At 41.4% G+C, this 66,954-nt stretch overlaps 1 protein-coding gene across 1 annotated transcript; it reads right to left on the minus strand.

Moving 5' to 3' along the window:
• Positions 1-1,134: 1,134 nt before the first annotated feature.
• Positions 1,135-32,168, minus strand: sipa1l1 (signal-induced proliferation-associated 1 like 1; the record flags this gene model as incomplete). Its single annotated transcript, XM_079215007.1, has 22 exons — positions 1,135-1,278; positions 2,764-2,842; positions 4,635-4,746; positions 5,015-5,185; positions 5,555-5,789; positions 6,718-6,886; positions 8,340-8,531; positions 9,610-10,124; positions 10,274-10,371; positions 12,881-13,014; positions 13,616-13,765; positions 14,295-14,582; positions 15,128-15,303; positions 15,549-15,647; positions 17,531-18,110; positions 24,621-24,778; positions 25,114-25,217; positions 26,592-26,766; positions 27,558-27,746; positions 29,910-30,040; positions 30,175-30,397; positions 30,726-32,168. The coding sequence occupies 22 exons, from the start codon at positions 32,166-32,168 to the stop codon at positions 1,135-1,137; spliced, it is 5,565 nt and encodes a 1,854-aa protein (XP_079071133.1).
• Positions 32,169-66,954: the final 34,786 nt, after the last annotated feature.

Genomic DNA, 66,954 nt, shown 5'->3' on the forward strand with positions numbered 1-66,954 from the left:
CAAACTCTCCCTCTTTTTTTGAGAGAGACAGAAGTCCTGACTTCTTTCTATTGCTTTTTAAGACACATACAATTGGAATGGACCAAAGCACTCTGGATATCAGTCATGTTTAATGGCACCACTTGCCAATGGCTTATAAATATACTCCTCTGCCAGGTGTTGGCTTGTGCTGTAGAGACAAACAGGATGCTGTAATCCAGATATGAGTGACGCAGAAGAGAAGAAAAGAAAAACACTGTACAAATCCTGTTTCCCTCCTGTTCAGACACATGTCAACCTGCTTCCATGTTGGTGGCTGGAAACAGCCACAATGGCCCTTCAGTGGTCAGAAGCTTCGAGGACAGGAAACACTCAAATTCTTGACACTCCATTCGCAGGCAAAGGAAATGAAAACATCTCCGGTGTCCAGTGGTCTCGAGGCTTCAGATCCATTGTACTCGTTTGTGTTACGGCGAACTCAGAGTGGCTGTGCTGGCAGATTCGTCGCATAACCTGTCAGACTATGCGCGGCATTTCAGGGACGTCTTCTCTTGAGTCACGTGGCTGTCTGCTACCCTCTGCTGTGGCGGGCTTAGTTTGGCACAAAAGACTCGAGTCACCGTTCTGAGAAGCTGGGCAAAACTGAAAAACTGAGCAATTGAAAAAGAGAACAGGGGGAAAAGACTGGATATGGACTGTAGGTTGTCCCTAAAGAGAAGCACATCCATGGCAGGGGGAGTCTGGTGATATTGTGCAAAGCGGACTTCTTCAGAAAGAGAATGAAGAGGAGGAGCTTCCTCTTTGTTAGACATTTTGCAAAAAAACTATTTTGGCACAGCGAGATGAGCGAAAGATAAATTCAGCAACGGTCTCGTGGGGGATATTGGAGAGTAGAGGTCAGTCATTCATAATCTGATAAACACCTATTTTCCTTGAGTCTCATCCTGAGAAGGTAAACACAGGCGTCTGTTGATAATATTACGCCGACGTTCGAACCCAATGGAAGGTGGTCGGAGGGTTTGGCAGCTTCAGGCTGATTGGGTCCAACAAGTCTCCACTTTTCTTGTGCTCAATTTCTTCCCCCCATGCCTCCCCGTCCAGACTGTGTGTGCTGATGTATGCGTGTGTGCGTGCGTGGAAATGTGCAGGTGGGAGTCAGTTCATGTCGATGGTGTTGAAGACCCACTCTGTGAACTTCTTGAGCTTAGCGGCAGAGGTCTGCGACTCCTCCTGCAGTCTTTGGTTATCCTCCCACAGCCTCTTGATCTGACCCTGAAGTCTCACCTTCTCGTCTCGCTCCTGTGCGAGATGGGGAAAGGTTGGGAAAATCAATCCATCAATCAAACCCGTTGTTAAGCAGTTAACGTCAACAATGCCTCACGAGTACAACTTAGATACAACATTTTAAATAAACACTCAAGATTCAATGTAAACACCTTACTGAATAAATATAATAAACACGATCTGGTGTTTACATAAACATCTCAGCTCTGCAGACTGTGAGTCACACTCGAGAGAACTTTAAGGGCTTTGTGGGTAGGTTTTATCAGTTGACACTTTGAATCTGCCAAAAGCACAACGAAAGTAAATCCCTAGTTGAGTGTATGACCATATAAATATCGAGCCAGTTAAAGAAAACACAGTGTGGGGAGTTTAGCTTCATGCTGTCAGCTGCAAGCTGATTGCTACTGGCATGAGGGTGGTTGAAGGAGGTGAGAGTGAAGCTTATTAGTTTTTCTGGTGTCATACTCATCAACTGCAATATACAGACAGCATAACGCTTTCCAGTATTTCACAGACCGCAGAGCATTTACGAGGAATTGCGTAAGACATGAATCACACAGACCACAGCGATTTTGAGGAGGAAAACTCTTCACTGTTTAAAATGGCCGGATTGTTAACGAGGCACAAAGTCTGCAACGAGCAGCTCAAACCTTTAAACGCAACGGTGGGCTGCAGCAGCAGAAGACCTTTCAGCTTCCAATCTGGTCGGCTAAGAATGAAGTGACAGAAAAAAAAGATCCTGATGCTGATTTCAGAAGTAGAATTTGGTGTCAATAATCAATCCTGTCTGGTATCATTATTAGAGACTGGAGCTTGTGGCATAATGGTGAGGTGGCCACACTGGGCGGTGATGTACCAACTGAATATCCCTATCCAGCTAAACCTTGTTTCTGACTTTCTTCACAGCCAAAGTCTTTCATTTTATTTATTTGACTATAAAGGAGACATTTAAGAGTAGGTGTACATGATTTTTGCAGTATATTCGTGTGCTGTCAAAGAAATCTGCAAGGCTTGTTTGACAAAGAACAACACAGTTAGCGTGACTGAAGCTAGTTGTGTGAAATGCATCACAGACACGCACCGAACAGCAAGCAATCGTACAAGTTGTTTTGAGAGCAAAAGAGTTCAATTAAAGCTGTCCTTTCCTTTCAGGTGATTTGAAGTCAAAATAATAGCTGAGTGTTTCTAGGAAAATCTGAGTCAGCAGTTAACAATGAGCGATCGAGTGGAACCAAATCAACAGCAGCAGTGCTCAACAGCTGACTGTGTATTTTATATTTAAGACAAAGTGTTAATTTACACCATCTGCTCCCTGTTCAGTTGTATGCAAATCAACCGTGGCCTTTACTTTTCATTCATTCTGGCACTCGAATAGAAGGAGGGAGGCAGAAAATGACCTTCTAGCGCAACACCGTGTGGAGGTTGTTAACACGCAGACAAAAGTTCAACTAAAACCGTATCTGTGTATGTATGTGCACATGTTTGTGTTTTCTCTCCCACCTTCTTCAAGTCCTCCTGGAGCATCTTCACCATAGTCTCCAGCTTGGTGACCTTCCTCTCCAGCCCTATGTGACCCTCACTGCGGAGAAGAAAGCAACACGTAGCAGGACTTCCACATACAGAGCAGATAATCATATTCAATTATGATGTCTGCAGTGGTAGTCACTAGTTTCTGCTCAACTTGTACATATCAGTTACGTTCTGCTTCTCTACCCCACTGATGCACTGTATCCTGTATTTTCTGTACATTTGACACACACTCCACATCTATTCATCCATTGTATTGTATTTATTGGTATATTTGGTAGGGACAGTGCACATTAATAAAACATCAGTGTAAATGCGCCAAAGTTAGCCAAGAGGCTATTTCTTCATCTGTAGACCTCTAATGTACAGTATATCTAATCCTACTTGCAACTGTTTCGCATCTAACTAGGAAGTGTAAAATGAATCTTGTAATACTGAAAATCTGATTAGTCTAATATATCCCCAAAAACCCTGACCTGTCATGGCCAAGGTAGGCAGCAGCACATTAAAACAAAGTTACAGTGACGGACAATAACATTTCAGATCACAGCACGAGTACACCAAAATGAGACTCATCTTCATCATCATCATATCCTGGGTCACATAACAATTAGTTCAGCCAAAAATGTACCTTCCTCTACAGCAGGGGTGTCAAACTCATTTTCACCCCGGGCCACATCAGCATCATGGTCGTCCTCAAAGGGCCGGTTGTAACTGTACCACTGTATAAATTTAACTCCTGCCGAACATAATGTTAAATAACTGTCTTTGTATTAGATTATTGTTTATTAAAGTGTAAAAATATTGTACACGCAGTCGTATAAATGTAAAAATATATGTAAGCAAATTTCTCTGTTACTATGACAGAAATCCATTTAATTTAGGGTTAAGAAACCCACATTACTAAATTATAAAAAATATACAATTATAAAAGATCAAACTTAAAACAGAAGAAAATATCAAAGACAAAGATCAAACGCATGTTATTATATTAACTTTCGTCAAAGCTTTTTTGTCACAGTTGAGAAGGACAGAGTTTTAAGGCTCAGTGGTTTCATGCACAAACATGAAATAAAAAAGGTTGGTTATAAAGCGAACTATCACAAATAGTCCAACGTGTAAACTCACGTGAGTGTGAATAGATGGCATACCGCTGCATAAAAAAAAAACGCCTTCAAAATAAAAGCCCATGCAAAGGTCCGCGATTCACTGAAAACGGGTCCGCGAAGCCGTCGCAGGCCACATAAAATTACCTGGCGGGCCGGATTCGGTCGAGTTTGACACCAGTGCTCTACAGGGTTCATACACATTTTGACCAATGGATTTCCATAACTTTTCCATGACTTTAAACCAAATTTCCATGGCCAAACATTTTGTGAAACCTTGGTGTATACATGAAAAAGTGAGAAATGTAGTACTTAAACCAACAATGAGAATTCCAAAGCATACAGTTTACCTTAAATGACACAAATGAATGAGAGACAATAGTTTGATTAATAGAATACACATTTATATAATGTGGAAATAACCATTTTTAAATTCCATGACTTTTCCAAGAACCCTGCTCCAACTCCTTCAATTTCCTTTTGAAAACATTTAGAGAGACCAGCTCTCCTACACTCAAACTGATATGCAACAAATCCCAAGTGGAGGAGCGGGATACCTTGAGTAAAAACACCTTTTCCCATTTCAAGACGGGGATTAAGTAGCGTCTATCCTATTAAGTAGCGTGGAGATCGTAGTGTCTATCTTTCAGATGGATACATTTAACAGAAGGAAACAGTGTGTGATGGAAGTAAATAAAGTTGAGAATCAAAGTAAAGAGCGTATGAGTATGGTGTTACCTAGATGAGGGCCGTGATAGCGGAGCAGGCTGCAGATCTATGTGTGGCTGTTGGGGACTGGAGGCTCCGCTGCTTCTGTGGTTTGAATCTCCGAACACATAACTTCTCTGGACTGGAAGCAGAGAGAAATGGACAAAGACAAAGTCATGTTACGTTACAAATACACACAGCAACAGATGCAGAATTAATCAAAAATGCCTTGAACTGAAAATATACATGTCGGTAAGTCTATTCATAATGTAAAATACATACACGAGTGGCGAGTATTATAATTACTTGTATTTAAGTCAAGTGCTTATTTTAGTGCATCTTTTACCTGTGTAAGCATATAAATCACATAAAAGAAAAGACATGTGTGCATTTATTAGTAATGGTAATACCATAGTGTGTGTTTCTTTCAGTATCAAATGTATTGGCCACATCCACCAGGTGTGTCCAATCTAGGGGGCTGTCTCTGTCTTGAGACGGGAGGGGCATCAGCTCCTTGGGGAGAGGTCCGCGATGGCGCTCCACCAAATCCACCAATGACGTGTCAGATGCCGAAAGGTCACCTGCAAAAGGGAAATAAGTTGTGCAAACAACTGAATGTAAAATGACTTTTTTTTTTTTTTTTTAGCCATTGTATAATTTCAATCAAAAGAGGGCAGCAGATACACACCTGAAGCTAACTCAGATATATCAGACAGTTTAAATTTCTGACATTTATTTTAATGTTAAACAAACCACATGACTTAGTGGGGATATGTTAAGCTCATTTTTCTGCACTGCTTTCACTCCATGTAAAAAATGACCACATAACATGAAAAGCTACGGTTACAAAATATAGCCTTTTACAAATCAATAGAAGCGCCTAAAAACACATTTTCAATGTGAGATACCGCGATGGGCAAGACCCCTACACGCAGCCACCTCCTTCTTACCATGGATTTTGACTCCCAGCTTATAGGAAGGCCGTCTGAGAGGAACACCCCGGGTGGTGGGTGAGCGTGGGAGGGTGGAGCAGCTGAAGAGAACATCTGCGCCGAGTGTCGTCTCCGTTGCTGAGTCGCTCAGGGGAGGAAGGCGTTGGCCACGATAAATACTCTCATCCGATAGGGTACGATGGAGTGAGCGGCGGCGGCCGAGAGGCTGGCTTGGTGGTGATTTCTGGCCGTGCTTCACAGGATGGGAAGAAGTGTCGGGAAAGTGTTATTGTTTTATATTACTGAGAAACAGGATCTGCACCCTTTGTGCATGTGGGTGAACATCTGTATAAAGACCAACGGCATCAATGCGGCTGCATGTGTGAGTCTTATTCAAAGTAATAATTCACCCACATAGTGACTATTTCAATATAAATTACTTAGCCTTACATTTAATATTTGAGAAAAAACTTTGAGAAAAAAACAGCAAAACTATATCAATATCAAAACACCCGTTTTCAAACTCTCACACAGGAGCGTGCAGTATAATCCCAAACTAATTTCTCTCAGTACTTTCCAATCACATGAATCTAAAACACTTTGGACAATTTGGTTTTAGAGAAGATTCAAACAACTTGGAAGTAGTGAACATAAAACTGGATAAATTTGACTGAAAAGAGAGTTTAAACAGATGCTTTGTTATAGTTTTTGCTGTTTCTAAACGCAGCCCCCCATTCACTTGATCAAGACTTTTCTGCTTTTTGACTATCCATTTACCGAGAAGGCATGCGAGAAAAACCTTTGAGTAATTTATATACAAATTGAATGCCTGATTTTACATATACACGTGCTCTCACAATTTACACCGATAACAAATTGGATGTCAGACGGATTGGACAAGTGTGGGTAACATGTTGAGGTTTCCAAATGTTCCTGTCCACAAAGATTTCAATGAAAGACGCACATTTAATGGGTATTGTTTTAGGAGCATAATTGTAATGCTTGATTTAGCCTCGAATATAGAACAGTTTTCCTTAATCAACTTTACTCACGACAGCAGAAAGATTCACTGAAATACCACAGCTGTAAAAACCTGGCTGGTTGGACTTTAGTAATGTTCCTAGGCGTCTATTTACAGGCTGTTTCTGAAACAAGGGTCACACACAAACCTGCAGACGTGTCTTTTCCTTGTGTCTGCGTGGTGGTGGAGGGCTGTCTGGGGCACTATGTCTCTTCATATCTTCCTCCATCGTAGATTTGGCGTGAGGCTGGGGCGAGTGCATATCCCGAAGAGAGGGCCTGGCTGCTGGGGTTGGAGCAACCTCCACTCCACCTTCTCCAGGAGACTTCCTAATACACACACAGACGCAGTCATTCGATTGAGCAAATATATTCAGGAGACAAATTATGCCTGCTGCAATGTTAATACGTTCTCCTTAGTGATGGCGAGGTGAAGCTTCCTGAAGCATTGAAGCTTTCCATCCAATTGGTTCGCTCATGTGCCGAAGCTTCACGGAGCTTCATTTGCTCTACTGCGCCACCAAGTGGACAATAGATGTAAAACAGGCAGAGTGATCATAACGACACCATGGCTTTGGTGTGTGAAGCTTTAAATTGAATAAATTATGTTTATGATGCCAATACATAAATTTTTAACTTATTAATATTGTGTCTATCTTCATGATATATTGGCGGGGTCAAAATCAAAACTCGAAACCAATTGGGAGAGGGTTGTGATGTGACTGTGGGTCAGTGGTTAGAATATCCGACTTTCAGTCAGAGGATCGGTGTTTCGAGCCTCGGCTCCGTTAGTTCATGTTGATGTGTCCAATTTTTTTTAAGTAAAAATAAGAACTTCTCCACAGTGCTGGGCTTTTTGAGACTATTTCGCCTGCTTTATAAAATACCCTTTCACAGGCACACATGAAGCTGGGTACAGAGAGGAAGGGGGGAAATTCATTGAGTTTCGCTGCCCCTTGTATTTCAAATCGCACGGCAAACCCACGAACCATTTTCTGAATCAGTCACGTGGTACGACCGGCTCGCGAGGCTTCGAACGTCACCGCATACGTCATCGACACAAGCCTCGATACGCGCTTCACCAAAATCTACCTGGATTACTCGACACGCGCATTGAAGCCTCGACACGAAAGGACACATCACCAATTCTCCTTACATAGTAGCATAGCAACAATATATAATAAAAGTGTGCGGTCGTCAGTTTCAACAGCCTTTAATTGTATTCAGTTACTGCATTAAGCCTCAAGTGCAATACGCTCTTTAACCACTAGGGGGTAATCGAGTAGTGTGCATATTATTACTACAAGAAGACATAAATAGTTAGGTGCACTGGGTGGACAAGCAAAGGGATCGAATGCAGACTTAACATTCCTACAATACAAACGGTCATGGAAAATCTGTTAGTGTTCAATTGTTTCACCCCAATAGAGATGAAAAGCAGTCTGAACCAGCAGCATCACCTCTGACAGTCTCAAAATAAATGCATCTTATAAGCTTTACAAATGGTGGTATTGATTGAGCGTTATTGGGACTGTGAATAAATTGCACTACATTGTACAAATCCTCTTCTTCATTTGTCCACTCACTGCATGAATTGGTGGCTTTTCAAAAGCAGAACAATATCCCGGATCACTTGTTCCAAACTGTCTATAACTACAGCAGTAAGAGCAGTAGGTAAACTGCTACAAAATCATGTATACAGTTTAAATCCACTGCTGGACTGGGAACTACAAATAAAGACCCACTAAATTGTTTCTTCATTTCTTTTTGGCTCCATCCTTACTTGCGTGTGTCTCCGAAGTCAACAGAATTGATGGTGGAACCGGGTTTCCTCCAGCCAATCAGGTACTTGGACTGAGCTCCTTGGCGGGGGTAGAAGCTTTTGGGCCCCGGGGATGATGAGGACTGGGATGAAGGAGAAGTGCCTGAAGAGGAGGACTCCTCTCTTGGGGAGCTGTGGCCTGAATGCCTGGCACTGACGGATAAAAAAGAGGAACAGCGGGGGGAGAATGAGAGGGGTTATTATAAAATACATCATAAATAAGAAAAGCGTAGACCATGATGAATGATGGATACAAGCTTAACCATAAACCTGCTTCTTTAGGCAGTTTGTTTTATGGCTTAACCGGATTTCTATATTGTTCAGAGATGAGAATCTGAAAACATTGCCCCATAAGATATCAAATTTGTTCTTGGGTGAAGATGTAATAAACTCAATAGTGTAACATTCTAATACTCTAGTAATTTCCAGGGAGGAATAAGATAGTTGAGTTTTAGGTGGAAAATTGTATAAAAGTATCACCTGTGGTCAAACTCATTTCAGAGCCCCTGTTATTCCCCTTTCGCCACTTTGACAGAATACAAATGGATCTAAAACGCTGGACGGATGATGCCCTGGTCATGAACTGTAACTGGATCTAAACGGGTGAATTAAGACGTGCTCAAACAGGAAGAACAAATCACTGGAGTTCTCTCAGCCCAAGACACCAATTCAGCCATGTAAAGGTGGACATGTGTTGCACATTTCCTGAGGCCTAATGTGGAAAGATAAGAGGGAGTTGAAACTGCTCCCGTGCTTGGTTTCCAGGAAAGACTTAATGAGAGCGAGGTGGTCTAAGTGTGTGTTCCTCTTGGGCGGAGACATATTGGCTCGAGTAATGAGAACTGGAAACATTCTGCAGAGTTCAAGCAAATGCTGCGATGCCACGTGACAGAGTGGAAGATATCAAATTTGAAAATAGATAAATTGTACCCCGCAACTTTTATCGAGAGAAAAAAGAAAAAAAGCAAAGCTTTGAGAAAAAAGGCAAAATAATAAACAAGCAGACATGTTTTTCTTCTTCTGTCTGAACTTGTGAAACACATCACAAACACTCAGATTTCCTTTGTAACTCACTATGTGGTCTCACTCTCCACCCCCATGGGTTGTAACCACTTTACACATTAAGTTGTATTCTACTTTAAATTATGCACAGATACACAAACTCCTCCTCACACAAACACTTCAATATGCACACAAACACTTCAATATGCACACACACACACACACATACCTGGAGTGTGATCCAGCCTCACTCAGACTGTAGGTGCTGCTGTCTCTAACAAGGAGATGAGTAGGTGGGCTTCTGCCCGTCCCCTCCACACTCCTTTCCGCTGGAGGACCCGGGGACTCGGCTGCAGCCGGCGACCTCTCCAGCATCCTGCGGCCTCCCTCTGTGGGGCTGTGCCATGGAGACGCTGCCCTCTCCCGGCTCTCCCGGCTCTCCCTGCTCTCCCTGCTCTCCCGGCCTCCACTAGGAGCCAGCAGAGAGGTGGTGCTGCCATGATGAGAGTGGGGGTGTGCCTGGTGAGAGGCTCCATAAGAGCTGGTGTCGATGCCGCTGTCGGCAGACGCCCCCTGGAGGTAGCCTCCTCCGCCCAGGCCATTGGGCTCTGGCTCACCCTGGTCTCCGCTGGAGGCTCCACCCGCTCCCATTTCGAACCATTTATCGCTGTCGCTGTGGCCCCCGCTGCTAGCTGTGCTGGATAGAGTGTTACTGCTGGAGTGCCCAGAATAAGGGCCGTCCGACTGCTGGAACAAAGAGAAAGTGGAAATGACAGTTGAAAATCAAACAAGTCATCTGAGCCACAGGAGAAGAAAGCAAAGAGGCGTTACAGCTCAGGGTACAGAGCCCTGATGGTTTAAGTAAATAGTGGAAGAAAGGTGTAACGCCTGACCTGGCTGCTCTTCTTCGGGGACGTGTGAATGACTTGCTCTTGTCTTTGGATGCGGGGAGCTCCAGAGTAGCCTTGACCAGACTTGGAGACTGGGGTCTCTGCAATAAATAGGACAAAATACACAGCTGGGGTTGGTGACAAACGCCTGCACAGAGCCTACGGTACAAACAGATGACTTGTAGATGATTAAACAGAGAAGTTGTTGTGTACTCAGCTCACTTATGTGTATTTTGCTACTACAGCACTCGTGCTTCCTGGAGGCTCATAACGATGACACTGTTTTCCCTCTGCTGTGTCCATGGACAAAAACACAGATCACTTGTCTTCAAAAGTAACGCACATCAAAGATAAATTTGTCCCCAGACGGTCCCTGCTGGCTTTGTTTGTTCTGGGCAAGCTGTTCCGCGTGAGGGAACGTGTGTATGTGTCCTGAAGCACAGCTCGGGGTGTAAACGGCACTGTTGTGTAATTGTCTACATCTTATGCAAGAAGACGTAGAGTAGGCAGCTAATGACCAAAGCACCGTGAGAGGCAGAGCTGAGGGAGGTATTATAACATCTGCGAGAATGAATCTAGTAATGTAATGACCCCCCTCACACCCATTTCTCACTTAGAATATTCCTTGCTCTGCATAGTTTTCTCTGCATTGTGGCCCTTAGGGCTCTATGCACAGGCACTCAAACAGTGCTTATATAATATAAGCACTACATGTCACTACATGTTTGGATGGGACACATTGTTCTGTTTCTAAAACGTTGTTATTAATGAGATTGGTCATCCAGATGTGTGGGTATGAAAAGCCTGATATTGTGCGACAAGGTTAAGATAAGGTAGTTCAAAACTGCTGTACATAGGAAGGGAACACTTTTTCTGCATCTCACCGCCCAACATATGAATTAATCATAAACCTGCCACAGAATATCAAAAGAAAATTGAGCAAATGCTGTGTTAAATAGATGCAACAGGAAAACCTGAGGCAATAATTACTCTAACTGGTGCAGCGGCTATTCAGAGCGCGGCTGACTGCTTGGCACCAGGTATTGCTGCTTGCAGCGTTGCAAGTGAAGAGAGTTTGGTGGTAATGTAATCAGCAAAAGTGACTTGCAGTCAATGAGCCAGGGTCCGTAAAGATCCACTGTGGACCACATGCTGGAGATATGCGATGACGCAGAGATTCCTTGCTTTATTGTGAGATACAAAATCCTATCAAGGCTAAATTAAGGGCAAAATTAACTTCAGTTTGTGTGACAGGAAAGCAAAAGTGAGGTCTCTGTCCTCTGCGTGACTCAATTTATTTCTGGACAGAGCACAGCCACATCATCGTTGCTAAGACTTAACGGGTCAAGGGGTTAAAAATGGAAGGAAGAGGAAAGGACAGAACTCAGAACCACAAAGACCGCCAAGCAGACTGTGTAGGGCAGGACAGTTGTCTGGCACAGTGTAAGCTGGCTCAGCCTGCATTGTTCCACCATGACCAACAACGACATAAGTGCTCTAAACAACCACAAAATGAGAGACTAGGGCTTTTCTCTGCGATTGTGGCGGTCAAGAACAGGTTGAGGACACGGTTGAAAGTAGGCTGGTCCACAATCAACCAAAGCAACATCGTCCCGAGATTCAGAGGATTGGTAGAGGAACATGTTGTTTTTGTGGCTTTCAGAGACCGAGCTGGGAAAAAAAGAAGGAAACTCCCAAAAGAATACTCGTAATTAAATGAAAGTCAATGTACAGGAGGATAAAAAGATGAACGAGAGGCGAACATAATCGGCCGTGGAGAATGAGGAACAGACTGGAGGAAGTGAGGGAAGGAAAGCCACACAAAGAGAAGGTCGGCCAACTGTGTTGACAGGAAAGATAGGAATGTCTACCCTTTCTCTTTCTTCTTTAAAACCTTAAAGAATAGAGTGAGAAAAGCATATACTTAGATTGAGATCGGTGTTAATATCATTTCCCCCTTCAATAATTATCCCTTTCCCTTTTCTGTTTGTCTCATTATCTTCCCACCTTTTTGTCTGTTTGCAGAGACATCAAGACCTGCTCTGTGAAGGAATATAATTCACAGCTTGCAGAGGAGGCGGAGGAAGAGGGGGAGGAAGAAGAGAAAGATTGTGGTTGCTGTCAGAGTTGGTATCTCAGCTCCAAAAAACTGTCACTAGCAGATGAGGAGGCACACAAAAATACCACGCACACAGTCTTCTGGATATACCTGTCATTTCAAAGGATTTAGTAATATGAATAATATGAATGATTTATTTTCTGCGTTGTCCCTCCCTCCACAGCTATTTAAGAGTCAAGTGCCAGCCACAGACGAATAAACCGGCATGAGTAGAGAACATTTAGTTAATTGCTGAAAACATTAGGATCGACCTACAATATTAATCCACGGCACTTTCCATTATTATCAAAGGGAACTCGAGTAGTTTTTTTTACCGTATTTCCCACGTTTTTGTGTCTAAGTGTTTTTTGCTCAATACTGGACCAATTAAAATATATTGTCCCCATCAGACACTTAGAAACAAAAACGTGGGAAAACAGGGTTCAGAGTGAAAAAAATACTACAGTAACCCATTACCTTTACTGTATATTCTCCATAATATGTTCATTCACCTGTTGACGCTCGTTCGGCTCCTCCCCCTTCCTCCATTCTCGACCAATTAGGAGTGGACTTCCCGCTGGAACCGCCCTCTCCAGCCCCCTCTCGTCTCTCTGCAGACATCGGAGAGTGGCGGCTGCCAACGAACCTGGTGAATGAGCAAACGGGAAGAAAATCAGGATGATTTTTTTTATATTCGGCTGTTTTCATAAGCTAAATGTGTGTTTCCGCTGATAAAAAAATGCAGTGCGAGAAATAACAGTTTGAAAAACAATACATTTGACCACAGGCTGCAGTGGGTGGAAATATAAAAAAAGATGTTCTGTCGAGCACATTATAATGGAGAAAGACACACAAACGCCTCACTGTCCTACACCAACGTAACACACTGTTACAACTGTGGGAATTAGGAGAATCAGCTGTGCAAAACGTTATTATGCTTTCTAAAAATGAAAACCGAGTAATGCTCTATGTAACTCAGCAATTCATGACCATACAATCATGACAATTAACAAGTTTAAAAAAATGAACAAACATGTTTCTATCATTAGAAATTACATAAAAAAACATGAAAAATGAAATAACCGAATAAAGTACCTAAATGCAGCAAAACAATATTTGTGATACTAAAAGAATTTGATGCTTCTGATATGCTTTTCTGATACAATATATCATAACTTGAATGAAAAATTCCTCTGAAACACACCCAGACACAGACAAACACAACACCTCTCCCCCCTCTTCCTTACTGCTCAGGCATGGACTTCTGTCTCCAGTGAGCAGAGCTTCCGGAGGCGTCACTGGAACAAGAGAGGTTGCTGGGAGAGCTGCGATTGTGAGGGGAGCGACCCAACGCCAGCGAGGAGGCCAGGCTATAGTTCTCACTGCCCGGAGACATCCTGGTTTACCAACAAACACACACACACACACACACACACACACACACACACACACACACACACAGTCAGAATTTACGGGCACTTGGAAATGTTGGAACTAAAGGAAGATAAAATATACGCCGCAAAGCACTTTAGGAGCAAAATGTTCTTTGCCGTGCCTTCAGCAGGAAATTACATTGATTGCTAGTTCCCATACATGCTGGATGAGTAAAATGATGTGAATACTGAACAGCTTCTGCTTGAAAATCAACTATATACCCAGTGGCTGCTTTTGGCTTACAGAATTTGCAATTTTTGTTTTGTTTAATTTTAAGTGTTACAGGTGAAATATGTAATATTTCAAAAGGAAGAAAAAGAAGATAAAAGAAACTCAATAACTTAATTCTAACATCCCAAGCTGCTAAAATGTCAATTCCAAAATGTGTATTTTTCCTGTTTGTTCTCTCTTTTGGAACCCAAGCCCCACTCTCCTCCTGATATAAATATTATATTCTAATAATCCATATCTAAAAAGCCAAGTGGCTCGAACCTCTTGGGATCCAAGGGCCGGCCATCACTGCTGACACTGCGTGGGATGACGCCGCCTCTCTCCAGCCTCTCCGCTGACAGGGTCTTGCCCACTGAGCTTCCCAGGCTGATGGCCCGGTTGGGCTGGTGGGGCTGTGGCGAGGCCGTGAGTGACTGCTGAGGGCTGCTGGACGTCCTCTGCCACTTGTTGTTGTTACTGCGGAAGGGAAACTTGTATTCGAAGGAGCCGCTATCACTGCTGCTGCCCTTGTAGTCTGACACAGGCATCCGATAGAGCTCTGAACAGCCTCTGTAGAAGAAGAGGAAGGACATTTTGTTTGAGAGGCAAGTGTGTCACAAATCTTTTGGATACATGTCGTTTATTTATCATGGCAGAGATTTGTGACTTTTTAAATATCCAATGACCAATAAAATAAAGAAGTATATCTGTTTATATTTGTTGATTGCTGGGTGCGCCATTAGTCTCATTAGTCCCATTGTGTGGGATTTAGGGTGATCTATTGGCAGAATTATATTCATAGTAATATTAAAATAACAATTGTTGGGTTTTCATTAGCCTAGAATGAGCCCTTCATATCTCCATAAAGCAAGGGTTCTCTTCACAGAGCCCGACGTGTTGCACCCCCAGGTCAAACACTGGCTCAAGACAGGGCCTTTCTCGACTTTTTAAAATGACCTGAAGTCCACTGTAATTCTCCCACTCACTTGGAACCGCAGGAGTAAGAGTATTCAGGTGGTTGCAATCTGCAAACTCTCTCTATATATCAATAAACAGGTTCTGCCCATCCTAACTTGAATGAAACAATTCATGGCACCTCTCCCATCCCCACCTACCTGCGTGGAGTGGCGTCATCATGTGGCGGAATGATAACAACGCGCACCGTCACCGAGGTCCGCAGGAGGTCGATCATCTGCTCATGGGTCAGCGTTGCGACAGCAACTTTGCAAATTTCTACCAAGCGGCTTCCCTGCCGCAGTCCTGCCTGCCAGGCGTAACCATATGGCTCCACCTATAAGGGACCATGTTGGATTACATTACAGCTGCAATGGTGAGATGATACTCCCTGGATTCATGACAAGTAAACCCCTACAAGAAGGAAACTAATACAATAAAACAAGCAAATACAAGGGCAAATTATATTCATTGTGTTAATAGGTAGAGTAAGGCTAAAAAAGCATATTAAGATATTCAATGTAAACACGTTCTACCCCAACATTACATTTTCAAAAGAACATTTCAGTAAAGTACAGATACCTCAGCCACGATGCCTTCGTAGTTTACGTGGAAGCCCAGCTGCCCCAGGCCATTTCGACGAAGCGTCATCTCTGATGTGTCGCAGCCCTTAGTCAGGAACTGGACATGGTGAGGGCAGAGAGATGCACAAAGTACTGATGTAACATTAATTGACATAAAAGATCAGAGGAGAGATTATGAGAAAGAACCAAAGAAGAGTTGTGAACAGAAAAGGAGACATAGTTAAAAAGAACAGTGAACTTTTCACATCTTCCAAACCCTCAGTCAAATTTAGCAAACAATGTTTTTAAGTGTAGAATCAGTTTGGAAAAACGTTTAATAGAATACTGGGAGAATTTGTAGGATTTTTTTTAGCCTGTAACTGGGAAGGTAAATATGTTAACATGCTCAGTGCACATGCTTTCCATTTAATGTTGAAGAGGAGATTTTTTTTAAAACAACTTAAGTGATCATTAAGAGATTTATGGCCATAAATAAACACCAATGCTCCAGAATAAGCAGTACACCTCTCACTGCATTCACACACACGAAAGATGACAGAAATGAATATCTCTTGTTGTGACACTTTAGGCTGTGACGCGTCGCTTAGGAGAGAGAGTGTTTTTTCATGAAAGCATGTGCCTCTTCAGGCTGGGTGGGAATGCTGTCACACATCCTTTTCACAGGAAGTGTGGAGGAAAAGTTGATAGTTTAATTTCTCAGGAGAAAGTCCTGATCACTCGTCGAACCGCAAAAGGCAAACAATCTGGTCTAACATCACTCTCGTCCTCCCTCTAGTGTCGCTCCTGTTAGCTTCAGGGCACCTTGCATTTCTTGTCTGAACCGGGCGGCTCCATAGATGTCGAACTCAGAAGCATGCGTGAATAAATAATGCTGCAGACTGGCACCTGATAGGAATTGTTATGATGCCCTCTGATGTTTCTGAATGTGGGTGAGGAAGAGAGTACAAGAAAAAGGGGAACCTTAGAGAGCGCGCCCGGGGCCACTTCCCTTCCTCTGGCACAGAGGTAGTCCAAATGATTGAAGATTAACGGATGCATAAAATGCAACATGAAAGTGGTATATTTCTTGAGTCCTGAGCCAAATAACGATGTATGCGTGTTCAAATATGTTTGTATGCATGTGTGCAAATCAAAGATGGTGAACTCAATCCAAGTTACATAAATGCATGATAAAAACCATCACACACACACACACACACACACACACACACACACACACACACACACACACACACACACACACACACACACACACACACACACACACACAGTGTGAATGTCGGGAGAGGCCGAATGTAGACTGAACGTATTCTAAAGCACTGATGATTGCATAAGAAAACACCTTTTTTTTTCTATCCAGTTTCCATGGAAACAGCTAAGGAAGAGCTGGCGCCACTTCACTGTATGTGTAGGTGTATAAACCATTAGGAGTATGTTGTCCAGAGGTGTTTCTGAAACTCCCTCAATAAGCTGAGACCAGTAATGACACAGCAGCTTTGGCATGTCGACAGAAAATGTTATAATCTGGCAGACTGACAGCTGGCAGTAAATAGTAGGAGAGACTGCGAGTGGGCCAGGTACATGATCAGTGGCAGCCAACAGAAATTTAGTCAATTGATTCTGTTTCTCAGTAATGGTCTGAGTAAGACAAGAGAAGGGAATAGGTGACACACATTCATTCATGTCAGCAGAGTCTCCCAACAACCACATGGGCTCTGGTTAAATTTGGCAGCGTGAGTAGTGCCACCTATCTGGTAACAGGGACCAACAAACAACATTATTTTAATTATCTTGGCATCAACTGACCCAATTTGATTTTGGATATGTAGTTGCCATGCCTCCAGCTATGACAGCAGAGGGCCGGAAGTCCAACAAATGTCAATGATTGATATAATTGTGAAAATACAGCAACTAACAGATCACATATGTAATGTGTGTGTGTGTGTGTGTGTGTGTGTGTGTGTGTGTGTGTCTTCTAACCTCAAGACGCTTGACCACCTCTTTGAAATCCTCAGTGTTATTACTGATACTCCTCAGAGACGCACTTTCTCCCCGCTCATAGAAAATCCGCAAAGAGGCGGGGCTGCTCAGCGTCCAGCCAATCACGTCCTTAACGGCACAGTTTAACACCACAGCCTTGGCTTCCTGGTCCAACAGGATGAGGAAGTCATTGGAGATGGCCAGTAGGGCCTCCAGTTCCCCTCCAGTCCCGTGATCCTCGACGTGGACCATCCAGGTCACCGCCCCGGGGCTGCGCAGCTCCGCCCCTCCGTACGGCCGGCTCTTCTCTTTTTTCTTGTGGGCCAGTGAGATGAAAGGGAACTTTCCAGAGGGGTCGATGGGTGTGCTGGTGGTGTGGCGCTCAGCCAGGTCGCGCAGGTACTCCTGCCGTGTTCGGGTGGCCATGGCACGGAACTTTTGCGACTTGTGCGCAGCATTTTCTGCATTGATGACCTTGGCCAGCAGGAAGTCCCGGAACACAGAGGACTTGGGAAAGGTCACGCCTTCTGGGATAGGAGGTCCGAAAGAGGGCACGTCTTTGGAACGTGTGACAGCCACACTACAGGGAAGGGAGCAGACGAGGGAGAGAAAAGGAAGCAGGAGGAGAAAGAAGGACAAATTGAAGAAGGGATCAGAATAATTGTTTCACAAATCAGTGGTTCCAGTATTGGCCAACTGTGAGTCGCAATTGCAGTTGGTATTTTGTTCCGATATCATAAATCCTGCGGCTTTTAGATTCATAACACAGTTAATCTACTTAGAATATCACATCGCATCCAAGCAAGTATTTATGTCATTAAGAACAAAAAGCAAAAAGAACATTTTGCCAGATTCTGCTATAGAGTGTATGTTTGATATAAAGCCTTATGCTCACTCAAGTATGGGAACATAAAGGCACAATTCTCGATTGCTTTATCATCCTTCAGGAAAAAAAAAATCATTGAGGCTGAATTTAAAAGTGGAAAAGGAAACAGACCTAGTTCTTGTCTCTTGTCCTTTTCTTCTTGTAAAAATGATCTTAATGTTTCTGAATTATCTGGTTTAAAATGAGTCATCTACTGCTATCTTCATCTGCCTAAATGCTGTAAATGATATGTCTTTTAAAAAATTAGCTATTGTGTGGAGGTTATGTAATTCTTATACTGCAGCATGTACTTAATTTCCATGTCCTAAACTGCCCTGCTTTCCCTGCTCTCCACCTTGCTTCTCCAAACCCCCTTTTCCTTTGAATAAGTCCCTGGAATGTTCATTGGAGGCTGTTTGTCCTGTTTGGTATTTCAGGAACTCAGCTGAGCAGCCATGGAAAGGAAGGAGAGTCAAGGAGGAGGAAGAGGGGAGAGTACTATTCCAAATCTGCTGCCGAAAACCCCTGAAAACCCAGAGTGAGGGAAAAGGAAAAGGTGGCTGTGAAAGTAGGACTGTGTAGGAAACTCTGAAAGGATAGGGAAGTAATTGCTTACGGGAAGAAACATACTGTTTCTGTTATGTGAGACTTACAACAGACTTACAATCATATCTGTGCCAAAATGGCCTTGTATATGCCCAAGAGGCACGATGCCCGTACACGAGCGACCTTTCCTGTTCTCAACTTCTTTGTGGCCACATGAGCTCAATCACAGATCCTCTCTCAGGTGATAATTACTGACGAGAGTAGCACCGGAAGTCGGCGCCCTCATCCCACACAATTCCCTGCTGACATGAATCAGCACACATGTTGACACCAGGATTAATCGCTTTGTCTAATAAGCAACTAAAGTGAAAATGTCACCCACATATTTCTAAACATACCTCTAAGACACCCTGTCCTCACCGGAGACGTGTGGTGTTCAATTATACTCACCGTCAAATACTTGACACCTCATTTCCCACCTTTCCTTGTTGATGACAGACAGAGGAAAGGCTAAAATGGTATGGAAATGTGACTTTTTTTAGTACACTGTTGATAAATGAATGATGGGAATATCCTCAGTAAATTCTAATGTCTCTCATGGACAGTTGCAAAGATGGTAGTGTGTGTATACATGTGTAGGTGGAGGGTCATACAATCATACCAACATAAACCTCCCTGCAGCTGCTGTCAGTTACCATTTATGGTCAGTTTATAGTTCATATTGAGGCTTAAGCACTACTGTACTTCTCTACCAAGCCTTTGTATTTTGCATAAAGTGCACTACATGCTCTGGGTACAAATAATAAAGTATGAAAAGTACTTGAATGTTCTACTTTCTAGTTTATGTGTTCTACGTTCTAGTTTAAGTGGCTGTGATCAAGTCCTTCCTCCCTGCTGAGTCAGGCTACAGAATCACACAGCTCACAGTAGACCACAAAAACACTTTAATCACTTCAACTGGTGCAATATAAATACATTGTATTCTGTCTGTATATATAATATTGTTATTGTGGATACTTTACTGTTTTTATAACTTTACTTTTCTTCTTTTCCCTATGTGTCTCTTGTGTGCACTTTACCCATCTGCTGCTGTAATCCTGCAATTTCCCCACTGCGGGACTAATAAAGGAATATCTCATCTTATATCTTAAAAATGGATCCTGTGACCTATAAAGCTATATGAAGCTCGTAATGATGTGCCCACAAACAATTATAACAGGATTTTGCAGTTTCCCTCAACCCTATTCAATTTAATACACTTAAGCTGTACACATTATGATAAAAAGCGACGCTCTGCACTCATCAACGCGGTTTCCAGCTGAAGTAGGCAGCTATTTTTTTTGGAAAAGCTCAAAACCACACTGCACAATGCCCGCCCAGCACTAGACAAACAGACAAGGTCGGCGACTCTGTGGTGAATAGTGGAGCATTTAGCAGCTAAAGAGCACAATATTTTTCTCAGGGATCCGTGGTTTCTTTAACAAGTAACATGGCTCCAAATGGAAAATAGTGTTGCTCTGTAGCTGCTGAATGTGTAAGATTCAGTTTACATCAATTAGAAAAGTGCTAATATGTCAGAGTTGTGTTTACGGCTTGTTTCTGCTGAGCCAAAGCATTAAAAAAAACCTGTTCATGCGAGTTTAAAAAAGGCAATATACTACACCAAAACTTTATACTTAGTGATAGAATGAAAACCAATTGTAAGTCATTGCAGCAGGATATGATCAGCAAAATGCATGTTTGGTGCTCTGAGGTTCACATTAACTGCAGTAGATTGGCCAGTTAAGTTGCATTGCAAGGCAGCAAACCGTAAGTGCAATGTTTAGAATAAAACATCAAAGTATTGTAGCTGAACTTTTCGATATCAACAAAGCAAGGATCGATGAAAAAAATAACCCAGAATTGTCCTTTTAACTATTTTGCCCCTTTCTGCATAGTAGCATAAAAACAACATTTTTAAACCGACAGCCCCTATGAAGAACAAAGTAAGCAATATTCACCTGCTTTTCTGTAGATGACAAATTAATCATGCCAGGTATTTCAGAGAGGACCAGCTGAAGAGGTTATAAGCAGGCTGAACAAATGGTGAAAATAAAATGTGACCTTTTATTCTTATTCTTCTCCCTCACTACAAGCATCACTCAATACATTTCACTGGAGCTCTGAAAGCACTTGTACTGATCTCAAACACCTGTGAGTCAGTCAACCAAAGACCTGTGACTCATGCAGGACAGAGACAAGCGATGGAGAGAGAGGAAGGTAGAGGTGTGAAATCCAAAGACAAGAGAGAGCAAAAAGAACTGAATGACAAAAAAGGGGAGATTGAATGAAAGGAAAAGGAGAATGTAGTGCAATAGGGGTTGCTGGGCTGTGTGGCCGCTGTGTGATCTTTGTGGCAGGAGGTTTGGCAGTAGAAATGAAAGAGCACATTCCTGTGGTTTCAGTGATTTGTGGTCTTAAAAATATCCAGTGTGTGGGCAGCTCTGCTCTTCCAGTATCTACGACCTGCTGCCCACTGAGGCAAGGGAAGAAAAAGAACATGTCAATACCTATTGGAGTGGGCGGCTAAGCGGTGTACTGTATGCGTGTGTGGATGTGGGGACTGGGGGTGAGGTACATATATAACATGTTTTGGTCTACTTCTGAAAATTGGTCCTCAAAGAATATGTATTTACTATTTACAGAATTTAGGTGTGCGTAGTGGCGGTTTTGGCACTGATGTGTTCTAGGTGTCCGAAATGAGTTAGTAGAGACCATTCTCTTTTCCTATCTACAATAGAATGTATATAAGTGGATGTAGTCATGCAATCTTGTTTTTACGCAACCAGAAGTGACACGAGTGGGTGGAGCTAAGTACAACCGAACACTGAAGATATTTTTTACGCAGCCAAAATGTATTTTACTTACCAACTTGCATGAACTAATATCACAGTCAAAAGGGTTCAAGTTGTCAGATTGAAACAGTCAACTACTAAGCCAGACAACTTTACAGCGATCTGTAAATCACAAGGTAGCCACACCCTAAAGCATACCTACATTATTGTCTATTTTACTGTAAATGGGATCATAAGCTACAAAGTGGACCTCATGCTGTATTGAAGAAGACTTGAAACTAGCGATTCTGACGATAGACTGGTGTTCACATTGTCTATAAGGTAATAATTCCAGTGAGAAGTAGGGCCAGGCTTCCAGACAATCTGACCTATTTTTGCAGTCTTTGAGTCGCACATTGCTGTCCATTAGAAATAATGGAAGTTTATGGCCCTTAGGCATTGCATTCACTTTTCAGAACCAGAGGTTGTGCCTACAGACCCTACAATTGATTCCTATGGGATGTGATAGTGTTTTCTATTTTCTGTCATTGACACACTTGAGAGTTGAAGTGTACCTCAAAAACGTCTCATAAAATGTTCCTGGTAAAAATAAGTTAAGTAACTAAAATTAACATAAGGAAGTGAGTAATTTCTCACACCACACAAAACGTGTTCACTGGGAGTCACGTTCAGTGTCACCATTGCCTCTTTCTATGTGATGCTTGTTAGTCTAGTCCAGTAATAGTCTCACAACTGTGATGATGCATCTATGTGGGAAAAAAATAACTGCATTGGCATCTTTTTACTCAGACAAAATATTCCTATCAGGAAAAAACACCATAATCTTTGGTAAACATACAGTAGCAGTGAGATAAGTTTACCAGACCTCAAATGAAAAACCATTTGGATTGTAGCAATCCAGACCTAATTATATAAGAGTGGCTTTATATAATGAGAATAGGTGGCCTGGGGTGCCATGACAAAACATTTATTTTAAAGAGGCGCCGTGGTTCCAGATGTGTGATATTTTTTCTGCCCTGTGTGTGGATAAATGTCGCCAAAAATACACACCAATATACACACACCAAAGCTTCAAAGCATTTAGGTCAACCTTACTTAATACATCATGACTCAGTCAATTCCCTGTGGTCACGATGAATCGGAAATTTACATCTGAAACCTGATGTTTCTCCTTTATAGTTTACGAGTGCGTGCGAAATTAGTATCGACTTTAGAAAAATTATTCACATTTCTGGATTATGGAAGGCACGTGTAAACAGTGTTTGCTCTATATTCACTATTCCTGAGATCTTTGTTCATGTGTTTATGTGTGTTTTTGCTCAGTAATGAAGTAGCCCCATGGGGGACAATTAAGACCTCACACATTGTGCTCAGACAGCAATTAAAACAGCTATTAGCGGGAGGGGGATGGGGGGAGAGTCAAAGAGAGGAAGATAAGAGAGAATGACAGAAAACTAGATAACAAGACAGAGGCGGGAAATAAACAGAGAATGAAATGTCCTTCAGAGCTGAACAGGCAGAAAGTTCATTATTTCTTAAAAATGACTCTGCAGTAGAGTATTAGAGAGGCTCTCCACATTCACAGCCTCCTCTAAAATAGAGTGGTGGAACTGCAAAGGCAACCATTTGAAGCAACAGATAAGAGCGTTCATATTTCAGCAGTGATGGAAAGGGATTCAAGAATAAAAGTCATGTGCATACCTTTAGAAATACAAAGTCAAAATTATCTTATCTAGACTTTTTTATGCATCTACTGTGATTGCACATATGGCTCATATGAGATGACACATTATAAAATAACCACCTATTACTAGTGCAAGACCTGTTTTGGGCTAGCAAACATTCACACTTTAAAAGGTGTCACCTCAACTGAACAAAAACACATAAAGTAAACTTCTTTTTTTACTAAGTAGGTTATTAAAATGCCATGAAACTGACAGTCTACAACCTAATTGTCTTACTAATTAAATGTTGCCACCTCAAGAAAATCCGCACGTACCTAAATTCAGCTGTTAAGTGATTGAAAAAGCCATCAAGTGAATAATTGGTCTGGTAATAGGCATTCCTTCATTATGCTTTTCAGTCTCTCTCTCTCTCTCTCTCTCTCTCTGGTGTATTAGGGACATTGTAGGTTAACAACAACAACAACAACAACAACAACAATAATAATAATACTGAGCTGGGGTTAATATTCAGAGAAAGAAAACGTAACGAGAAACTTTACCAATTGATTAATTAGCAAGAAGAAGAAGAAAAATCACTTCACTTTGCAAATTTTGGTCAACTACAGTACATCACACCACATACGTCGCCATTAAACACTGCTGTAACGTGAGTGACAGAGTGCAAAATATATTAACTATATTAGTATTCATTCATATTCTCAGTTTTCATTCCTCTTATTTTCTTTCTTCTTACCGGTCACTCCCCTGTGCACTTCATATTTAAACACTCATGCCACTTAACATACACTTTAACTTAAACACACGTGTCACTTTAACATACACCTACATTAACGTTATCTGTTGTCTGAGCACCTTATCTTATACTTGATTTAATATCATTGCACTGTTGTTGATTGTTGATTGTCTCGTCTAACGTCTCATGTCTAATGTATGCACCTTCCGCCTAGAAAAATTCCTCGTTTGTGTAAACATTCGTGGCAAATAAACGGTTTCTGATTCTGATTCTGATGTTCATAAAAACACAAATGTATCGAGCAGGAAATTGCTTAGACAACGCCTATTAGAGAGGACATCGGAAACGGCAATCTTTCGACTGCAATGTTTGTGCGATAGGAAACACCTTAAATACTCAAATATACACGTAGGAGAGTATACCTCACCTGTAGGAGCTGTTGTCTGAACATGGGTTGTGAGCACGCACAACCAGAAAGACGTGCTGGAAGTGTGAGCGAATGTTTTTGGGGGTGAAGGGGAGAGCCCCGGGTTCCTGGAACACGATTGTGACGATATCATTCCCAATATGACGCTTCCGCAGTAACTGGAAAAGCACAAAGACAGCAGGAGAAACTACAGTTAGATATTGATTAATATTAAATAATATGAGGTATCGAGAAACTGCAGAAAAACAGAGTTAACTTAAAATGTACACCGACTGAACGTAGAAAGTAGCAGTGCGTTATATTTTGCATTATTATAGACAATTGCTACTGAAGCCGTGTGCAAAATGAGATAAATGATCGTAGGCTCATGTAGACTCTGTAACATTCTGATCGAGATGACGTATTTACGATGTGAATAAATAGCAGCAACATCTTCGTGGACATAGAGACTTCAGTGTGTTGGAACTGAGAGCCCTGCCATTTACAACCCTACCTGTTGCTTATTGTTGGGCGTGTATGGCAGCATGGTCGACACATGGAACATGAGCTCGTAGTCCTTGTAGGTGGTGTACATGGAGTGGGTGCCCGTCGAGTCAGCTGTGGAGATAGAATTACATGTGTAAAATTGTATTTTGTTACCACAAGCAATTATTGCTATCAGATATGGAGAAATGTTTATTACATGTCCAAGGACATTGATAGAAAACATCCAACTGAAAAACTATTCAAAATATACAATATGTGTTCTCTCTGAAACATTTTCATTATAAACTCCCATACTATGAACATGTATGACCAAACATTATGTTTATGTCACTCATCTTTCTCTGCTGCAAATGCTGTTCAGATGGCAATGTGTTCCCTGAGCTCTCGCCCCAAAGAGAGCCACTGCATGTTAATAACCACCTACACAGTTTATTGATACGCTCTATACAGAGAACAAACCCGTTACAAGGTGTTTAAAAGGCCATACTTAAACTTGCTAGATTACTTCAATTAATTACACTCCTTCTATAAGGAGTGCTTTGCAGAAACTGACTGGGGGTTTGTGTTTCACAGAGCATTATGGGGGATGACTTAATTGACATAAGAATAGCATAGAGTTAAATATCAAAGCAGACATGATGTAGACATCAATCTTGTCTATAGCAAATGCAGAGGTGGGCGGCCAAAGGAAAGAACAAGAGAACACATAACCTAACCTACATAGGCTATCAGTTTCTCCAATAGAATAATCTGACACCAGAGGCCATCTGTCACTGAAATTAAAAGGAACTCTTGATTTCAGTGCAGTGCAAAAAGAGAAAACAGAAGAATCCCTGAAAGGCAGCCTGAGGATTAAAGCAGATTGAGACTGTGGGGCAGCAGGGCATGTACTAAATAAGTAGTGCTGTAGACTATGAAGTGTATGTTTGATGTGTGCACAAGGTTGGACGCCACACTGAGCTGGTTTACCCACAGTGGTTTCAACTATTGTCAGATCTGTGTCTGTAACACCGATTATGAGGGAGCCTTCAGAGGCCAGGTGCTCTCCAAGAAGAAGAGAGTGTTCCTGTGTACTGCGACCCCCCCGAGGGCGACACCCACGTTGGTGCACAGAAACACACATCTTTATGTACTCCTTTCTTAATAAAGGAAGTAGTTTTGGACCGCTAAACTGATAATATTTGCTGCTGCGATATGTTGCCACACCAAAAATCGTCATGGTCATATTTACAGAGCACCTTTACTTAATACACAAATAAATCTTTCTCATATCAGTCACCAAACAATCAGCGCTTCAACTTAATATGAATTATCCAGGCTTTTTTTTTTTTTTTCTTTCAATGAGAACTTCTACATAGTGTGTGTCAATCATTGTTCACCCTGCTGCTGTGGGTTAGACAAGACTTTCAGTGTCACTGTGACGCTGTCTGAACAGTTTACCACTGTGTTTGTAGGACAACATGAGAATTCTCCACATGTACTTACTCTTGGCGTCCAGCTGGGCCCGGTACTTGGTGAAGCCTTTGAGTCTAACCCTCTCCCCCAGCAGATGAAGGAACTCCTCTAGTGCAGGACCAGCTGATTCATTGTTGTACATCTCCTCCTCGCTACTCTGGGCGGCCATGCAGTACATCACCCCCACCTTCCGCTGGAAAGTCAACTATTGAGAGAACATAGATTGTTGAAATGAAAAGGTGGGGGGGCACACGCACATTACGGTGTCGAAATCATGTCATGTCATGTAACCATGTTGACATTTCAGGGCGGACTCATGTTGGCATTTTAAGAATAAGCACCTTGGGTTGTTCTGCAGTGATCGCAGTGCCATTTTCCAGAGAAATCATGTTGACATTTTCAGAGGTTCAGCTTTTGATGATTGCATCAGGGTGCATGAGTATCAAAGAGCTTGTTTTGTATTATTGTCATTTTTAAGGTCGAGGTGTGTCTGTGTGTTTGTGTGATCACATTGTGAAGATTGTCCGTCCTTTTGGGGCCAAAAAGAGTGTGTGGGGGTGTGTGTGTGTGTCGATATGTGAGGCAGTTTCTCCTAAATCCCACATAATGGTCTGTGGGAGTGAATGGATAAATTCAGTATAAACAATATATATTAATAATACATAATTGTGCTTCACAATAAGACATCTCCCTGTGGGAAAAATAACACCTACACATCCAATGATTCATAAAACGCAAAGGGAAAATCATTGTCTGTACATAGTACAGAATAATGTCACGGAAACGTATCTTTAGTTAAAAGACATGTATCAAATATGCTGAATGGATTGTATTTTTTTTTTTACGATGATGAAAGTTGGAAGTCTGAGTGATACTGTCTTTTTATTAAATGCAAAGCAGTAAAAAAAAAAATAGAGAAATCTTCCAATAGGCGCAATCAAAAGATTAAATCAAAGTTACCTAGCGCAAATCAGTTGTCTAACTGTGTCCACTTACCCCCTGCTCATCCAGCTTCATTAGCTGCTCAGTGACCTTTGGTGTGTTGAGTGCGAGGCGCAGGCAGTGGACGTTGAGCTCAGGCACCAGGTACTCCAGCACCTCTTTGAGGGGCAAGCCTCGAGCTAGACCGTGCTTGGATGTGGACGGCACTGCATCTTCCAGGATGGAGCCCCTCAAGGTATTCAGCTGGAGACGGCACAACCAGAGGGAGAGGAAAAAGATTATTGGGAAGTACAAGGATCATGACAAGAATGGATTACTTCCGTGGTTTTACACCGTACACTGTTGAGTCTTTATACTGCAGTTTTACATGTACACTCTTTACTGTTGCCAAATTAGTTTTCCTTGAGCTTGAGTAAATCATATTGTTGGTGCCCTGCATTGTCTTGTTCTCGACAGCATCTGTGTCGTTAACCATCTAAATATGTATTCTTACAGGGCTATATTGCATGTACTGCCTCTTTATCTATGTTCTCTACTGATGTCTAAAACTGTCAGCAGCTGCAACTTTTGGTCCTTCCTTGAACCTGCATCATGGTGTGAGCTACAAATACACTTTAAACTAGTGTGGAGTATTGTATAAGCATTTTATAAGTATAGAGTATTTTATAAGCATGCACATTTCTTTAAAAAGGATTAAGGACTACTTAAAGATCTATATTTTTTTCTACACAATCCGGGATAAAAATGGGTTTTTGCCAGACTACGTTCACTGCTAATGCAGGCAAACTGTCTGGCTTGGACTGCATGTACGTATGTAAGACTTTTAAGCTCGAGGCAAACTCGAGGAGGACATCCATGAATAAGTTAAGAGAACTGTGAAAGGACCAGAACCTAAATATCCATCAAGAACAAAAAAGCACAGCTGGATATCCATAGTGGTCCCAAGGCTCTTTAGCATCGCTTAAAGTGTGTGGTGTGTCTTCACATAGCATTCAATAGGCCCAAAAGGTTGGTGCCCACACCCTCAAATTTAAACAAACTGAAGAGAAGTACTCTCACTTAAGAGAAGACAATAGCTGTCCTTAGTAGACACTGGACATCTCTCTTCAACATCCGCACATCCCACTCACTCCCACAAAGGCATATATATATATATATATATACACACACACACACCTGCCCAGCTCCCATTTCTGAAAATAGCAATAAGAGATAACGGGAGTCAGGAGAAAGGAAAGAATTGAGGAAAACGCAGCACAGTAGGTTGTGCGTCATCCCAAGTGATTGGAAGTCCTATTGCTCATGGAGCTCTTCAATGCAAGAGCAATGCTTTTCCTTCTCCGCTAGAATGTCGTTGGTGCTATTTTAGTCTCATTTAGCTGTGAAATGGCACAGCTCAGTCCTTTACAGATGAAGGCTGACAAAGATGGTAGGTGGGCGTTCAGCTCAGAGAATGAGGACATGGATCACTGGCTTGAGTGTCTATAGGAGGGGATGATGGCAAAGCCTAGAGGTATTCACAGAAGACATCCGATCTCTGCGAACTGTAGATTGAGAATTGTAAATAAACTAAAAATGTAAATCAAACACATACAACAATTTGAGGTGGTGTTAAGGATTGGAGGCGGATGCATCTAAGGTCTCAAGCCATATCTGACAACCTTGAGTTAAAGCTTTTTATAATGTCTCCCTCCCTTTTTCAAATCAGAAAGGCTGTGATGTATTACACCGACACAATTTCAACTCATAAGAGCTTCTCAGTAACCTCACTCAGTACAGAGTGTACTAACTACTGACACATTTGTGAACATGAACATTCATGGCTGCGGAGAGAACAGCTACAAATACAGTATAAGCTGGTGAATGGATCACTTGTAAAAGGTTATTTACAAATACGTACTATTGTATGAAGGATTTGCTGCCGAAATTTAGAATTTTTAATACTGTATATGGAGAACAAAACGCTGTTCAATGGTTCAACCAGACTGACAATTGAAAGGGCAAAGAGCGACAAATATTCTACTGCGCAACAAAATATATACCCAAACTAATTAAGAGCCCATATGTATCGTTGTGGTTTAATAATGATGGCAATGGTAATGGTTTTAATAATGATGCCTTGCGCTTTTCTGGACAGGAAAAAAATTAAGAAGGGCATTTGGGGGGGGAAATGGCTCCAACAGAATCCTCCCCTGGCATGTAACATTGTGGGAACATCAACTAAAGCAAGTTTTGATAATGTAATTATTCTTCTTTCTTTTGAGGCCCAAACTATTTCAAATGTAAATACATTGATGTCTGAATTACACTCTCTCTGTCTCTGTTAAAATAACCACTATTGAAGGAAAGAAGAAAAACATCAGTATCACAGGTGACTCCAAAGTGTATGTGTCCATTTCAATGTACCTCACTCGTTCTGAAGATGACCCTGTAGTTATACTGCTGGCCATGCTCCTTGTGTTCATCCAACTTCTCCCTCCTGAGACTCACTGCTACTGGGCCCAGGTTCTCATCTACCCCCAGATAGTTCCAGTGTTCTAGGGGTGAGGAGGAATGAGATGTGAGGCAGGGATGGACAGATAAGGAATAATGTACATGGAGAAACCGTTATCAATAATCAAGATCTATGAATCTAGAAAAGCCCAAATTAAAACTATCCTATTTCGCTCACCTCTGAGGTAGAAGTACTTTCGGTAGTAATATGTGCCGAGGTCAACATGTTCCACAATGTAACGCTTGGACCGGTCAGCATGTTGGCTTGGCCCGTCCTTGGTGGCCTCCAGCACGGCCACACCAGCGTTGGTAAAATGAGTCGTGAGGGTGGCATCCAAAGGTTCTTCCTCTGTACTGCCTGAAGAATTGCTTGAGCTCCCACCACTACCTATGCTGCCCGGCTGGAAGATGAAGGAAAAGCAAACAGAGTAAGCTGACAACCATATTATACATGTAATCTTCACTGCAGCTTCAAAATGCAGTAATCAACGTTTACGTCTTCTTCCATCTTGGAGTTGAAACCAGCCAAAAGGTTTAGTCTTGAGATCAAAACTGAAGAGCATGGAAATCTTAACCATAAATATATATATATATATATATATATATATATATATATATATATATATATATATATATATATATATATATATATATATATATATATATATATATATATATATATATATATGTTTCTGTTATCTAATCATCACATTATTGTACAAAACATACCTGTTTAGCAGAAGAGATGTTCCTCTCTCCCTCGCCACCAATCTCATTCCTGAAACACGGGCAGCTGAGCACCAGGTCATTGCTCTTGTCATCCCCGGGATCCAGGGCAGGGTTGGTTCCGTGTCCTCCTCCTATCCCCTCCTTGCTCAGCTCCTCTTGTGAGCCACAAGGTGACCCATACCCTCCACTTTGATTGGACGAGAGGGAGGAAGTGGCCGAAGCAGAGGCGGCAGCAGCAGCCGAGGCACCGGTAGTGGTGTTCTTGCGTTTAGACCCAGATTGCCGACTATGGATTACCTCATTGAGGTCAAAGAGTAGAGACTGGACATCAAAGTGGGCAAATCCTTTTTGACAAGCCCAGGGTTTGGGAGGTGGACCACAGTCATCCCCTTTTCCCCCATCTTCAGCATCTGAGCCAGCTCTCGATGTGTCACCCTCCACCTTCACACTGCGCAGTTTACGGAATATTGATTCTCCACCTGTCTCTGACTTTGACCTCCTCTTCAAGTGCTTCTCTCGTTCCTTTAGCCGACTGGCAGGACTTCCTCTGGCTGGACCTAAAGGGCCATCTGGCAGGTCCAGTGCAGCCTGTTTTGTTGGGGCCACGGTAAGTAGCTCTGTTAGCTTCTCTGGAGCTGGGCTTCGCTGATCAGGGGCCTCAAAGGACTGGTACCCTTTTAGCATGTCAAAGAAGCTCTCTCCTGAAACACCATGTTTATCTATGGATGAAGTGCTGCCATACTCACGGTGCATGGGTGTCCATCCGGAGAAAGACCAGCCCTCATTGCCGTCCACATCCAGCTCACTGATTGTTATATCACTGTTACTGCGCTGGCGGATGCGCCTCATGCCTTTGCGAGGTGAGCCCAGATAGCCATCTGGTGACAGAAAGCGGTTGTCCTTTCCCTTGCTTTGCATCTTGCTCTTTAGTGTGTTGTGGATGTTACGCAGCATGGATGAGTCCTGTGGGCTTATCAGGTGGCCCAGCTTGGCTGACAGATTGCTGTGGGCTGTGACAGCAGACATTCCTCCTCCTCCTCCTCCTCCTCCTCCTCCTCCTCCACTGCCACCACTACCACTACCGCCACTTCCTCCTCCACCCGGTCCCCCTCCACAAAGTCTTTCTCTATCACCACTTCCTGATCCTGAAGAGCTGGTGGTGTTGGTAGAGCTGGGCGAGTCGGTTTCCACAGTAATATGCCAAACACCACCTCCTCCTCCATCCTTCCTTGGGGGCCAATCAGCCACACGAGCTCGAACCCCCATCTTGGGGACGCCAGGGTTGGTGCCGGGGGTGGTTGAAGAGGAGATGTGGGCGCTCTCACTGCGTGGTGGTGGTGCCCCTCCATTGGGCAGTCGCAGGCGGCGGGTATAGAACTCATCAGAAGCCGGCACTGAGCCCCCGACCGAGCGCTCTGTCTGAGAACGTTTCAGACTGGTCATGATGGAGATGGGAAAGGGTGTGGGAAGGGGAGATGGGAGGGAAAGGTAGGGATGAGTTGCTGATGAATTTAGATTAGGGTCAACATAATGCCCACTGAGTGAAGTAACGAGAGAGTCTCACGGATACATTTGGTGCTGCAGAAAGAGCAAAGAAAAAGAAAACATGAATAGGGCTTATTGTTGGATAACCAATAGTCAATAAAAGATTAAAAAGCAATGGTCTCCAATAAAGTGGGTAGCATTTCACAAACACCCTACAGTTTATGATATGTTGCAAATTTGTCTGGCTTAAAACTTTTACAAATCAAATACTGAGCGCTATGAAGGTTAAATATATCTTAAAAAGAACATTAAACATTGGTCCTCACCATTCAAGTTCAATACCTAAAGTTTGTATTATTTTTAATCAAAAGACAGTAAAAACGTTATACCTTTCCGGAGCTGGAGCTTGATGAAAAGAATTGTGTTGATGGTCAACTTTTCCAGCTGGTCTCTAAAATGTTGGCTGCATCGCAACCATGCGACAAGAGAACTAGATTCAGTCTGAATGGGACCAACTCAGCAACTGAGAAAAACAGTACAAAGAGAGAAAGGAGAGAGAGAAATCAAGTTAGGGAACATCCAACATCACATCTCCTACAGCATCAAATCTTACTTTAATTATTATATTATAATTTCAGATAATCCAAGAGCCAACCTTACAAAGTAAGCAATGGGAAACTACTGTTTCGGTGAAATTTAGAACAATAAGGCCTGAATGCTCATAATTAGTATTGTCATGATACCAAATGCCTAAATATCCCTAGAAATATCTTTCTTTTTAATAAAACAGAGCCACTGCTGGCGCATCAGAAACAGTTCGGGCGGAGAGTGATACTACAGCACGAGAGATGGCGAGAGTCACCCAAAACAAAAACCTACAAAATGATCAGGAATTCAGATGAAACTGGGAAAAGAATAGCGAAAAGCTGCTGAAATCAGACATCACAAAAACTGTAAAAAGCCCCGCGTTATGAAGAACAGGGGTCCGTGTCACGCTTGCCGAGTTGAGTTTCCTTTCTGTCCAATTCACGTTGTAATGAGTATTTTAGAGTGTGTTGTTTTCCCTCCCTGTCTGAAGGTGGTGCTGTTCTGTGCTGTCGAATGGTTTGTTGATCCTAGTGTACCGATCTGGTCTACCAACTGTAAAATGTACTCTAAAAAGATGTAGGTAGTTTTAGGGGTGGGAAGTCCTTTTTGTTCACCTTTTTCCTCTTGCTTGTTCATTAGGGATGGCGGTACGCCGTCTGTATTTTCTCTTGAGGTATTTTAGGAAAGTTAGCTGTATTTTTAATGATTAGTTTGTTTGTTGTTTTGGGCCAAACTCACCCTGGTAATTACTCTACCGACACTTTTGAATAAATCAGTACTGTGGACTGGATGGTAGTAGCACTGGTAATTTTTGGGAGTGGGGGAAATAGGGGATCACTTTTTTTTGTATGCTTCGCCCAGGTTTCCCCAGGCTTAATGAGAAAGCTGTAGAAAGACAAAAATAAAGTCATTGGGCTTGAAGACGACTAATCTTGAACAGAAAACTATTGTTACAGACGGGGAGCCCTTTAGTGTTTATGATTCACTAGGCAGCGAGAGTCTAAGATCGAGTTGCATCAGGGAATTGTAAAAGCCAGCTTTTTCTGCATCTAACCCATATCAGCAAATAAATGTTGAGGTATCATGAGCCTTTGTAACATTGGTTGAGACTTTTATTCAATGCGTCTATTTCATGTTTCACCAATTCTGAAATGTGTGATGCTTTTCGTTTAAGCATTCTTTTCAAGAGGCCACATCATTTATTCCTGGCAGATTTGTATATGATATACTGGAAAATAAAGCAATGCTTCAAGATTTAGTTTGTGTTACCTTCTACATGGGAGTCGTGTATTTCTTGTTCAGACATCAAGGATCCATGACACACATGACCTTGGTGTTAAAGACCTTAAACAGCCCACACAATGTTAAAAATTCAGAAGCATACATGCAAAATCAACATCTCAACCAAAAACGCCATCCACAGCCATTAATGTGAGAGGTGAGGAAAGACTTCAACCTGCTCGTGTTTGTCTACTGGTTTGTCCATTATGGTGCACTACCTCTCTCCTCCACACTTTGTATCACCATGGAGATGAGGACTTGTACAGTACGTACAGTATGTGAGTGTGTGTGTGTGTCAGGAAGAGAGAAACATTAAACAGAACGATTGGTTCCATTCCTTCCCTTCCCACAGACCCATAACACGTCGCTGTTGAGTAATTATTAATGCTGTAAGCAGCACTAACAGAATGTCAAATCACAATAATTTGGATATGCTAAAAGAGGCTTTTCAGTTTTCTATTGAAGGTACGTACTGTACTGTAAATTCTTCAAGATAACAAGCAGCCATGTGAGTTTTTTTAACTGGTGTACTAGTAGAACAGACATACAATCATTTTGGCTGGATTAAAATTAAACTTTCAATTCACTTTCAAAAGAGATTGTGAATTGAGCAACTGAAAGGTCATGAATATAGATGAACCTCCTCCGAAGGGATTTCCTTGATGCCAGACAAATAATTTAAGCTTGTCAAACTTACTTTGCAAATATCAAAAATCTGTAGAAACCAATGGAGACCCGTGGTTCACCACTCTTTTTAAAGCTCATTTAATTATACTCAAATTCCCTTAATATCAAATGACAGATACAGTATTGCAAAGAGTCATGGTCCACGTTTCCTCCAATAAGCTAAATAGGATTAGGCAGTAAAAACCCGGCATAGTGTTAAAAGTATCATAAACACAGAAGAAAATGGTGTGTTGTGATGGGTTTTATTAATCATATATTGTGAATGAAAATGTGTTCCCTGACATCCATTTAATTTGGTCCCCGTCACTACAGACACAATTAGGTAATTCCTGTATCGACTCTATTTGGGGTACATGAAGGCAGCAACAAAAAACCTGCTGTACTAAAGTACTTTAACTACTTAAGCTTAAAAAGTTCAGAGCCAGAATTTCACTGAGAATAGCCCAGGTTGCGCAAGTGGCATGCTCACAACCACCAATCAGATGCCTCATCGCAATACTATGCACATAACATTACAGACAAAGACACCGACTTTGCAGCAGATTTAGAGTGTCTTGATGTACGAAAATTCCATTTTATTCCCCCAAACTATACAGACAATAGAAAGATCAGAACTTTATTAACTGTAACAGTTACAAAGTAGCAACACTACATTGCCCTCCACTAAGTCAATGACGCCTTTGAAATCACACTCAAAAAGTGTATCCCAAATAACTACCGAGAGTGCCTCTCTCTCTCTCTCTCCCTTGAGGACTGGGTAGCACTATTTAATGAGACCTGGGGAGGTACTGTATGTTAGGTAAGGAGACTGGGAATTGAAACGAATGAATGCGGCATTGCGTGCCTTTCTGCAGTCACAGAGGACCAATTACACTGACAGATACTTAGCAGTGTCGAAATGAGGTTGATTCCTGAGGTAAATATGGAGCATCGCTGCTCAACGGAGCAAAGTGCTGTCAAGGTTGTCTTCTGGCCCAGTCAACTGGAAACTGTTAACAGAGGGACTAACTGGCATCTTGCAGATAATGGTGGACCATAAACACAACATTACCAAATCATGACAGCGTTGCTTTAATATCTTATCAGGCATTTGATGTAAGAGATAAACACAGATATTACATTATACACTAAAGATATACAAATCTTGTAATTCATAGGAGAGTGAGTTTAATGGGCAATTCTCCACGGATGGAAACTGAGCTAAAATATGACACATGAGATGACACAAACTGTAGTTTGACCAACTCAAAACTGCTAAAGTATCATAAAAACACAGTTTTGGAAGATTGCAGATGTTGTCTTACATTGGTGTTGCACTATAAAGGGATCACTTTAATGCCAGTATGAACAGGATGTATTATTACAGTGGCCAATAAGTCTTATAATGCATTGTTTCAAGACAGACTTTGAACTTGTCTTGAATGAAAATATTACAATTTAATTTTGTATTAGCACTGGTACTTCTGTGAAGCACTCTATTTGTTGTGTTGAATCAATAAGCAGTCATTTATTTCAGGAGGAATTTCCTTGAAAGAACTGCGCCAGACATAGCTAATTTAATATCATTCATTATCAATGTATAATGTAGAATGGCTTGTTTGCTTTGAGACATTTTTGCCTGTTGACCTGCTTCCAACTAGACTCTAGGCTTTGCTAGCAACTGGAATTAATAATGTCAAGTGTACCATCTGAATTAGAAACAAATCAGTCTTTTCCGGGAACTTTCCTGTGAATTTACTGTTGCATATATTTTATGAAATTCTAAGAAACTACAGGGAAATAAAGTGTGAACAAAAAATGTTAATGGGCTGATAACAATGATAACATTTATGCATTAATTCACTGATGAGTACAATGCCATGAGGGTGCCATTCTTGATACTATGGTGATATAAAGAAATGTAAATTATATTGCACTTATTGGAAAGGTCTTCGGCTGCTCCAGTCTAAGGTTGTTGTTGTCAAGCTTCACAGGCGTGCCAGTATGGACACTGTGTGACTATGAATCTGCTCCATCGCACAGTTAGTCATAAACACCTGAAAATAACGAAGCACACGAGCTGACTGGCGACTGAAAGAGGAAAGTGCTGAAAAAATTAAAGAGACACAATCACAGAAAGACTCTTGAAAATGAAGATACTGTGAGTGGGTGTGTGTGTGTGTGTTTGTGTGTGTGTGTGAGAGTATAGCTCAGGTGTGAATACTGAAACCCTATATCTTCCATTTCTTCTCTCCATTGTCAGAAATACTGTAATTTGCAACCGGTAATATCTTTAGACAATTGCAGAGTGAATTAATGTTCGGTATTCATTAATCAGCCTGTATTGTAGTTAAAGAATGAAGATAGTTTCACCACCTTACAATCACAGAGCCGTTATTAAACGACAGATGTATGGAGGCAGAAGAGTAAAGAAATAAAAGTTGGAGGAAACAAAAATCAAAAAGCTCGTGTCAATTGTGGCATTTCTTTTTTGCATTACTTAATCTTTGAAAATTATACACCTGTTTCCAGGAAGACATCCTTGCCAAACCGACCGGTGAGTCAAGTCATGTCTCGTCACGTTGTGTTTTTTGTAAAACCAGACAACAAAACAGAAAGAGTTTGAGACCGAGCCCAAGCTCTCTAAGGAAACTAACAGGAAGAACCACAAGCTTTTGGACACAGAGAAAATAAAATAATAATATAATGGAAGGAACCTCTCAAGTGTAAATTTGAAAAGAAATCCCTTTTTGTAGATGGCTGATGGTGCCATAGAAGCGAATGTGGGCAAATGGCAGTAACAAATAAACAGAGTGAGACACTGACTCAAACTTTGACAGCAAGTCTTGTCAAACACCTGTTTTCCAAGATGCCGCTGGGCAAATTTGTGAACGCTAGGGCAAGATATACAGTTAGACATGTATTTGTTCACGAGTAGGTGTCGATACTGCAGGTAAGAGCCTGAAGACCAAAAAACATGGACAGATTCCAGATTATGAGTCAGGCTTTTAGCCTGTCTCTTTCTCAGTCCCAAGTCATCTTTCCCCAGATTAGTGGCATCAGTGTCTCAGTTTTCAACTTTATTTGGGAAGCGTTCAACTCTTTCGTCATATTCAAACGCTATTGAATATCAACTATATGCAGAAAGTTGTATAGTAGTAATGAGAGTTAAACATGTTGGGCATTGCAATTTACAAATAGATGAGCAATGACTGCTCTACATTAACGACGAACATTTAAACCAACTGCAGGTATTTTAAACCACTCGTGTGTCAAAATGCATTAGCGGTGTTCTTAAATGATCCACAGCCGTTTGAGAGCCAAACAGCTTTGCATCTCAGCTTGTCTGAGTGTGGATGAGGAAATGGCAGGCCAAGACACACAGGGAAGATAAGAAAGAAAGAAAGAAAAAAAAAGAAAAAGAAAAAATCGAACATTATTCTCTTTGAAAGTTGACAGGCAGTCCAACGTGTTTCAGCTCAGAGCATTTCAAAGGGAAATTGTAATTGTGTGGAAAGATAAACGTGCTTTGCTATTTTTTCTCCCTCTGCAAAGCTCGGCAGTGGGGTGGGGTCTCCTCTCTGGTTCAGTGAGACGTAAAAGGGGCTTTTTTCCGGTGAACTGAAGTCGGCCGATGTTGTCTTTTTCTCTCGAGTGTGACATTGCGAAGGCGTTCTACGACGTTCACTCCCCTATCCCCGGCGATCACAGAACGGCAGAGTGATAAGATAGGAGGCTGTGTGCTTCTAACAATAGTTCAAATATATAGCGGTCACTTAATAGTGGAATATATGAATGTTGCTTTGGTTTCAGGTACTATAAAGGGTTTAAACAAAAATATGAAAATCTTTAAATATCAAAAGACGTAAAGAATGGTCCTTAATACTGAGCAGAATATAATATGTATGTCATACATTTTCATTTAAAATACCTCAAACAACAGTTAGTAACTGCCAGGGAATTGGTCTTATCTACACCAGTGAGTTGCACAGAGCTGCAGTCAAGTGTGGGGCTTTTTCTTTTAGTAGCAGTTTTTGACTCATTACCCAAACAGATGTTTTTGAAGCACAGTCACAAATATTGAATGTCTCATTTCCATATTGGGGACTAATTTCTTCATGACTCGATTGACTCTTATATTAGTTTCATTCAAGATCCTCTTCCTTGCGTTTTGTCAAAGCGAGCACATGCTTTATGAAAGTGTTAAATATTCTTACCTTGCCTTGACAACAACAAAAACAAATGCTCTCCTTTGACTGTGGATGTCTGGATCTCTTGTAAACACAAAGCCCCTGAAAAGAAGAAGAAAAAGTTGAATGTTTCTAAGATCCGCCTCAAATTGCTTAATCTTGGCTGAATTAAGTATATTCCATTTAGAATCATAAGCGATGTGAAGAGGCAGCGATATCCATCAACTGACGGTGAAGATTGTTATATTTCCTTTTCATTGTATTGTTCTTCTTCAAATCACATAGAAGTCTTTTATGCCATATCCTCAAAACACAATTACTTCCCGGATAAATCTCTTTGCTGGACATAACACTCAGTTTAGTAGGTACGCCAAGTTAGAACCAATGCACACTTATACAACGGCCCTGCAATAAAACCTAGCATGTTATAATGCATTTTTGTTTTTATTCATTTCATTGTTGTTTTGGTGTCTGTAGCTTGTGGTGCTGTTGAATTGCATTGCCTTATGCTAAGATGTGTTCTTAATATTTATGTCCACTCCCTTCATTGTGAGGGCACACTTACGGTAAGTCCAGTACAAAGAATATACCCCAAAAAAGCGATTCAAAGTATCAAAGTTTTTCAGTGTCACACGTGTTTCACTTTTTTTGTAAAATGTCTCTGCGGAGACCGTAAAAAATAAAAGAAATTCATATTTTTTTCTTGCTAGCTCGAGAACACGTTTTCAATGCTTTTAGTTGTCACCTGCCAGTGAACTTGCCAACACGCTGTTCGAACACCCCGTAGTCCATCCCTCTGGAATAACAGTTATGACGATGCCCCTTTCTATGGGGGAAAATAAGAGGTAGGAGTGATGATAGGACATGGAGGGGGAGGGGGGGCATTACATGGGTTTAGAGGAGAGAGTGACTAAGGCTAAGTGCCACTTTGTGTTTCAGGTCCAGTGTGCAACAATGACACAAATAGCTATGGCCTTCCTACACCCCTTATGTGCAAGTGTGTCCATATTTGTACCGTTGCCACAGCAAAACAGCTGAAAAACAGTAGTTATCATACCAGTACATTGAGAATATATTTAGCAAGAAGCAGTTTACCACAACATCACGTGTATGACCGCTTACTTTGCTCAAGAATGTAGTTCAATCAAAGCCGCAAATCATTTACACAGCAAGACAACAATACGCGTTTCTCACACACACACGCACACACACACAACTGTGTCTCAGGGGTCCAACACTCACGTTTCCTCTCCTCTGTACTTCCATGATGCAACGTGTTATTTTTCTGTCATCTACATTCCTTTATCAAGTTAAAGCAAATATGATGATGTGCACATGTGAAATACATCAAGCGCAATAAAATCAAATCCAAAATATAAATATAAATATATATAGTGGTTTGAATAACAGGAATACCTGTCCAGCAATCCAATCCATTGGATATGCAGTACACATTATGGAGGTAGCAATGCTTAACGTTTGTTGACAGTTTTGTTGTTTGTATAATACTGACATCTGCTCCTGTTATTTTGCCAAAGGCACTTCAATCACTATTGGACGACATGTTAAAGTGCTGCTGATCCCTATCCAAATACGACCCGTATGAACTACATAACGTCGGTGCTCTTCACTATCCCGGTTGCTTTAAACCAGTCACAAGAGGAATCTGGGTCGCGTGAGCTCTGATGAATCAGGTCCATTCAGCCAATTGTCTTTCTGCTGGATTGATTCATTATTTATGGCAAGCAGAGAGGATTTTGGGAGGGTGGGGGATTGGTTGGTTGGTAGATAGGTAGAGGGATTTTCCCTTCAGGCTGATCTGTTATTTATAAAATGATAAAAGTTACCTCACATTGCAAACTATCACTATCATTCAAAGATCTTTGAGTTGTGCATCTTTGAGATGTCGCTTTTCATTTCACATATTCACATGGAGGACAGAGCGTGTCCTCAGGGAGCCTCCATTGATGTTCCCAATAACGCTGCCAACACAGATAGCTCCACAGTTGTGCTGCTGTGGTTGATTTGAGCATAAAGTATTTCACTGGTCAGATGTAGAAGGAAAAAACAGATCCCACTGGTGACTGTACGGTCCGCTTTGATCTCAATAACACTACGTTGGCCTCTGCAGCCCTGATTTTACAGTACATGAATTGTACACGAGGTGCCGTTTTCAGTTTGTCTTGTTAAGATAGTTGGATATTGTGCCATCCAAATGTTTCTGTTCCGTGTCAAACCCCATTTAATAAAAAACACAATTAGTCCAGGCTTACTACCCGCCTATGAGACAGGCAGCTGGCAAATAACTGGACTGATGAAGCACAACGAAAGTTCAAAAAGTTCTTGTAGCACAAAACCAGTGGACATAAAACTGCTTTGCCAAAAACATTTGCCTCGACTGCAGTAAGAGTTTTCCATCATTGGTCGAATGTATCCCAAACTGCAGGGATGCTGCAAAGTTCTGGCCGAAGCAATACTTGAACTGGCCTGACAGAAGTGGCATTCAGGTTGAATTTTCATTATTCAATACAACTGCAGGTATGACACATCTTGGAATTGGAGGCTGCAGTGTTGTTTATTCGTTGCACTTCCCTGAATTACTCCTCAAACTTGGTTGAAGTGACGAGTATCTGTATGTGGTGCTCTGGTTTTCAGCCTGTAAACTATGCTACCTATCACTGTTGCTTTCATTAACTGGCTTCAAAAGAGATCAGTGAAGTGTGATTATATTTAAATATAAAGATATCACTCATTATTATAGTAGCTGCAATATCTAAACCCAACTTAAGAGGGACACGAAAGTAGTAGCAAAAGGCTAATGGGGTAATCAAAGAACAAGTTATTTTAATCTATGTATTTCCAGGCCTGAAAAGTATACATTTCCTTCCCTGAAACACCTGGCACTTGCTGACATTTACTGCAAGATGCATGCTGTCACACTGTTAACTCTTGGGTGTCTCCACAAGACAATAAATAAGTAAACAGCGGAGAACACACACTCACGCACACACACGCACAGACACACACACATGCACACACATGCACACGGGTCCTATCAGAGAGGTTCCAATTCATTTACCAGAGCTCTTCTGTGGCTAAAAATAAGCAACTGAAACTAACCAAGCTGCAGCATCATGATTAAAGGATACTGTTCAGGCTCGTCAGACAGTACTCATTATTGGTATTGCTAATATATTGAAAACGTAAAAGTTACAATATAATAAAGACGTGTTTATGGCAGTGTATACAGTGTACTTGACAAAACTAGCTAATTAAACTAAGGAACAGAATTGCTTTAACATCATGTTCATCAAATTTGTTCAGTACATGTTCTGACACAAGGTGCATAAAAGAAGCCAGCCGGTCAGAGGCAAGTCAGCTATTAAGATGGCAGCTGAGCTGGCATACAAATAGCTTTGGGGAATCCTCTGAACTACGATTAGGGAGTTCTATGCATCAATGCTAAACCGTTTAACATTTAAGAAAGGGGTTATTTTTCCTACCTCTACTTGTTAGGGTTGCTGTACATGTCTGTCAGCTGGCCTGACTTCAGCAGTGAGGTGGCATTGTTAAAAAATAAAACCCATAATTAGGTAAAACATGGCTTTATATGAACCCTCTAAGAAAGGAATCAGTCTTCATCCATTCAATGATATCAAATAGAATAAAACGTCATTAAAATAGTCACACACACACACTCGGTGAATGGCTCCGTCAGCTGTGCTCAGACAGCAGCAACGAAGCCGCTTGGTCCTCTGCAAGAGCCACCTCCGCACCAGCTCCAAGAGCCCTCTAATCTGTGCCAATCAGATGACGCTAAACAGCCATTTGTTGTTGAATCGGGCATCACTACACGCCCCCCTCTTCATTCCAACAGCCATTGCCGACCCTAGCAAAATGCTGGCAACGTAGCAAAAGCAGGCACAGCAGTGCTGGTGACAGAAATAGCAGTGGTGAATAATAGACAAAAATAACTGTGGTGCAATTAACGTGGTGGCTTGGGGCTGATGTACTGTAGAGAGATGTTTTTTTAAAAGAGGGATGAGAGGGTGTTGGGAGAGAGGATGGAGAAGAGATATGAAAAAAAATAAATGAATTAACGAGTGCAGAAAAAAAAGGGGAAAAAGGGAAAAAGTGAGCTTCCACTCAAATCCCTGGAGTAAATGAGGATGTCTTGATATCCATTGCCTCACAGGACAGGTGACTTCTGAAGCCGCAGAGAGAAAGCCATAGATTACAGCCATCAGGAAAGAGCTGCAGATTTCCAAAATGGCGCTGCTCTGCGTGGGCTGGAACAGCACTGCAGTGAGGAGAGGAGTGAGTGGGACTGAGCACTGAAAGCAGCTCACTCTTCAATACTTGTCTATGTGTGCTATGTGCGCAAGAACACAGAGGAGGATAGACAGACAGAAACATGGACAGCCACAGAGATATGACATGCATTAAAAAAAATGAAATGTAAGAAAGGGAAATGTGAATGAAGTCACAGAGGAATAGCACAGATTCCCACTTGAGCTGGACGTGCACATTAAAACAGATTACATCTAAAAAGGCATTTTTTCTTCAAAACATTTCCTTTTACAATTTACACTTGAAATGATTAAAGCACAAGATGGAAATGACATGGTAGTACAAAATGTAAACTACACGTTGGTGTTTCATGTTTACATCTTTGCTGAAGATTTAAATTCACTAATTTCACTGTCTTGAGCTACAAGGTATGACAGCAAATGGATGCATTTTTATCAGAGGCGGGAAAGAAGAAGAAAAAAGCTAAAGTTGAACCAATATCAAAATGGCTGTTTATAAATCGCAATAAGGCGTTGATGAAGTAAAAGTTGAATACACGTGCTGTAATGTGCAGTGAATGTATTGAAGGGAAACCCTGTTCCTTCCTGTTGCTGTCCGACAGCCTTTGCTTTCGCCGAGGAAGCCGCTTCACATTCCAATAGGAAACCCATCTCAGCCACTTCCTGCTTCCCGTGAGGAAGTGACCGGTCAGAAGGGGAACGGGTGAGCAAGTCACACTTGTGACTGAAGTCTGGAGTGAAATTCAAGAAAAGAAAATAAAACCACTTTCAAACTGGTTCGACTATAGCTTAATAAACAGCAGCTTATCTGCTTAAGTGTGAGGGTGTGTTGACACTCCTCTGTTGTTTTTACACGTGCTCTGCCTCCATTAAGACAACCTGCAGCTGCCACTATTCACAGATTATACTAATGCAAGAGGTTTAAGTATGGAGCCTCCATACAGATTATTTTGTTCAAGGTTTTGGGATGTCCCTTCTTTCTGCTGCCAACATTTCCATACTACCAGTTTGTGTTTTATTCCTTCTAGCGGTTGTTACTGTAGACAGTTACCTGCTGATACAGTAGAAAAATAGAACAACATATATTGCATGAATAAAGAAAGTCAAGCGTATTTACACTTTGTAAAGATTTTAAGGAGGTTTTTAAATAAATCCCCCAAATTTGTCTCAGATGTCACAAACCTGCATTCTATTTTGAAGCACTTAGTGACCTCTATGTGACAACTATATAAATAAACATACAGTAGTAGAACAGTAGAGGAGAAAAATTAAGACTGGGTTTACATGCTGGGCAGATTTTACTGCCACACAAACCAGTTATAACACAAGCTCTGCCAATAGCACAAAACAAAACAACCAAACGTTTTTTTGCTTCTACGTTTCCTCTATTTCTTCTTCTTTTGTGCTCAGCAGTCATTGGTTACCGACACAATTATGTCTTGCATCTTTACACAAGTCCCTAAAGAACTTTTTGGCACGAAACACTGTCTGAATTTAACAGGAGCAAACGATAGTATTGATCCTTTTCCGAATGAATGCTTAAATTGACCATACAAAACAAAGGTTTGTACACAAAAAAATAAAAAGTACTGTGTAATGTAATATTTAGGCACACTTCAGCTGTTCATGGAAATTAATATCCTTAGTGGGCCTATTTCTCCAGACCAATCTGAAAACATTCTGAGGCGACATCTTCTAGCTTGACCAAAGCCTGGAAAGAAACTATGGACATGTCATTCTTCTGTCTTTCGGCTTGCACCACAGCTATTATCCATAAGGTAACAACGGTGGTGGTTAGAATAACATCTGACTCTACAAGACAAACCCATTTACTGAAATTGACACAGGATAGCAGTGACCGGTGGTTACTCAGACAAAGGCCATTCTCCGAACCTACACACTGCTAATAGATGCTGTGGCAGAAAGGACTAAATTGCAGTTCTTGGGGCTCCTGCTGGCTGGTAGGCAGAGATTTTTTTGCCCAATTATAGGGGAAAGGGGATGAAGCAGGATAAGGCCGGCCACTAGAATAGACCTAATGAGGACGTGGTATGATTGCTGTGGGACTGGAGAGACACACGCTCATTTGTGCCCACAGCAAGCGTATTCGTTTGGTAGAGGATGGCCAGAATGAAGAGGCAGAGAGAGCGACAGAGATGGATAGGGAGAGTTAATGGAAGTGAGAAGGATTGATTCCTCACTCGGTGTGAGAGCATGTGGGAGGAAATGAGCTGCTGAGACTGAAAGTGGGAAAGAGAGAGATAGATACAGAATGTAAGTGTGTAGTCAGTCCATCGAGTCAATTTTTTCGCTCCCTTTTCTTTCAATCCGTCCAGCCATTCCATAATAACGCAGCTGACAGAGGCAGCGCTGGGGGAACCATCCATAATGATGCAAGTCCTCAAAGTCCAGTCCCGCTAGGTGCAAACACATCTGAGCCTGTAGTACAACCAACTATACTTTGTCGAGGACATGCAGCATTTAATAGAAGCAGAACAAAAGCTGGAAAACATGTGACAGGAAGGGAAGGCTCTGTCAGTCATTATTATCAGCTGTAACCACCATATGAGTGCAGTGCGGCAGCCGTGAACCAACCAGCAAGGCACGCTAGCATGCAATACCATGCACACGTGGCCGGCCCGGCTATGTCAACAAAGTAAGGAGAAGCTCAGAGGACCGCACACGCACACGCACACGCCTCCACTATGTCTTAGTTGGTTAATAGTTGGTTGCTGGTATAATAATATTCAGAATGCTAAACAGTAGCTCCTTAAACTGAGAGTGAATGAAATATTTCACACTGTAGTGCCCCTCCTTGGTTCAGCACCATCTCAATATTAAAAGAAAAGAAACATAAGTAAAAACATAAATTATGCTCATCCACTTTATATTATCCATACCTCTTGGTGTGGTTATCAGTCACTCTCTCCACCAGCGCTCGGAGTGGGCCACCGGTACGCAGTACTGGCACTTCTGCATTCTACTTTTTGGCGTACCATAACTTTTTCATCTGCGCCCTCCTCTGCCCTCTCCATATCAGGTTATCTGGATGATTCATACGGGCACAGTGGCAGCGTTTTTGCACGTCTCATTAGCCACATGAACATAAAAACGATGTTGCGAGCATCTGGACGAGCAGACACTTGGCTCGGCACTGAGAAGCTGGGGAATAACGAGAGTAATTAAATGTATTGGTGAGCAAAGACACTTAGGAAAAATGATATACAAGTTTTCTGAACCTGCTCTTTTGATTTACAAAATGTGATTTTTAAAGAGCAAATACTGCAAGAAACATGACATGTTCAGCCTAAGGTTTTAATATCTGTAATTATTTGAATGATTATTTAACTATGGTACGCTTTGTCTTGCTTTTGGAGCCTTAAAATAATGGTCCGAAACTATGTAAAATTGTATAATTTTAAGTGTAAAACATTCTTGGGAGGGGGGGGACACGTAAATCCAATATCTCTGGTATATTTTATTCCCTGTTGAAATTCAGATAGGGTTTTTATTCTGCTGCAGAATATATTCAAGCATCCTGAAAGGGACACCTTGAATGAATATCTCACACCGTCTGTCTGGCTGATGCTGATTCCAGGCTATAGGCATCCTAAAATATATTAAAGAGTGATGTTATAGGCTACAAATAACACAGGAAAGCACTTTAAGTATTAACACTAAGTTGATGAAGAAGATGTATAGCCCAAGTATAATAATATAACTATAAAATCCCAACTGATTATGACTGTCATTGTGAAACATGCTCCAAGAAATGGTAAATAAATAAATAAATACATACATACATACATAGGAATTAGTATCAAGAGATTGCCGAAACCAGCCGGTACACACACCAACATGTGAATAAGGGGAGTACTCGCACTTCTTTTTTTCCCACTTAAAGCACTGCTCTCCACACTATCTCTCATTCCTGGTCTTTCCCCTCCTCCCTCCTTCATACTTGTGTGAACATAGTGGTGTGTGTGTGTGTGTGTCAGTGTGTGTGTGTGTGTGTGTGTGGGAGGGGAGGGGAGGAGAGCAGCATTGCTGGCTGGAGGAGTAGGTGAGAGAGAGAGAAAAAGAAGCGCGCGAGAGAGAGAGAGAGAGAGAGAGAGAGAGAGAGAGAGAGAGAGGCATTTACTGGAACAAAAAATAAATGTTGTTTCTGTCTCATAGATAAGGGCCGCCTACTCACCATGTTTTATCTCAAAGCAGACTACTCCTCATTTTTACAATCTATATTATTACTTACATTTTAGATAGAATATAATATTTATAATTCCTATGTCTATCGCACCTTATTACTAGCCTAGGAAAACCAGAACATTATCCTTTGGCATTTTTGCCACCCGACTGAACTGCGAGTTGCTAGACCATCCATCTGTCTAGTGAAGGTAAAGATAGAGGAGGGGGCATTTAAACTTTTTGCTGGGAAAGACTTATTTTTATTAACTTGACTGTGGACAATATGAATAACACATTTACAACCAAATGAGAGGCTTTACCTTTATAACACAATCCCAGTGATAATCAACACATCCTTCATAAAGTGGAATGCAGTCGAAATTGATCCTCAATAGAAAAAAAAACTCAATCAAATAAAAGCCAAGAAATTAATGTTTATATAATAAAGTGGGATAGGAATAGAGACAAATGGCTGTACATTTGTTCAGAGAGTTTAAAGGGAATCCAAATGGTACCAAATATCTATCATCGGCAAAATTTCCCCAAAGGTGGCAATGATGACAAACTAAAATTGGTTGTTTTTATGAAGTTCAGTGGTCCTTTTTGGAAAGAATAAATGCAACAGAAGAACAATTATCTTGACAAAACAAATGGTAGCTGATGAATTTAACTCAAACTCAACAGAAGCAGCCTACGGACCACAGACCCTCAAACCCAACTGAGAAAGTCAGATACTCACTCACTGAGGATCCCAGTATCTTGTCCAGGCCGGTGGACTCCAGACGATACAGTCTGAAGGCTGTCGGGTGACCCTGAAAGATATATTGATATTGTTTTTCATTTAGAATAATGTACATATTTTAAAACGCGCCATCATAAACAGCCTTACGCATGTGCATGCTCGCTACGTATCAGTATGAGTGCAATGTGTTTAGTGAAGATACATGTGTTTAGGAAGTAGTAGGCATACGACTGGATACATAAGATCCGGATCATACCGCATGAGTTGTGTGAGAGTTTGCAAATGGATGTTTTTATATAGTTTTGCTGTCCTCAAGGCTATTCTCCCAACACTAATACATCTTAATATTGCTCTTCTTCATCAGCAAAGGGCAGTGAACAAAACTTTCAGTTGGCAGCTTCTGATTTCCATCCGCGCTGACCGTCTCTATCCTGTCCTAAAATGACAATTGACTCCTGCGGCAGTTCATTTCAATTTATAGTTCCCACAACTCCAACAGAGTGAGACATCTTCTCTCAAGCTGGTCATGTCGGGTCAACAACAAGAGTCTCAGGCCTGATCTCAATCTCCACAATCACAGACTTTGAGGCGCGCTTCTGCAAAGTCTGTGAGGGTTTAGTTCTGCCCCACTGTCACATCGTGGAGTGTTTGAGGCTCTCATGGCAGACATGTTGAGCCCTTTATGAACCCTTTCTGGAAGTCAGCATTAGATGCAGACTTTGCCCAAGGGAATTACCCACAATGCATTGCAATGGGACGTTAAAGACAGGGTAGCCAGAGAAACCATGGAGATGTTGTAAAAAAATAAATAAAAAAAAAAGGTAAACAAAGAGGACGGCACATGCTTGTTCAGCCTGGCAAATTACATGTACTCAGAAATATTAAGAATTAAAGATGGAACATAAAAACACAGAAGATACTGTATTTATATAGTAAAAACACGTCAAATAGATTATTTTAAATGACCTCTCATCTTGTGAGGAAAGAGCCAGGAAGAAGTTCAAACACCCACAATTGTACATCCTATTTCTTGATAATTCTAGTCATGGTAATGTGATAGATGCAGCAAAGTGTTGTCCCATTCGTATTCACACCATGTCAAGCCCTTACAGTCTCTCACACTCAACCATTTAATAGGTGACGTCAGTAAGTCCTGAGGGTTCAGGGTTTAAGGCCTCATCATTGTTGATCTTTCGTTCATAACACCTCGACAGTTTAGAACCACGACCTTCAGTATGGAGCAAACTTAACTAATGATTATTTTCTTGATTAAACGTAACTTGAAAAGTAGCTGAGCTATAAATCAACGGTCAAGATTGTTGTGAATGAATTTTCTGTTGATTGTTTTACTCGACTAATAAATTCAGCTTTACAAGAATGAGAAACATGACATGACACTGGCTCTCTGGACTACCAGGAGGAAGCAGCAGCAACAGCTGACTCTGCAGACTTAATATGAGTTCCATGTGTGTGTGGTCCTGTTAATTCATTTGATTTCTCTTGAGACTTGTGAACCAACGACAACCAACTTTAACATTCTCCTTCCCACCAGATATCACCAATAGTTAGCCTTGACTTACAGCACCATGGTTTGACGATCTGACAAACACTATCTGTATGGGCTTGATGTGAGTTTAACTGAACCCAAGACAACTTCATATAAAAATGACCTGGCCAAGAAGTTGTCACATAAACTGGAATAATGTTTTTTTTTAAAGAAATTGCAAGGTAAATCACTCTGTTGTAACCTGAAAGAAGATAACATGCAGCATAATGTCTTCATTGTCTCATAACTGAAATTAGATCACAACTGACTATTATATTTGGTTTCAAGGATTTCCATTCCACAAAAAGGGTTTTAACAGCTCGTCTCCCCGTGTCATTACCACATGTATTTCCGGTTGTATTTAACACCTGGTAATGATTTGGGAAATGATTTAGCAGAGGTGGTAAGTGACGTGAACATGCGATAAACCACTTACTGTCATCAGCTAAGTTTAATGAGCCAAACGCTGACACATCTCATCTTGTGATCAGTTCACTGGAAATCTGATAGCAGTTTTCGCCATCATTAATATAGCCTTTAATGTGTGATGCAATGCCTCTGCCATTTCACCCTGTAGCTATGTATTTTTTTTTTTTTTTAAGTGTAATCATTTCTCATGACGTTGGCGAGGGCAGCACATCCTTAACTACAATATGCAGCAGGGAACCACTTGATCCTTCGCTATACCCCGCTGCTACTCCTCCAAGCTGTCAGAGCTGCCACAGAGCCCACACTATCGCCAACTGCACACTGGAAAAACAAAAAGCTAATTTGGAAAGAAGCCGATAGAAGGGTCTACAATATGTGTTTGAAGGATATATCAGTATGTCAAATTGATTCAGCAGTGTAACAGGCTAGAAAAAGATAAAGATAGAAGCTAAAGCATACAGATCACAGTGAAGAGGTGAACCATCACATCACCTGGTGATCAAGACAGAAAACAATGAAATTAAGTAACAACGCTGCTCCTGTAAAGTCTGGTAGGGTTTTATTCACCATTACAATCAGTAAATCTGTGTTTTCGCAAAAGATTTTGAGAGACTATGGTGGGAGATCATCGGATCCTTTTTTTTAGGATCATCCAGAAGAAAATGTATATTTTTTTCATTCATTTTCATTTCACCTTGAGAGCTAAATTAAGGCCACCACACTAAGTAATTAATGGGAAGTACTGATGTGTATACATGCAGCAAACCTTCAGCAGTTTGAGTGCTAACGGTAGTGCTAATGAGTATCATTATTAGATGTGCGCAAGGCACTCTGGTAAACAATGACTTGCTTGAATTCCAGCTTGAAAAAGAAAGAAAATGAGACTATTTTGAGCCAAGAAAAAAAAAAAAGAAGCATTTATTCTACTCCTAACCGCTTATCATAATAAACTGCAAACATATTCCGATATTCCAATCCTTTCCTCCAAACTTAAACAAATGTACTCTCCAAATCCATTTGTATCCTCGCAGCCTAAACAGTCAGCTTCATTACCATCCCGTTATATGCCAAGCTATTAGCACAGACTGCTAACCTGGACCTTGGACCGCTCCGCTGCCTGTTTCTGCTTGCTGGCATTCAGCCTAATGAGGCTTGCTAATGGTCCACCTATGTCAATCTGGGGGAAACCTTCTAGTCTATGCAAACTGGAACACATGGACACAGTTGCCCAGTACACACTCACACTTTCTACCACTATGCATGCACAGTTGCTTTGTTGATGACAGAAGACACATAACCCAAGCATGAGTCAACTATACACCAAACCTCTGTCTGGCAACCTAACATACTGTATTTCATACTCTCCATTCATCTTTCCCTGCTGGACAGATCAGCAGATGTTATTTTGGGCTAGTACAGCCTGCCTTAACCCTGTAAATAACTCTGTTTTTGGTTTTCTGGCTGAGAAATCTGCAGTTTGGTTCAAGTTTATCATTATAACAATAGCCAAACTCCAGATTTTAAAGAAAGAGTTTCAACATTAACGACCCACATTTTTAAAAAAAAATAAGAAAACATGTAATGGTAATGAGCATACCAACTGGAATGAGACATATAGTACATTAACTAAGTGGAAAACCTTTTGTTCCACCATATCACTTCCACTGGGACACTGGTGTCGACTACTGCTGCAAGTCCTAACTTTGATTGACTTCCCAAGGCCACAAGCTCACAGGAACTTGTCCATTAATCATGCTCTGTTAATGTTACTAGTTAATGATTGTGAGTCCTGTTACAAGACATTTATAAAGCGTGGCCTCAGTCTGGTGGTTCACATGACACAGGGGAGTTGAATATAATACCAAAAACACCAGTTTTAACAGCTTTGTTTCAGGGTTCGAAGAAAATACAAACTACCGTGTGATTCTGAAGAGATGGCTGCTCAGCAGGCTAGGAAACCTGGTGAAACCAATTCAACATTATCTCAATTGTGTTTTAACATGATGCATTGTACGAATATATTTATTGTAAGAAATGCAATGGACTTGGAGCATTAAAGGAAAACGGAAAATTAATTAAAGTGTGTCCAGGGAAGTACAGGACTGCAGAAGTTTAACTATGACCAATACTGTGACAGCTAGCCAGGAGAAATCAAAATACCGGTAGTTTAAGGGAAGGGCAGACAGATGATGGCACAGAAATGAGACGGAGATGCAGGTTTTGGAGAAAAGCAGAGAAAGGAAGAAAAAGAGAAGGACAAAACAGGTCAAAGCTGGTAAAGCCATTGTGTGGGCTGGCAGGAGAGTTCATGTCTTAGGCCAAAGCCACAAGCTTCTCCAATTGCTTTTACACCAGCATACGGCATCTTCCTGCAACTAGGAAATGTAAAAAAGATCGATCTGGAAGTCTTTTGATTATCAAACATATTCTGGCCTCTCAGCTACATATTACCTTGGATTTAGAGACTATGTCCGCCAAGTAAAATATAATACCAAATGTCAAATTCAATCTGCAAAATATTCCATAAATGTAAAGCTTACAAAACCAACTGTTGATTTCCTTCCAATTATGTATTCTTACTGTAGATTTGAAGCATGTTCCATCCATTAGCCATAAAGCAAAATCCCAATATGACCAAAGAAAACGCTGTGATTAAGAAAAATATGTACTTTGGCAAAGTTTTTTCGGAGACAGCTTGACAATACAAATCATGCCGTCAGTGGTATACTGGGTTCAGACGGAGCATGAGCTCAAGTTGCAGGTCTTAAAAGAGACAACGTCCAGATGTCTGGCATAATGCACAAGAATGCAGAAGAGGATTTAAGGAGCTAGTTCTCTTCCCAGTCAGCTACTGATGGCCGTGGTTCCTCCCAGGTGAGGATGAAATCCTTATTGGGAGCCACACTGGAAACACCAATAACCCAAAGGGATTTTATCCCACTTGCTTTATAAAGTTTTTATATATAAATCTTGAACATAAAAAAAGGATTATAAATAAATAGCAATTTTTTAAATGGCTAAGTTATATCCTAAAACATCTGGCCGTTGCAACTTTTACAAAGGTTATACAAATAGAAGGACTATATTTGTGCAGGACAGTTTTCAGCTGCAGATTAGGCCAGGTACCAGTAGTATACATGGCACCTGGATAAATATATATATGGTTTATTTGTGTGTGTTTTTTTTATAGTTTCTGATCCGTGGCACGAAGTGATTAAGCAGACTATTAGTAGGAATTTAAAGCTCCTAAAGTTAATGTTTTATGGAGGCGGACTTTGACTTCAACCATTTTAAAAACAATGGCAATACACAATGGCAAAGCTTGAGCAAAGTGTAAATGTAAGACACAATAGTTGTAAAATGTGCATTGTTTATATCTGTGAGTGGTTCAGCTTCTTCACCCAGAGAAATCTCGTTTGGCCTAATTTGTGCACTTTAGAATCCCACTATATGGTTGTTAGGCTGGCCTTGGATGTGTCATAATTTCACTATACCAGTCTCTCCAAATGATTCTCCAAGGGGGCACTGAGGAGCAAATGATGGATGTCATGAGAGACTGGAAAAAACCTTCCTCACAACTTTTTCCTGTCTTGGTCAGATCATGGTGACTAATGGAAGTCTTGCAATACTGACAGGGGAGAATAATGATCCCGACTATTGGCTTGTGCATTCTTTCACAAAGAATTCCATTGATATTAATTAGTGTCAACCAAAATATGCTTGCAAAAAAACTAACCATACAAACCCATTTCCACATTACTGTAGTGAGTCCATAAAGTGTGGGGTGTGACGTGATGCAGACTGAAGATGCGGACTCTATAAAGCCCCATGCAGGTGTTTGGGAGAACTAGAACTTGTGGATTCCATTTCAAAGCCACCGCGAGCCCGCATAAGCAGCTTTGTTCCTTTGCCACCTATCCTCACGTTATGCCCATTCTAAACCTATCTTTATTGTTTTGGCCACATCTCTCTATTGAGTCTCAGCTGCCTGCTTTTCGCATCCCTCAGTCATGGGGACATAAGCTTCAGTTTTCCTCTCCCACACTCTTCAGCTCTTTAGAAAACAGGGATACAGGCAAGCGGGGCTGCTGTATCAAATCTAGTTGTCGGTTAAACCTTCTTCAGAGTGGAGCCTGGATTAGGCCTGCTGCTGCTGCTGCTGCTGCTGCTGCTATACAGAGAAACCTGGCGTGCGTGTTTGCTTTGCACTGAGGGCCAGAGAGCTTTGACGCGCCAAGCTATTCGCGTAGCTCTTGATTTGCCAGGAGGAGTTCACCCAACGACCACAGAAGCCTCATATTTACTATCATCATGGTTATAGTGATTATAAGTGTGTGGTTGTGGCTGCTTACTTGTGAGTGTCTATACAACTTGTGTAATTATGTGCAATTTTCCACAAGTTAACAAACTAAGAGCCTATTGAGAGAATTAATGCCAATCAACAGTACTGAGGAGTTTGAGTGCTGTGGCAGCGACGTGGTTGCTTTTTAAGCCAAGTATCACTGCCATCGAGCCAAAAAGAGGAGTAGAATTAGTAACAGAGGATGAAGAAGAAAAAGAAAAGGAAGGAAGAAAAAGTTTGTTTGCGTCTAAAGAAGCCTGGGAATCATCTGTGCGCGAGGGGAATTGACAAAACGTGGCATGGAAGAAAAGAAAAAAAGCATGACCAAAGAAGCAGATCCTCTGCTACAACTGTAAATCAAACCAGAACTGAAAGTCCACAAGCAAGGGACGGGGCGGGAGAAAGGGAGAGAGAGTGAGAGGAAGGTGAGGTGAAGAGCGGAGCAATTGAAAGTGTTATCCAGAAAAACAAACTAACTCGGACAAACAAAGAGGGCTTAAGGGCCAAGAAGAGTGCTACGGGTAGAAATATAAAAAGATAAAGTGAGACAGAAAAGAAAATGGTAAAGAGTCCTAACTTGAGTTTACAAGTTCAACTGGAAAAAACTTTCCATTCTCTCCACTTCACCCCTCTTCTACACTTCCAATGAGCACAGATATCAAAGATTCAAGGAGCCAAGAAAGTGTGTGCATCTGTGTGCGGCCATGTGCGTGTTCTGTGTCTCTAAAAGCCACCTGCACTTCACCCCTTGATACAGACCCGGAGCAGCATTAATATTTAAGCCTTGTGGTCAAAGCGACTCCTTAGAAAATGTAAACTGTTCTGCACCTCTGTCTCGCCAAAATCTGGCAAAGTACAAGCCTCGACAGTTATCTCAAGTGTTTGTGTAGGTCTGTGTGGTGCCTATTGGGAACCAACGGTGTGGTAAAACCTTGATAATGAAAGCTATAAATCACAGCTACCGTATCCCCAGCCACAAAGCCCATAAAACTCCAGCTCACAACAGCCCGACACCAAAAAACATGCCGTTTTCTTGTGATGCTTCTCTCAATCTTTTCTTCTCTCTATGAGCGTTCACACAATACACAACAGCAGTGGCACGAGTTGCCATGGCCAAGCCATTTTAACATAAAAACTCTTGCCTATTGTTACACCCCACTACATTTCGCCTGGCACAAAACAAAACAAAAATGAAATCAAGATCAATGAAAGTACGGGATGAGGACAGTGGATTGACGTTGCAAGGTAGCCTTGAATGTACAGATTGGGAGGTGTTTGAATGCCCATATAAAAGATGTGTACCGAAGCGGTCACAGTGAAGCAGCTACTCAAACACAACAGTGCAAGGAGGGCATGGCATGGCAAAAACAATGAACTCACAGTGGACCGACACTGCACAAACAGCAGAGTTTGCCATTGAACTAAATTGCTTTTTTGCAAGTAATGAGACTGATAGATCGTCCCAATTCGAGCCCTAAGGAAACTGGTCAGAGGGTGGTACGCTTTTATGAGTAATATTGGAGGAAGTGCAGATAAACACTAGGAGACCTATTGGTCCTGGTGGAATGGATGGGAATACTATACAAAACTGATGTGTGCAGTAAAGCTATATATACATATATTCACTAAACTCTTGGAAGCATCGCAGGACTTGTAAATACTTCCAAGGTCTAAAATAATCCCCACACCTAAAAAGACAAATCTCTCTGAATTAAATAATTTAAGACCGATAACTTTAACGTTTTGAGCAAATTCCTTTATCTTGCAGAAAAATCTGAAACCCATGGTCAGATGGAAGCTTTATACATTTCATATATAGCAAAGAAAGGTGTAGAGGATGCAACAGTGACACTTCGAAATCAAGTTTATAGATACCAAGTTTACAGTCACAGGGTGGCTCAGTGGTGCGCAGGGTTTTGCTCTTCAATCGTGAGGATTGGCGGTTCAATCCCCGGCTCCGCTAGCCCATGTCAATGTGTCCTTGGGCAAGACACTTAACCCCAAATTGCTCCCGTAGCTGTGCTTACGGTGTATGAATGTTAGCTACTCCTGATGGCCCTTTAGTGTATGAATGGGAGTGAATGATGTCATATAGAGCTTCGAGTGGTCGGAAGACTAGAAAAGCTCTATACAAGTACAGGACCATTACCTGGAAACCCCAGAATCTTTTGTGTGCATACTGTTTGCAGACTTCTCATTCAGATAACTCATTGATTTTTAAAACATAAAGAAAACAAACAAAATGATCATTGATTTGAGCAGAAACTCCTTTCTTTTAATGACAACCATTGTAGAGGAGTACAAGTAAATGGAAAGTTGTTTTCAGTTCATTAAAGTTAGTTGTAACATTTTGGTCACCTAAAAATGCCTTATTCAGTATTCATTTGTTCTTACCTCCATCCTCTTGCATCACTTCTAGTTGCCAAAAAAAAAAAGATAGCGTCAGCCAAAATGACGAACTCCAGTCTTCAAAACGGCACTCCACAAACCACTGGATGACTATGTCCACTTCACAAACGGTCTATGTGGGCAATACAGGTTTAATTCATAGTAGTCATAGCTAGTTAGTGCATCGTACAAATTACCACATATATTCTTGTTGTTATATGATATTAGTACAGGTATTTTTTTCCAACAAGAATCATATGGGTCCATTTTAAATTGGAAAGTTTGGTCCAAACAAATTTAAAGAAGATTTCAAGATCCATCTCCAAAAAAGGTGACAGGTTTGCTGCTATGCAACATTAAAGTTGCCTTGTGATCCATGATATATTGCATAACAATCTGTCTGGTGTATTTAGTCAAGAAGAACCACATGCTTTGTTTATTTGTGTGTATAATAACAGCGCTCGTCTACGCAAATGTATCTAATCCTGTGTTTCTTAACAATGTGATCTGATTTTTATCCTACGATTCAGAATCAAATGCAGTATTCTTAACTTTGTTTGTCTGCAGGGGTTTTATTTTACAGGACAAAGTCAGGAGGAAATGATTGTCAATGATGTGTGCCACCATCCCAACCACATATACTTTTGGTAAAAGAAGAACTCCTAAACAACACAGGAAAATTGCAGCTCTAACATCGAGGTAACACACACACACACACACACACACACACACACACACACACACACACACACACACACACACACACACACACACACACACACACACACACACACACACACACACACACACACACACACACAAAGGCTTTTAATCCTGACATCTGAAGACACAAGCCCGGTACTTAGCAGTTAGCCTAGTGTTTTGTTCTTGCGCCTCCTTATTGTGCCGACAGTCTACACAATCTCAAAACACCAGGCACAGTTCCATCCCAGGTAGCATCATTAACAGGCAAGCCAAAACAATGTCTGACAAGTTTACAGGGAAAAACGATCCACTCTAAGGCCTCCATGTCTTGACGAAACAGAAAGGTAGCTCTTTGTTTGGTGGTATAGTTCTGCATTTAAATTCTTGGAAGTCACTAGCGAAACAAGATAACAGCAGCGGTCTACCTGAATTAATTCAAGCCCAAGATGTGCAGGACAATACGTTACATATGTTGTTATGCACTTAACTAAAAGGTGCTTCTTTTAGTGACTCGTCACAACCATGTCTCACATCAGTGTTGGCAAATATGCAGATTCCTTTTTACATTGGGAACCATAAATAGTAAAAACACTAGATAGTGTATCTAGCTATAGTTTGCTAGACCATGCATGCACTATGATTCTAAACACTAGTGATCGCTAACCCTCTTAGTACCCACGTGTACTTGTTTTTTGGTTTGATTTGAGTCCAACAAAACTCAAATGGCAGCTAATTAAAAAGGAAAATTAATCTGAAGAATTCATCATGTAGGATTCAACAAAGCATATACGTCTCTCAGAGGCCTATCGTTGGAGACCAACAATGTAGAAAATCAGCACTTGTATTGATAAGGCTAAACCAGCTGAGAGGCAAATAAATGGCTGTAGGCTATTGGTCAAAAGACGAGGAAGGCCGATTGACAACCGCATGTTTAATGGCCGTGAGAAACAGTGTGCAGGGGTTCCTGGGTAATCTCTGTTTTAAGGGATGGAAGGAGGATAGGGCCGCAGACATTAAGCCCTGTGACACTTTGACAGATGTGAGGCTTTGCACCTCCCAAAGGGGGCAAAACAGAGAAAAGGACTTTGAATAAAAGGCTTAGTGCTAAGCTTTCTGTGCAGTGCCCTCAGCCCCGCAGCTCACAACCAAAGAAAGGGTCGAGCCGTTGCTTGACTACAGGCATCTGGGGCTTTTCCTGGCAAAACAAAACAATTAAGTGCGGGGGATGGATCTTCTTGAGGTCCACCTTTCCCTCCCTCGCTAGTATCACTCTAAAACCTATACTTCTCTACAAGTATTTATCTCAACCCTCTGCATTTCCCCGTGTACAGATCAAATGTCTTTTCATTCCTTCTTTTTTGTCTTCGATCGATCTTCCCTCACCTGCTTATCTCTACCCAGCCCTGTTGCCATCCAAGTATCTCTATGTCATTTTTGTGGCCATCTAAGTCTCCTGACCAGTGTTCCTGTGTGCTGCTGGGCTGAAACAAAGCTGCAGGAACTGCTTTGGGTGCAGATACACAGCGCTAATGGCTCCATCATGCCCCAATAAGATCCTGTCAAAGGGGCCAAAAATGGTCGATGTCCAGAGAGGCTGGATTGGGAGAAACCAAAAGAAGTTCCTTTTGGGTGTTTTCAGGCAGCGCTTAACGGTTTCATCCATCCACCCATCCATCCATTACTTGATGCCTGTCTGTGTGGTCACATGTATTTCTCTTAAATGGAATTCACCCTTAAATAAATTGTGTATATTGAGCTTTTCCTCAAATTCCAGAGTTGTAATGCCGTTGGCATAACAGAAATGTGATAATCAACTGACAACCTTGAAAATCTTCACCTTTACCCTATTACATTTGTATCAATAACAACAAGCATGCCAAAAATGTATACGCAGTACATAAACGCAAAGCTTTTCCCTGAACATGCCCACAAAACATCAAGAGTTGACCCTCTGACATTTCCTTTGGCTTATAACACAAATTGCTATACAACACTTTGTTTTTGATATTAAAATCACAGCCGCCAGTGCTGCTGACATTTCTTTCGGTGGTTATAGTCCCTTAATGACATGTATATAGGGGAGCTTGAATTTTAACCCCGTGTTTGTTCCAAACAAACTTCTATTAAATGGTCTATGTGTCTAGCTCTAAGGCCCTGTCAGAGGCCTTAGAGCTAAACACTTATAGCACAGACGCCTCTTCCTTTAATTACAGAGGTCTGAGAGAGCAACATGAGCTTTTAATGATAGTGACTCTGATACAGGTTTTTTTTAAATAGAGCGTGCAGGGTGACAGGCCTGCAGCATATTATTCTGTCTTTTTTCAAGGTTTACGTTACTTGCAGAGTCGGCCAAATGAAAACACACCAGCCTCCTGTGCAAATTAAGACTACCTGAGTCTTCACAGAGGTTCCTGTCCACAATCACTGCATAACACATTGCCAACACAAGGGGAGAAGATAGTCCTAACTAGTGTAAGCTGCCTTTTTCTACAATACATGATGAAAGGGTATTTGTTCTTGGTGCATTGCTCCACTGAAATGAAAGTGCAACAAGAAGAAGCTTTAGAGGTAAAAAGAAGAACAAGAAAAAAGAAAAATGGCTTCTAATTACCGTTGCTAGAACCCTGCATTATCATTACACTTCAAGGTCTCTGACAACACAACAGACGCGTTGCCATGGCAACACCGTGCCGGGAAGACAGGATGCCGGTTGTTGCCGTTTCATGTTTTGCCCATTTGAAATTTGCCTCTGATCCATACCGGCTACATGTGATCAGCCTTTTCGGGGTCAATCTGTTCATCGACCTCTACCCCGATCCTGAACCCACTCTGTCGAGCGCAGGTGGACACAGTCGGCTCGGCTGGCACCACTTCACCCATGGGCTGAACAACACGGCACAGCTGGGTTCATCTGATATTATGTAACGCAGCACCACCCCCGCAGGCCTCGTTCACACTACCCCTCTCCTCCTACTCCCCCTACCACAAGTGCACCATTGGCCATTTTCAGGCTGAGGTGCATTGTGATACAAGAGGGCTCCAGCTCTGACACAACCTGTGGGGATATTTGTGAAGGATTCAGCTTTGGAAAATTAAAAAAATTATAAAAATAGGAAACCCATGCATAGAGATGTGTTGACCAGCAGTTTATTGTGTGCATGTTCTCCCCACAATTGGTGCTTTTCAACATAAAAGGTATTCCTATACTTCATTCAGTTGGGGTTCAACACAGCTGCTTTAAATTCCTAAAATGGGTGATTAGATTCCAGGGTTGTATCCATCATTGATCCGACCTGTGATTCTGCCTTTACTTCTTGGACACACATTTTGTTACTAAGCAATACTTGCTAAAAGTGGAATTGCACCCGTTGCCTGGCAACATTAGCCTATTGGATCTCATACCAGGAAGCGATGAGAACCCAGTGGTGTGTTGAGCTAAAATCCTCTGAATGCTATTTTCATACCGGGTACAGATTGTGACGTCCAAAGTGCAATCATGCTATTCAAGTCATCCGATATCCCATTAAATCTGTACACCTGGCCTCTCACAATCATGGATGTAATTCGACACACAGCCACAAACCTGACACTTTATGAATTCATGAAGCAAGAGCATACCCCCGACTGTTCTCTTACTCACTGAGGGCAAAGTATAACCGCAAGAAAAGAGGCCACTTCTTTCAAACCAGTTTGTCAGTGACAAGACCATAAAATACAGAAAACCAGAGGGGCAGGCTGAAGGGAGACCCTTCCTTTCAACCGCTCCTCGACTCCTCGACCCTGGCCTCCTCCCCGGGTGCCTTATGAGATGTTAAAGGGCTTCAAGCCGTCTCTTCATTAAAAACAACCCTGTAGTCCCACATTGAAGATGCTTTACTTCTAAACTGTCCTGCTGTCATTAGAATGAACCGCTAGGGCAGTCAACTCTCCTCCCAGGCGCCAGTTACTTCCTAATGAAAAACAGCTTGCTTAAGCTCACACGACTCATCCATAAATCACTGATCGAAGCTTCCTCCTTTCAACTGGAGAGACCCAGCGGAGGCATTAGCTGGAAGTTGTCAGAACGCCACCGGAATGGATCAAAGCTCTGTGCGGTAAATCGCCTCCGATGACCCTTTAAAAGCACTCCAACGCCAGCAGCCTGCTCAATTTGCACGAAGGCTTTCTGACAGACAAGGTGGCGATCACTTCACTCCATGAATCAAGACTGGGTGGTTGTTGTTTTTTTTCAGCTGACGGAAACAGACAGGTTACTGCTAGGGGACACAAAATTTGGGTTTGTGAACATTGGGATATTATAAACTGCCAAAAGTTAAATATTTCCCATCATAATTTCTGAGCCCAGGATGACATATTTCTTCTTTTGATAAAAGAAGCAATATGGAGATAAAAGCAGATAAAGCTCATATTTAAAAAAAAGGCACCAGAAAATGTTTGAAATGGCTTGAATAGTTTAAAAAAACATCTGAAATGATAAATCTGTTATCAAAATAGTTAATCGTCTATCAATTTATAGATTAATCAACTAATAGTTTAAATTTGTCTAATCTAAAAAGACAGAAATCATAACACTAAAATACAGGCCGTCTTTAATCTGTGAGTCTGTGATTGGAAATGAAAGCACAACGTACTATGGGCAATATATGGATATTATATGAATATTGTGATACGAGAATGTTTTTCCCTGGATTTAAAGGCTGCAATTACAGTGAAGTGATGGCATTTTCTGAATTTACCAGACTGCTCTAGCTGTTGCATTATTTGCATTTACTTTTATATCCACATTACTTATTTATTGACAGCCCCAATAGCCAACCCTACAATATCATTGCAAGATCAGTATCACGGTATTTGGTCAAACTGATGGTGATAGTGTACAGGCTGTCGGAGCAGAAGTTCAGGAGGGTAACCGAGGTTAGGATTGCATTCACTAACTGACATCAGCAACAAAGCCCATTGAAGCTGGCTTCTCTGCAACAACGTACCACCGTGTTTGGAGCTCAAAACGACCAATCCTGCCTGTCCAAATAATCATTAACCAGTTAAACCCTGAGTAAATATTTCAAGAACCTCTGTAAACTAGAAGGTAAATACACACCTCAGAGGTGGGCGATGCGCCGCACACACACACACACACACACACACACACACACACACACACACACACACACACACACACACACACACACACACACACACACACACACACACACACACACACAGAGAGGAGGGTTTGGGCACTGTGGCATGCAGATGTCATTGTTCTGTATCGAGTTGAGCTTGGATAAAGTTGAAAACAATGAGGTCATCCCTATTGTGTACACACAGCATTCTCACACATTCAGCATGCCACTGAACACTCAGCTGAAAGCATAATGGGATGAACGGACAGAAAGGCTGAAGCCCTTTTACTAAACATTTGGTCTTTACAAATGAACCTGAAATCTTTCAAACCAAACAATGGAAACTCGACTCTGGTTTTCAAGGCCATCCCTTGGCATGCCAAAACACTCCCCTTCTCGGATGAGCACTGTGAGCAGAGAGGATCATGACAGGCCACTTTCCTGTTGTGGTTTCTGCTCCACCACCTGCCAGCCAGATGTTGTAAGCCTGGGCACTGTGACCTCATTTTTATGGTTGGAAAAAAAAAAAAAGTTAAAATCATCTGTACGTCCATATGAATCCTATCTTCTAGCCTAGTTTATGTTTGTAGAATAGGTGCTGGATTCAGCGGAATAAGCTGATGAATCAATTTGTTGATGAACAGAAAATGAAACTTCAATGATATATTAATCGTTGAAGTGATTTCTCAATCAAAATGCCAACATGAGCCGATCAAGTCCCAATCATCTTTATTTTTTACCTATTTGTAAATGAAAAACCTTTGAGTTTTTGTAACTATTGGTCAGACAAACGCATAAAATGAAGCCTGAACTGTGAAGTATTCTATTTTTCAGTATTGTCAGACATTTTAAAGATTTTTTACCACAACTACAAGTAAATTAAATGAAAAATAAATACCAAAAATAAGTCCAGTCCCAGACACAGACATAGCCGAACAAGTGTCAGTGAGGAATCCACTGCTATCAGCATCGTGCCTGGCTTTGCGTCAGTACATGGATCTGCAAAGCAGGAAAACTGTTGAAGGTTCAGCCAAAAGCTGCTGCTGATCCCAGTGCATCAAGATGGATTTATGGGTTTACCTCGCCTCCCAAAACCCAGGCAAGATGACTTTCATTACGAAGATACACCAGAGCTCTTTTCTCTTTGGCACAATGAGCGAGTGCTGGAGCCTTTCTTCTAAATGAAATGAAATCTATGAAAATTCCCTCAATATGCCTTTTTTCCTTCAGCCGCTTACCATGCAACTTTTGTTACAGCAGTCTTTAATTAATCCAGATTCATGCGATTGTGTACAATAATACTTTTGTACCAGTTTGTGATCACATAAATAGCAGATGTACTGTTTACTGAACTTGATATTTCAACACAAACAGAAAAAGAGGCTAGAAGACAAGCAGCACAAGAGTCACTGTTAGCAAGATAGCAACCAGAAACATCCACTAAAGTTTACCATCCGCTGCTTCCTCCGGTCAAGGTCGAAGGAGGCTGAAGCCTTTACTACGCTCTCAGAAAATATTCAGAGCATGCTGTAGTAAGTTAAAAGCACAATTCATGCTGGGATACAATATATTCAATTCATGTCAAACAAATATGATCCAACCACATTAGAAATCTTGAGAGTTAAATTCTTGTTAAATAATAACAGAAACTTAGAACCTTTAACTTGAAGTTTTTCCAGGTGCTTTACGTAACCCTGGTCAGATCATCAATCTATAACTGGACAACATTGATCAATATGGTCGTGGTATTTTTCATCTTTTACACACGTGGTACATAATGGCTGTTAAGAGAGTTGATGAGGAGCGTTGCTTATTAAAAAGGTGAGAAGCAGCAGTACCAAGACACCGCCTTAAAACGTTGGTTAAAAAAAAAGGGGTAAAAAAAAGCTTTTTCTTTAAAAAGTGCCACTTATAACTGAACTTTTAACAGATTTCCTTTTCATAACAGTACAAGGCCACATCTATGCCTAAAATGTGTGTTCCAGTGTCTTCTGGGAATGCGTCTCCCTCCCAGGCAGCCGCATTACCAAAACCATCAACATGGCCACAAGAGTATCTGTTTGGTTTGCTGTGGCTCAGTGGGGCAATAGAGCCGAGGAAGAGAACTCAAACTGACAGTGTAATCACAGAGACTGTCAATTACGGCACACTTAATGAATCAATTTCAATGATGGGAAACGACTCTAAAGCCGGTTCACTTTAAAGCCAGATTTCTCCTTCTGAAGCACTTGCTGGCGCAAATCTGCAAAGTGTGATATGACACAGAAGAAGACAACATGCCTCATATCTTCTTCATCGCATTAAAAAAGGGCAGCAGCGTCAAAACTTTCTGATATTTTCATATTCTGCATGCAGCACTTGATCATAAAAGGAAACTTACTGTCAACAGATGACAGCTGTCCCAAGCTTCAAGAAGTAAGAGTTTCCTTTAGATCAGAGCGGCGACTCCATCCAGCAGTGATGAACAATGACCAGGATATGTTTTCCCTTCATCCTGTGCCTACTTGTGACTGTCGTCAGAAGAGGTTTCCCTACAGCGACATATGAGAAAAGCATGTGTCTGTTAAGGAAATTGTACATTTTACAAAGCACGGACACAGCCTGTTTAATATCTACAAATGTGTTATATAACTATTAAATGACTGAGTAAAAGTATTCAGACTGAATTGTAATGCCTGATTATACTAATCTTGTATGAATAAAGCATATGCAAATACATCAGCGTTTCAAGAGGATGATCATATTTTTGGAGCACACTCCTCCTTTTTCATTGAATTGAAGACAGTAGTGCAGACTCACTGGCCAGCTTGGACCCAAAAATGAGAGATCTCATAGGTTACAACAGCAAAACAATAATAAGTATCATATAGAGTCTGTTGCATTCATCAATCATTAACATAGTCAGAGTCTATAATACATGCAGAACACAGAAATACTCTTTTCCCAAACTGAACTGCATGCTTTATGTAATACAATTAACCATTCTCTTATTTATTTATTGTATCTGAGTAATTCAGGCAACAAATTAAGTGGATGTCTCATGCCATCAGAATGCTTGGATGACAACAGAGTCCCTCGAAGATGGGTCAAATGTTCCAGGGGCATATGAGTGATAAAAAATTAGCTATGCTCCTTGAATAACTGGATTGTTCTGGATCGCATTAGTCAGTGCAAAATTGTAACGAGTGATTAGTAATAATCCTCACTTTCCCAGGATAGCCTGTGTAAATACATCATTTTAACACATAGCTACACAACGAACACAGCTTAGTGCCTATAATGCAAAAAGGGCAGTTGAAATTACAAGTCTATTGGATGAGCAGTGTCTGCCTCTTCAAATGGTTTCTTTGCTGTAAATGGAGATCTATTCACAGTTACAAAATTTACTAAAAATCTTCCATTGCACTCCACAGAACCATTTACATTCATAGCTGATGGAATAGGTCAAAAATATCTTGCAAATCACAAGATGTCTAGTTGGCCTCGACTTAAATTATTTCAGTTAAAAAGGTCCTCTAATCATATAAAAGGCTGACAAGCATGCCAAAAAACTAAGGGCATATAAGGCTCCACTTAACAGAGATGAGGGAGGGAGAAAAATCGTGGGTGCTTCAGACAGGAACAAAATCATAGTACATCTCTCAAAAAATCTCATCCAAACAGGGCTTAAATGGTTAAGATTTCCAATTACAGAGGCTCCTCAGGTGAAACCCTGGAGGTAAAAACAATCTTTAATCTCTTAATAGAACGTTCTTTAAAAATTGCATCTTGCTATTTGCAATTTTTCATCTCTCACATTAATCTTCACTCACTATTTTACAAAGCAAAAATGTATACCTCTCTGGCCGACGTTCAGCACACTAAAGGGGTTTGCTGTTAAACTTAGATAGTGTGATTGTTTAGTTTCAGTATTTGCTGCATAAAAAAAAAAAAAAAAAAAAACTGTCTCTAGATGGTAACTTGTAAATTGCGACAACAAGCCAAAGCTCTTGAGACTTGCTGCCCGAAGACCTAACCTTAACCGCAACCATTAACCATCTCGCGAGAAGTTCTCAACTTGTGGGACAACCCGGGAGAGTTAGCAGCCACCGTCGTGGACACATGCAGCTACTCACACCCTGCATCAACAACTACAGCTGCGGGCTGTCAGCTGTGTCTGCCTGGCATAGCTTTACTCTGTCAGGGTTTTCGCTCAAGTATTTGCAAGCTCGGCATAACATTAGGGAGTGCCCGCCCGAGAGAATGAGCA

The sequence above is a fragment of the Taurulus bubalis genome (genome assembly GCF_910589615.1).
Source record: "Taurulus bubalis genome assembly, chromosome: 3".
Taxonomy (NCBI): domain Eukaryota; kingdom Metazoa; phylum Chordata; class Actinopteri; order Perciformes; family Cottidae; genus Taurulus; species Taurulus bubalis.